Below are 72089 nucleotides of genomic sequence, written 5' to 3'. Positions count from 1 at the left end.
TATCATTTATACGCGGAGTTATTGCCAATCGCTAGCATTGACTGAATTAGTGATATTTTATCTATAATTCCCGACTACACACGGTCAGCAGGCCACAGACTCAGCAGTGCAGGTCAGCTGCCCCCTAGCATAGCCATAAGTTGTGTTGTTGGCGCCCATCTACTGAGCAGAAATAAACACATGACCGCCGTGCCACGCCACAACAATAACATTTCACGGCCTGCACTTATGTGCGCAATCCGTGAAGTAATGGTCTAGATAAGAACAGATTAAGAGCTCAAGAAATTTTTCGTTTCCATCAAATAAAGATTTTCAGGACAGCAGACCAATCGTTAAGTTAAAATACAATAGAACAATTCAGATGTTATGAAAATTAGTACAAGTTTGCGTTAGACGGAGTGAGCGCTAAACTAGCTATGAACTATAATACAATATTATACGACATTTATTTGATTAATGAAAGAAATCATAGATGAGATTTATATAGATAAGAAGATAATTCAACAATTAGAAATTAGATTATTGGAATTGATGATTGGAATAAGTGACGAGTTCAGCGAAATATAGGTAGTGAATGTTCAATATTCAGCAAAAGCGTAAGCACGCATAGGCATTGCGATACTCAACACGCACAAGCAGAGGAGTTTTCTTTGTAAGCGTCCAAGTGTGCAATGAACAAGACGCATAATTGATGAGATAGCAGCTTCGCAACGCATTCGAAAATAATACACGCATATTCGGTGACTAGAATAAATGCACTCTAAATTATAGTGCATAACTCAAGTTTGTGTAATAGAAGAAGTAGGAACGGAGCGAAGGGCTATATGCCCTTGGGAAGCAAAAAACAAATTTCCAATTATATAGCTGCGCAAAATAATTCAAGGCACTTTATTATTTTTTCTCTCACAAAACCAACTACATAAATGGTGTGGGTCGATGGCGATCATTAAACACGATGTTAGTTGAGAACACATAACAATGGTCCGCACCTTCAACCGCAGTCCCTCATTGCGATTTGCGAAGGAAGCCAAAGTTAGTGTCGCACATTGAACACGACGTTGGTGGACAGCAAAGTGAAGCAGCGTTAGTTCTTGCTTGGTTTAGTGGCTGCAGCTGCTGGATATTTACCCCTCTGTTGGGATCAAATACGCCATCCTCCTCCACGTTACGGACCAGGTCGTCGTAGGTGATGCTCTTGCCATAAGCCCTAATTTTTGAGGTTAGATCTTCCCAGTTGCACATCACAATAGAACATAAATTTCTATTTTAGGTTCTTTGGGACCAGAATGTCCTAATGTCAGTATAAGGAACCATTGACTGAAAGAGAAATGAGCTGCAGGAGTAATAAGACCGTATCAGGAATAATCATCGACACCTGGAATTGAAACTTTAGGTCATCTTACGCTAGGACAACAGAATGAAGAATTTTTCATGTATCAGTACAATCATTATCCGAGTTGATTAAAGAGGAGCAGTGAACGAATGACAGTAAAAGGTAAATAATATGTAATAAATTCGAACAGAGAATCAAGTGTAAATTGTAACTATAACCTCACTATAACAACCGTTCCCAGCTTACGCATTGTGCTTCTTTAAGGGAAGCCTGAACGTACTGTATATGGTATAACGGCACATGACTGGATAATAACAATGCAATGCATGAACCTCCTGTACAGACTTGAAGCCTGTTCTAGATAAGTGTTGAACTTTGAAGAGGTATGCCTGAAAATATACTCTGTATCCGTGAGTGTAGCATTTTAATGCTTTTTCGTGTGTTCCAAAGATCAGACAAATTCATGTGCGCCCAGTAATCAAATTTGATATGTATTTATTCATGAAACTGCAAAGAATGCAGGGCGCCAAGCCTGCATCAAACCATGGTATTAATAGAAGTATGTCGTGAGCACTACAGAACAATAAGTTCCTCATGGCGAGTATACTCATGGCGAGGATAAATGAACGGTTGGGTTGGCGTATAAAAGGCAAAAAAACGAATAATGTGCAGATTTTCTTGTAAAATGTAAACGGTATAGATTCTCCTCTAATTTGTGCATTTTTAGCAGCCGAGAGAAAAATTTACTTTTTACAATCAACTATTATTTTCCGCAGTGCCAGACGACCGACTGCAGACGACAAGCGTCGCCTGCAACGCAGCGACGCTTGCATTGCAGGCGACGGATGCCGTCCATTAATCTGGGACGGTAATCGACTGGGACGGTAATCGACTGGGACGGTTATCGACTGGGACGGTAATCGACTGGGACGGTTATCGACTGGGACGCTAATCGGCTGGAACGGTAATCGAATGGGACGGTAATCGACTGGGACGGTAATCGACTGGGACGGTAATCGACTGGGACAGTTATCGACTGGGACGGTAATCGGCTGGGACGGTAATAGACTGGAACGGTAATCGACTGGGACGGTAACCAACTCTGACGGTAACCAATGGGGCGGACGTAACAGACTGGGACGGTAACCGACTGGGATGGTAACCGGCTGGGACGATAACCGACTGGGACGATAAGTGACGCTCTGTTGTGGTGTCCGTACCTGCTTCCGGTTCGGTTGGGTGCTGAGGTCAGCCCTGCCAATACTAAAAAAATTACTTCAAGAGACTGCGCTATCGAAAATCATTGCGGTGACACCACGGCCAAGCATGATTTAAAGTTAGATTCACAAGGCTGCTGTTAGCTCGCTGGAATCAGTTTAGTTACAACTAGCGCTTAAAATATTTGATAGATAAAAATCCAGAGAATAATGCGTTAGGTAGATGCTGAAAAGCTGACATAATTTCATTGTTAAATTCACTTAAATTACAGATTTGAAGATATATTGATGCAAAATAAGAACTCATTACAGCCTCAAATTGGAGTGAACGCAGGGCTCATTATCGATAAAGAACGTGCAAATTCCAGCATAAGTAATTGTAAAATTCCTTGAATGGACCTCGTATTCATATATTTTTGTACAGAGTAAAGTGCGATATGTAAAATCTCGCTTCAGTGGCGAATAGATAATGAATCTTGACTGCAGTGAGGCGAATATTTTGCATGCAGTTTCAATCTTGCCCGTGGCACTGAGAGTGCCGCAAAAGTGTCACCCTGGCCGTGCACATTAATTGTATGAGGCTCACTGTGCCATGCATGGGCTTCAAGCCAACTATGCGCATGTGTGAGTCGTGCATCATGTATGTTAGTGCGCTATATGAGTACACTCATAACTCATGACCTTATAAATGAGCTAATTTTACAATAATGACGTGAGGAATTGCTGTGCTTGAGCATCGGACAGCTCATGGTTTATTTACAGGCATCTAATTCTATCATTACGACGCACACGACAAAGGTTAATGAACTCTTGGAATCTCGATCGTATAATTTGAAAGGTTAAATTTATATAAAAATTACCAGGAAATTGAGGTATTTGGGCAAGAATGGAGCAAATTTTTTTCTAGAAAAAGTCATTAATTTCAAAAACAGGATTTAGATTTTGAACATTAGACTCGTATAAAAAATATTATACACGAATTGAAGAAAATTTGATGTTATTACATCAATTCAAAAATCACAATGCTGGTAATAAGACCAAGTTAAAGCAATGTCATTTGAATCATAGTACATCTCACCTATTTCTAGTGCGCACAATATTATGAATTAGTACTAAACACGCCTTAATATTAGGGTGATGGAAAACTGTATATATTATGATTAAGGTGACCCATAACTTGCTGCGTAATTTTTCAGTTGGTTATAAACTTTGTATAATTGCTTTAATATTGCGATGAACTGCTTTATGAAATTCCCGCATAATAATACAAGAAGTAACATTATAAAAATCTCTGAAAACATGGATTTCATTTTGATAAAACAATTCTCCGTGAAAAGTTATATAAGTATACGGTTGTGAATTCCTGCCGATATGAAGGATTAGGTCAGAATTTATTTAATGAGCTTCTTATATACTTCTCAAAAATATTCATCTAAAAATGTCTCGTTCAAACTCTTCCACACTGGACAGGTAGGCATCGCCTCTCGCTATAAAAGCTGCATATACTCCTGTTGTAGTTATTCGTATCATTTTTCTTATTACTCTTAAATGAGTTGAAAATTCATCGTATTACTCTTATTATTACTCTTGAATGAGTTGAAAATTCTTCGTTTTACTCTTCTTATTACTCTTGAATGAGTTGAACATTCCTCGTTTTACTCTTCTTATTACTCTTGAATGAGTTGAACATTCCTCGTTTTACTCTTATTATTACTCTTGAATGAGTTGAACATTCCTCGTATTACTCTCATTATTACTCTTGAATGAGTTGAAACATATTACTAAATGCATCAGTAACTCCAAATTTTTTGTAGAATTTTTCTCAGATCAGACATTTTTTAGCTGTTCTTGTAAGTTCCTATCATAGTTTCAGTTTTTGTATATAGTTTTTTTTTGTTTACTTCGTGTTCATCTGTTACTGTCACGTGTTTGCAAAGAGTTTTTGTTGATAAATCATTGATATTTAGCTATCAGAAAATTTTTATTTGCATACCACTCCCAATTTACACATAATGAACCCTGTGCAGCAGCATTCAAGGTAGCGCAGTACTACCTCGTATATGGTAAGCTTAAAGTAACGTAAAATATAGATTTCTATATATTCATTTAAATATATTATTTATATAAGTCATTTGTATTTTTTTATGTTATTATGAATAAATTTTCATTTAATTCCTGAAAAAGTACCACTTGATAATCCAGTCATATTGAGTTAAGACAATGATCGAGGATGTAAGTCAACATTTTGACTTCAACCAAGCCAGCGATAACATAATTACTTATTTTGATATTCTTTCATTAGAAGCCTGCTTATAAAACTCGATCCTTGTTCACAATGGTTATCAATACCTGAGATCGACTTCTATATTTCTAACTTTACATTTCACGGACAAATATATTTAGAATATATACACATCTCGGAAGTAACATAAAAACTGGAATCAAGTGAAAAAAACGAGATTTTTTTCACGTGAATCACGTGAAAAAATTATTGTCTTGTTATAAAAATGCCATTAAAATCTTCGAGTGGAAAATTTCATTCATGATCGATTTCTAATATGGATCAATAATAGCTAACTTCATTCATGTAGGTTCAAGGTCCATTGATCATATATTTATTTATTTTAAACTAAATACATTGCTGCGGCTCCTTTAAAATAAAAAGAAATACTTATATAATTAGATAATTAAAATATTTATTATTTTTATTATTATTATTTGCTGTAATCTCATTATTGAGCTAAAAAAATGAGAAAGCTGTTGAAATAAAATAATTTCCTGGCCTTGCAAATTTTGTGAACTACAATTTAAAATAAATAAAAAAATACCATCAGTATTTTTGCCATAGAAATGCACTCAAATAAACTGTTCTCTGATAAGAATTCAATTTTTAATTCCTTCATGTCTTCAATATTAATTAGCATTATAAGCACATTTACTACAAATGTAATTAGATGGTATATGGTTCATATAGTATCAAAATTGGCATATAGTCTCGTTAAGGAAGGGGCATTTCCATCACCAATCGACGATAGAGTATTCATAATAATTCACTTGTATTCATATTTGATCAATCAATCAAAATATTATTAGTTCACTTATAACATTTAACTTATTAAAAAAATCCAGGCCACCCTTACAACCGTGAAAGTCCAGGGCAACCGTAAATCCATCGACATAAATCAAATAATTATTATTAACAGTCAACACGAGTCCTACAAGATTAAGTTTTGGGCAAATTCTATAGAATAAGAATTCATTGTTCAAAACTCATAGCGTAGTCCCGCACAAACGAACTCGTCCCGAAGTTCATCGGCAGACGTAAAGAAATCTTTTTCACTTGGCAAGTCCCGCACAACTGAGCTCTGAATGAACTTCTCTACAAATAATCTAATATTTCAGAAATTAACAAGAGCAAGCACCGCACAATTGACTTCATTGAGGAGTTGATGTAAAGAAATGGACAGATTGGACACGTCTTTACGAGCGTACTTGTTCCCTTTGCTTTAGTGGCTTGCGTGTATCGCAGGTCATTGTTGGCAGCAAGCGAGCAGAAGATACACTGTGTGCCAGCTTCGTCTCTGCCTCTTAACCCACACCTCCTAACCGCCCGTGGGTACTGGTAATAATGATATTCCTACCCTTAGAGTAACTCATCGCGGCCACAGTATCAAAAACACCTAATTAACTGTCAGTGGTTATTGGTTATAATAATTTCTCAACCCGCACTTCAATTACGTCTAACTACAGCATCAACAAACGCCTGTTTAACTGCACGTGGTTACTGGTTGTTATGTTATTGCTGCTTGAACAGTAATTAAACAACACCTACCTGACTGCCCATGTTTGTTGGCAATACTGCAATTCCTACCACTCATCGTAATTGAGTGAGAAATTATTGTTGGTAAGCACTTTTAAATTCCAGCGCACACCTGTCTCGATCAAAAACTGTCAGTGTTCACTAATTGTCACTCATCGTGTGGAAGTTGTGACAGGTGATTCAAAAGTGTGCTCGTCAATAATTAATTATTTTTCATTATTAACGGAATATCATGTACGTTCAAAATAACCGAAACACAAGTGATAAAAAAAAATTCTAAATACGGGCCAACGAACAAAAAATATAACTCATTACTCACCCCAGTGAGTGACAGAGAGCGCATTTTCTCGTCGACGAAAACATGAAGTCACGGACGGACAGACAGACGGACAGACGGACGGACAGACGGACGGACAGACGGACATGGCGAGCACAATAGTGCATTTTTTTCATAAATGAGAAAATGTGCTAAAAATTACTTCTCATTAACAGCCGAATCCTGCAGCTAGTGGCCGCTCGCATCAACTGCAGCAATGCCGAGGGTGAACAGAAGTGATGCCGATCATAAAAAAATAAACTGCTATTAATATCAATGATTTTGGTCAGCACCAGTGATGCAGCTCACAAGCAAAAATTGTGTAACTATTTGTATTGCTACACTACGGCTGTTCTCTACGATGCGTTTAGTAGCTACAGCTAGCATCCTGGGGCACGATGCCATTTAATATACGGTTATGAAATGGATACTTTAGATCCAAATAATTTCACCTGCAGTACGTCTTCATAATGTTGATTGAATACTGTAATACTTACGCGCGTTTACATTTATTAGGCACTTAAAAAAAAAAACTACTCCTACTATGCGTTCAATAACTGCGGCTCACAATTCTAGCGCTCTTCCTTTTAAGTAGAAACATTAAATCTTTCCCTGTAACTTTCGTTGTTCACAGTTGTCAAGGAGCTGCGCGCATTAACCGAAATAATTCATCTGGATCATTTGATTTGTGAGCTTTTTTACTGCATCCTAACAACATCAACATCACCTGTTTTCTTCAAAAATGACGGGCATTTTTCGTCTCGATGGACTCCCAAACGTGCACATTTTTGTAGATTCTTTTGTGGGATCATTATTATCGTCATTATTATTATCGTAGGCTTGTGAAATTCGACCAGTCATCGGCAGTTCCATTTTTTTTCGTTAGAGAATCGACTCGAACGCTTAAACCTGGTAATTGTTAGCCAATAGTACAGAACCGACCACCGTTGGTTGGTCAGATTGCAAGCTCATTGTGTCATTTTTAGTGTTTACACACAACTATAAATATGGCATAACAAAACGCTGCTAATAACTTGTGTGTGCGAATGGTATGGAATACTATTGAATACTAGTACGGTATTCAAATTCTTGAGACGTCTATAGTTTAGTATGCATTCTTATTTCTTTAGTGCTACTGAACATTTATCTTGGTACGGACGATTCTCATCCAAAAAAATCGATGGCCCGTCAACCCACAAGCTAATCCTCATTCTAACTGAAGACGAAACTATCGATCGACTGCCGCTGCACGCATTTTCGGATATCGTAGGCTTGTGAAATTCGACCAGTCATCTGCAGTTCCAATTTTTTTTTCGATAGAGAATCGACTCGAACGCTTAAACCTGGTAATTGTTAGCCAATAGTACAGAACCGACCACCGTTGGTTGGTCAGATTGCAAGCTCATTGTGTCATTTTTAGTGTTTACACACAACTATAAATATGGCATAACAAAACGCTGCTAATAACTTGTGTGTGCGAATGGTATGGAATACTATTGAATACTAGTACGGTATTCAAATTCTTGAGACGTCTATAGTTTAGTATGCATTCTTATTTCTTTAGTGCTACTGAACATTTATCTTGGTACGGACGATTCTCATCCAAAAAAATCGATGGCCCGTCAACCCACAAGCTAATCCTCATTCTAACTGAAGACGAAACTATCGATCGACTGCCGCTGCACGCATTTTCGGAACGCGTCATCTGGGTGGTTCCATCTTGTATTTCATGGAATTGGTGTAACTTCAATTCATACAAGAGGCTGTAACAATGATGTAAACTTTGCACATGAAAGAAGGTAACCGACATTTATGCTAGGTTTTAGTAAATAATCCCAAATGAATGAGCGGCATATAGTCTAGAATAATTAACTGTTGCCATTAGTTTGACTTAACGGAAGGTTTTTGTCAATTACAGTAAATTTTTCATCCGTAAAGACAAATTGAGCAGCACGCTCACTGACAAAAATAATTGCTTAGTTATTAGTACACTTAACGTACCAAAGCGTAATGGGCAAAAAATTTCTGAGGCCAACTATGCCGAACAAGTTTGGCGGAGGCTGGTGCTGCCTAAGCGGCCTTAACTATAGATCAACTTATTTTACGGGATTGTTGTACATTCTTCTTATTAGAGATATGTTTTTAAATTCGTTCGCTTCATTCCTTCATGTATATTTCCACCCTATACAAGGAAGTTCAATTCCACTAGCAACTTAGAGTTCGCTTTGTCATAGAATACTCGGTATTATTTTTAAATGGATTTTAAAATTATCCCGTTTTAACAAAATTTTTATTACAAATATTAATAAAACTTAATAATGATTTAATATGAACTGTATTATACATATAGTCAGTTGAGATACTGTTTCCCGAAAAAATACCGATTATGTTGTTTCTAAAAATTTAACGCCAGTTTTCGAACCTTATCAAGTGGAATAGGATGTTGTGTCTAGTTTAGTGGTGTTTTTGGTTTCAGTTATGATCATGGTTACTCAATAAAGCTGCTGTACCTGTTGACGATTATACTGATATTTTCTGTGCAAATCTCATTGTTTTATATTGGTGTTCAATGAAAGCTTTTGTCGTCATTTGTTTTCATGTTTTTAGATTTTCTGTATTTATGTTGAAAAAAACAAGGCTATAAAGCTACAGTGATATACTATTAAGCTATCCTATATGCTTAGAGAATCAATCAGCGGCGTCCCTAGGTTTTAAAGGACAGGGGGGATAAGCACCCAGAAGATGACCTTGCAGGATAAGACCGAACGTTCGATTTCACTAACGGCTAACAACATCACTAGTGCACTACAACAACAAACATTTAAAGCACTCACGAAAACAACAACGAAATGAGGCATTTTAAGAGGGTGAAGCTTCCCTAAAATGGCTCTATTGCAATCACTCAATTTAGAAGTAAAAAAATTCAGACCCCCGATGTACGATTGATAGGAAAGATCCCATAGTCTGGTAGCCGTCATAAGATTTCTAATTATTCAAGCAAACTTTTTGTAACTATTTTAATTTTGTAAGGGTTAAATAGTACAGAAAACATGTACCGCAAAGCGCAAACGAGTACAATTGCGTCCTTGATCATGTCTGGCGCTGCTGCTCTCAGTTGACCGAATGTGGGAGCAGTGAGACCAGACGGCCGTACGGCGACTCAGCGTTGGCAATCCTTCGTTCACAACAGTGCGAGACTTTGCGGTGAGCTGACGTGTGTTGGGGCGGTGGCTGAACAGTGTGTGAGCATGTTAACGTATAGCAACGATTTGATCAGATAAATGTGTCTTGTCGTATTGTGATTTGGTGAAGCTGAAATTTATCAAAGGAGTTACTACATTCTGCGTCAAGCCAAGGTTCGTGAGTTTTAACTGTTGGGATAGAATGGCACTCCACTCTGACTCAGGGAGTTTCTCTTCTGAAACTCAGAAGTTAGTTCTTCAATGTTGATTAAACTAACCAAAGTTTGTGACAGATTTCGATGAGTTTTCTGCAAATTATGTGTAGGATTTCACTGCAGGTTTTTAAGTTACTAAAAAGTTTTTTTGACGCGTCAATGAACTCAAAGTTTCTGTGTCAACGTGCTCGAATCTCGCCGCGTTTTGAGGTCGAGTAGAAGCGGTTCTGCTGTGTTGTCATACGAGCGGGATGCATGGCGGAGGTTCGAGGAGTAGGAGGACCTAAGCAAAACCAGCTGGTACCGTTTGCCGGTCGCTGTATCGAAGCAACTTGCGGATTATATTGATTATTTTGCCATTAACTTCGGATGTAACGAATCCGAGCTTAAAGAGCGATTGCTGACCGTGCAACAGATGCTCTCTAAGGCAAAATGAAGGTCCTACACCATATTATTTAGCTGTCAATCCGAGTTTGTTGCTAGGAATAATGATAGTGTCAGGTATATCACCCGTAAATCGTAATAGAGTGCCATGTTTTAACCTAAATGTGAAGTTCAATGGGCATCAGTTTAATCTATCAATCGTAGAGCCTATGAATCTAGTGCTTGGTCATTTTATCCGTTCCCATCCTTTCTTGTGTCTATTTATTTTTCGCTTACTATTAATCTTATGTGTGTCGTGCCCTCGACGTTCGTTTGAAAGAGGCCACGATGAATGCTTCGTAGAATAATAATATTAATAATAATATTTGAGAAAGAACATCCAAGATGAAATGTTCGAAAAATAATGATCACATTGATACACCATTCCACTTCACCAACCGCAACATTTTTATGACCATTCGTCATTTACATTACAATTAAGATTGATCGGAATAATTGATGGGACCTTAAGAAAATTCAAAAACGAAATTGTCTGTATCGAAGGTTTTAAATAAACAGTGCCGTTGTCAGGAGATGATTACTGACTGATTAAGTTCAGTATACATGGTTTTCGATTCGACTCGCTGAAGTCCGTTTTTCTAAACAGTTCATATCAATTGATGGACGTCTAAAAAATTCTATTAAGTATTCCCGATTAGAATTAAATAGTAAATTAATGAAACTATTTTGCGAACACCATTTAACATTGCATAGGTAATACAGAAGCTGCTTGACTAGCATCGGCAGTTGTATGAAAACTCTGGCGTTGCACGAGTGATGCTATCTACTAGAAACATGGAGAATCAAGATTTATCTGCCTACAACGACTGATATTTACAAATCGCGCTATGACAATAAATTTTGCACTGACAAATTTAACCTAAAAATGCTAAGAAATGACACAAAAAGGAAAATTCAATTTTTTAAATATCATATAAAATCTAGTATGCTTCTGACTTTCATCCTTATTACACGAATCTTTCACCGTTAAAAAAATATTCCGGTGCAAATTGTTGCATTGGCTTAGCGAAGGTGTCGTGCGAAACACGAGTTGCGCGAGCAGCCGATGCCGAGGGCGCTTTACAATCGACCAGTGAACCAGACCTTGCAATCGCATGTGGACATCGCCAGTGGGTTTTGTAACATTAGGTACTCTGATCATTTTATGGTTAAAATAAGGCATAAATATTGGTATAGGAGTCGCTCCCAATGATATTAAATGTTTGAAACAGTGTTCGGGGCGAAAGCCATATAAAATTATTGTCTCAGATCTATGTAAACAGATAAGATTTCAAGAGGGGTGCATTATATAATTGTGAATCAATGGAGGCAGATAGACATGAATGGGAGTGTTTGCATTTAATATGGCAATGTGTTTCCCGACGCAGTTACGTACCATATAAGGGCTGAATGTTGATGTTTGTTTTTTGATCCTAGCATACTGTATATACTGAAGCTATTGTGTGTACGAAGTGATATTAGCAAATACACTGATGTAGTGGCATTTAGGAAGTAATATTAGCAGATGCATTGATGTAGTAGTATTTACGATGTGATATTAGCAGATACACTGATGGCATGGCTTGCACGAAGTGATATTAGCAGATACACTGATGCAGTGGTATTTACGAAGTGATCTTAGCAGATACACTGATGACATGACTTGCACGAAGTGATACTTCAGATACATTTATTTCATTTTGTTTACGAATTTTTTTTAGTAAATTCTATGAAGCCATTACGTGTACGAATTGATCATAGCAGAAATACCGATGACATGAAGTGTAGAAAGCTAGCCTACCAGAAACATCAATATCATAGCAGGTACTGAACATGTTTGATGATCTAATCTGCTGTGTTGGATTCATCAATGACGAGCTTCAATAAAATGCTACCGAACATGATTTTAGTGACTCTCTTCCTGAATTTGCAGCTAAATACTTTCCGCTGGTCCTATAGGTAGGGTCCGATGAAAATTATCGATTATAGTGAAGTTCCATGTTAAACTGTGGAAGATGTGTAGTTAAGGAAGAAAATTTTAAACGAATTTACGAGAAAATAGTCTAGTGGTTAAAAATAAACTGTAACTAATCATCTTTTGTGATTTATGAACGGCTGGCTGTTGGCCGTTTCGCAGCACATGTGAAGCTTATCATGGTTTTCACTGAGGGTGGAGACTCGACGTTTGGTCATCTTAAAGGCCAGAAACCCGACCAAGATAAGAATGAGAGATCGAGTACTTCTGCAATCACGGCACTGATTGTGATAAGCAGGCTTTTCTATGCTGAAATCACTTTACCCTCAAGCGGCACCAGCTCAGCAAAATAAACAACGTACAACCTAAGACTTACTTTGTGTTTACTTTTGATGAAATGGCAAATTATCGCGACTGATGTACGAGCCCCAGAAAGCACAAGAAATTGCTGTATTTTAGACCTATTATTGTGGTGTGTTCGACTGCAGTTGTCGATCTATTCAGAGCTTGTCTTTCAATTCTCGCGATCAAGATAATCGTTAGCACCATATTTAATTTTTTCATAAATCACATACTCTGTCGCAAAATGATTGAGCACATGGAATTACTACTCAGAGGACTCTCTTTAGTTGCCGCGTGGTCGTGATGCTCGGAAATTTTCCGTACGATTCGTTGGCCTTTCTACGTTACGAATTGCCGTTGCAATGACAATAATTCAATCTGGGCTCATGGTTTATGTATAACGCACATCGCATAGTTTGCTATTGTATTCTTATGTAAACCAATTGTTAAAATTGGCTGAATGTTATCAAACGACCCGAGATCAATATTAATTTAACTATGGTGATTTTCCATCATGTTGATCTATGGTGCTATACTCGGAAAATTATAATTAAAGCACAAAGTAGATATCTTATGTATCTTACATCGTACTTTTGTAATGCTAACTGAAGTCAAGTGTAAAAGCTGCGATACGTACAATAATTGTGTATAGATCACATTATACTGTTGTAATGCTCTGATGGCAAGTATGATGGTGGCTATAGGTATCTATCATGTACTCGTATAACTTGATCGTACTGGTGAATTGAACTAATATGAAGTGTGACATCGGCGGCTATATGGCATATCTTGCAGAAATATTGTTTATAGCTTAAATCGTACTTAAGTAATGCTCTGATGGTGAGGATGATAACGACTAATAAAAGTATGTGTAAAGGATCATGCATTGCGTTTATTTGGTCACAAAAATTTTGTTACTAAAATTTCAAGAAGATTTACTTGCTTTCTAAGGAAGGTTAATTTGAACACAATCAATACAGTATCTCCCAAAACATGGAAGAAGTTTGTGTTCAAACATGCATAAACAAATATATGTACGTATCGAAATAAATTTAAGCTTCGTTTCCATAAAATTAAATTTTTTTATAACAATGAATCCCCATGTTTGCATAAATTTTTCCCGTACCGAAAACCCAATTGATACTTTTATTTTGAAGCACTGATATAATGGTTATTTGGCTATTATGTAAACTACTGGCTTTCATCGCGTAAGAGAACAAATATACATTACTTGATTCCTTAATTATTTTACTACTTATTGGTGTAAATTATTTGATTGATAAGCGGCTGTAATCACTTTAATAGATAACCTAGACGTAATGTTTAGCGGTCACTATGCAGGCTGATCCATACACTGAGTCGACAATCATTGATACCCCGTATCGCGGCTCTTCATATTGTTATCTTATGAGCATCTTTATATCAGTCATCTGGCCGTCAATGTGCAGAAAAATACCTTGCATGAAACCCTTGATCGTTGTTCTATTCTCTATCATTATTAATGGACTTTTTTGAGAATAAAATATGGTATAATAAAGTAATTCTCTTACTCAACAGATATACAGAAATGAACACAAAGTTTGCCTGTTGACTTCTTTAATTGGTGGAAATTTTCACCGCGACCTTCCGATCATTTCATGCACATGATTTTGATCTTCAATATCACAGGCCAGGTTCCAACTGTTTATCTCCATACGTTTAAGTAGTTATTATATTTATTGTTTTAATTAAATGATTAAAATAATGATGAGTCCAGAAATCTGAACTGTATTAATACCATATAGGACACGTCACTAGTTAGTGTTAATGTCACTAGTTAATGTATAGGACGCGTCGTACGTCACATGTCAGGGGAATAAGAGCAGTGATTAGTTATTGTTGACGAATACGTCAGTATAGTTAGTATTGAGGAACACCTCACTAGTTACTGTTGAGGAATACATCACTAGTTGCTGTTGAGGAATATGTCGATAGTCAGTATATAGAAATAGCTACTATAGTTATTGTTGAGGAAAAAATCACTAATTAATGTCGAGGAATACGTCGCTAGCTAGTGTTGAAGAATACGTCATTAGTGTTGTGGAATAAGTTATTAGTTAGTGTTGAGGAATACGTCACAAGTTACTGTTGAGGAATACGTCACTAGTTGGTGTATAGATAAGCGGATATATATGTCGACTCCAAATATTTTTACGAGCGCCAATCAAGGTATGTAGTTTGATTGATCTTTGATGGGCCAATTATTTTGCAAGTAACATTCAAGTAACTAACTTAAATAATGATGATCGTAACTTCTGTGATGAAAATAAGTCATAATCATCGTAAGTTCCGTGATCACCGTAACTCCAGTTGATCGTAAATTGGTGGATGAACGTATCTCAACTCTATTGTAAAGACCCATACACTCCCTGGAGTCTGTAAAGTGCACCAAATTTGGTTCACTTTTCGAGAATAAATCCAAGTGATTTTATTTTTCAAACAGAAAATCTGATTTTCTATAACACCGCTTATCGATTATCGTTTTTATGTCGAGGTATCCGATCCTTTGTTGCTGAGTTGAATTATTTTATTATATTTTCGGTATAAGATATTCAGTGACACTGATCTACGTTGCAGGTCGACAGTTCCCAGCCACGGCCGCGATAATTGATAAGCAAGAGACGCGCGATGTGGGAAGATGCGCGAGAGATCGTCTTGCATTTGCCGTACGAATGGAAGATCCACATCACCCAGCCCTGGGTGTGCTCAGTCACTGCATCTATAATCATCGGTATTGCTGGCATCATCCCTATTTTCATCATTCCTAGCGACGAAAAGTCGCCGTTCCATCCTAACAAAGGTGAGATATTTCAGTTTTTAACCGGTCGTAATCCGGTTAATGTTATATTTAGGGATGACATCGCATTCATTCCATTCTAAGTAACAATTATATCTTAAAGTAATTGCTACGTACCGCTGATTGCTACCACTTGAAGTTTTTGAAAAGGTTTGTTGACGCTTGCAAATATTTACACAATGTCTTCATTGAATGACACGATGGAACATATAATTAATTATACTCCGCTAACAACTCACCACCCAACTCCCGGGCTGAATGATTTTCAGGCGAGCCCCCATTAACTAACGCTATATAGGCACTGACGTCTGACATATTTTCTGTGATCATTCAAGTCTGCATTTCCGCAAAGCGAAAAAACAATTGAATAAGGTCAGTGATATTGATACTAGTGAGCTCCTCTTTTCATGAAGGTTTCTTTGTATACAAAAATATAATTTCAGGTTAATCTTTCCGGTTTTAATGTTGACCACAATGCAATTTAGTTGAATCGGTATCAGAAAAGAATACTCTTATTGTTAAAATCGAAGTATAGAAATTATCGTGCATGTAATAATCATTCATAAACATCGCATGTCCACCAATTTAATTACCAGAACAACTTACCGATATTGCTAATCATAATAGTTTATCCTTATATTCCTCTTCAGCAAATGTGTCAAGCAAGAGCCATCGCTCAATGCTCAGAAGAATAGCTTGAAAATATTGATAGGACCATATTTATTGATCACATTTGAGATATTGTACAGCAACCCCATTGTTGTGCAATACCATATTGCTAAATCTACGTTGTAAAAACTGAAAAGTAATCCATACTCACCGTTAGAAACTTTTTTTCGATGCCAAGAAGTCTTTCCCGGTCGCAAAAAGATCCACGTTTTTGGAGTTTCTGTTCAAGCGTTTCAGGAACGGCCAGCGTCGCCTGAGGCTGTGATGATCTACAGATCATTTTGCTTCGTGATTATACAGCCACGAATGATTTTATCTCGAAATTATCACTCCTCAAATGATGTTCAACTGATCTCTACTTGAATTACACTTCGATGCACATTACAATGGGACACAGATAAGATTCTAATTTGAATGATCTGCGTCCCAGCTGATCTTCAAACCACTTCGTCTCGAATTGTCGAAAACCTCGACCAAAAATTGTTTTCTGATCTTGAATTGAAATCACTGACCGTGAATCTCGAATAATCAACGTTCACCTCAAAGCTGTGTTCCGTCCATCTGTTTCTACGCATAGATTTTTGTGACAAAGCAGGGGTCGGTATTTAGTAAATAGGATATTTTTTAAAATTTGAATGTTATTTGAATTATTTAATCGCTTTAGGAAGCTAAGATTTCCAAACCTTGCTTGCAAGCACCGGTGAAGGTCCATCTGGTCCATAACGCTCATGTTAGCATTCAAACACAAACATCTGCCCCCAAAAGATATCCTTATTCAATCGCAACATCACCACAGAACTTCAATTTCACTAAAATCTAATTGGAGTGCACAATTACGGCTTGTCAACCAGCTGGGGGGTAACTATTGACCTGAGAACACTGGGCATGAACATATCCTATATGTTCTACACCCAACCTAAATAATTTACGATGCTTGAAAGGTAAAAAAAATTCAACTCAGTACTCACTGCAGTGAGTGACAGAGAGCGCATTTTCTCATCGACGAAAACTTGAGGTCACGGACAGACGGACAGACAGACAGACGGACGGACGGACATGGCGAGCACAATAGTGCATTTTTTCCATAAATGAGAAAATGCGCTAAAAATAGTGTCCGTGCTGTTACGAACACCTTCGAGAATAGGTAATCGACAGTCACAGTAAACTATTCCTGGTTGTTCTGCTGAAACTGTATAAGTTACCAATTTTCCGGAGATATGAAACTTCTAAAGTCAAGATAATCAAAATCAATTTGTAACATACATATTTCAATTTATATACGGCTCACTTCCCTTCAGCCCATCTAGGGGTTAACTTGAATCAAGCATCAAGCAGAAAGTTGTCGGAAGTAAATGGTTTAAGTTGTAGTTTGTTAGAAGTAAATAGTTTGAGATATTTGGGGTAATGTAACTTTTGCAGCCTAAAGGCCATTAATTCTGGATTCAAACTAAGCCCGCCAAACGATGAAATATGCATCCAAACTATAGGTACAGTAAATGTTTTGATAACCAATTGTGAATTTTGGAGCGCTCAGCTACAGTTATAATAATAATACTCTTTTTTGATGATACTCTTTATCATACGTAATATTCATGATGATAAATTTGTTGTTAGTATAAGGTATTAATCGGTAATCGGTATATTATATTTTTTTATTCAGATATTCGTTGCAATGAAAAACCTATGAAAGCTACCTAGTGCGCAAAAGAAGTCGTTTTCCTATCCAATGTGAGTTCGAGCGTCTCCTTACCAATGTTGATCGCGATTTGGTTGATATGGGTAAAGATTTATAGGGTAAGAGGATATGATTTTAAACCTAATCTCATAAGTACCTCTTATCTTACAAGTACCACAATATGTCAACGAACTGCTTCTTATGCCACTCATGCGAAACTCTTACGGCGATAGCAAGTTCTATGATGATCGTGTCTACTGGCTGCACTATCGCAATTTTGAAGTTAATTCGAATGGTGATCGGCTGACGTGTTTACATCGGCGTAGTTATCGGTCGGAAATCTAAAGCTTTGGTGTGTTTTTTTTTTTGCTTTTGGCGGTCCTTCGGACTTCGTAAGATTATGTAAGATTATCAGCTTTCGCTGAAATGTATACTTTCTTATCGCATTCACTTGTCCGTTTCATGACTCTCTCCTCCTTATTGATACAGTATTTCTACTTGATGATGCATGCGATGGTGTAGTCTCCTTGCGGTAACGATTTACTATAATGTGATTCATGCTGGTAGCCCGCATTGTACAACGTCATGGAGAACCGACATCGAGGATGCGGGTGCTATAAAGGCTGCATAATGTATTGCTGAAGGATGATCGCACTACATCTTAGTTTGTAAAATCGATGTATAATTATGCAAAATAAGCGTACGAAATGAGTCTGTAACGCCTTCAATCTGTGTAAATATGCAAAACAACACCCGACATAACGATCTAACATAATAATGCAACGTAGGCGCTGAACCCTACTGTGCAGCTTTGTCACATAACATATTCGTTCAACATGATCACTCAATATAATAATCATAAACCTAATTTCTACACATGATCACCCAACATTATCATAAAATTTAATCGCGCCGTAAAGCATCCAACACAGCCACACAACTTAATCTCACCACGTGAAAAATTGAACACCCGACACCACGCTACTGAAACGTATAATACTGCAAAGCTTTAAGTAGATATGAATAGTTTACACTTACTACGGTAACTTTTACCGTCTTGAGTGACCGCTCTTTGCCCGAGGGCGGAGGACGGGTTTACGACGATGGGGTTTACAGTTTACACGTACGGTATATAAGCTATGGCGTGAAGTGTGTGTTATTTCTTTATTGAAGGATCGGGCTTAGTGTCAGTGATTAGTCGAGCATTTCTTTGTTGGACTAAGAGCTGAATGTAAAATTCAATAAATGTATAAATCAATCTCACATACTTTAATGTTCGTTCTAATAACTAACTTCAAAAATCAGTTCCATGGGGCGAATTTACATTTTTCAGTTTTCATCAAAGATTTACATTTTTTATCAGAGTTTGTTATACGTAATTTTTATGCAATTTCATCAGTGATGGGTAAGCGGCTTCGTTCCTATTTAAGAGCGACATTCGATTATTTTTCGGAGCTTGATTGTATGTATAACGCATAATTGAAACGGGCAATTGTAATCACCAATGAATCAAACACTCAATTATAGTACCCGAATTCAGCTAACAACGATACCGAACATCGAATAAAACATGTTGCGAGTGCGCTTCTTATAATCTCCGTGCGGTAGCTATATTTATTATAATGTGATGATTCCATATTAGGTTCCATCATTCATATCTCATTCATACCATCGAAGAATTTGCTTCAACTCTTGGTTTTATCCGCCCCCGCGCCTCTAAAAGTCGCATCCATCAACTATTTTGATTTTTCGTCATTTTTTGCCTAAAGGTGATCGAAACTAATTCTATTGTGATCGGAGGAGTTTCTTTGATCTTTCTGAGGACTTAACTGAGTTAATCAACACGAAGTACGTTTGTTGTCTTCTCTTCTCGCGCGTACCAAGATCACTTCTCTACTTTCGGTTTATCTAACACACGCCAAGTCTGTTTTAGCTGTCATGATAATTCAATTGGTCAACTGATGAGCTCGTCTGACGTGCTGGTCGCTAATGCCAGTCTAAAATAACAGACATTTTATAGGCGTGAAACGATGGCCAACGGTCGGCCGTTGCTGATTTTCAGTTGAGAAATTCTACCCGCTCAGCTGTCATACGAGGAAGGAACGTCAAATGTGCTTTGGTACGGTTTAAATCTTGACGCTCGCTCTCGAATTCTGTGTCATTTTATATTTCATATGCGAAACTTGAAAGTATTTAGATGATTCTCTTTAGATCCTAATCTTTAGATGATTGCTTTCCACTGGAATGAAATGGGAAGTATTTCTCTATTTCTTAATTTGTTTTATGTTATAGCGTACCTATTCCGACGAATCGCCTGACTTTGCTATGAATATTTAAGAAAATATTGAAATGATGTGAACTTACCTCATTATCATCCTTTCACGAAAGCATTCCTGACAGAAGTTTACAATTGAGTTTAGAATTTGATTTTGACAACTTTTATTTGACTTTTTTTGACGACTGATAGAATGTGCGCATAAAGAGTTCCGCACATAATTTAAAACATTGCTGCTTCTACCGTGCTCATTTCGGTGCAAATTCAAATTCTTTCTCCACACGTTGGTATTACTTAAAAAATTCAATGTACCTATGCACCTTGGCTGGGAAAATCATAGTTTGGCGTCTGTTATCATGTGTATTATGGTAACAGTTTCAAGGCATTAATTGTATCAGTTAAAGGTGTTTTCCATAAGAAACAAGAATTAGCTGTACTCACGGCATTTCCTTTGTATGGTCTTCGGCCCATTCCTGTAGTTTTGTGTCCTCACTGAGGAGTTAAAGAACGCTTGCTGTAGTGCCCGCTCTGCGATGTTCGTGGTGTGCTCGACACGTAAATTCCGCCCTGAATAATGATAATTATTCATCATAGACAAAGAAATCATTTTTAATGCTACGTAAAAGCTATCTGTCCACAATAATATTTTTATTTTTGCACTATATATTTTCGTAGAATGGATTAGCTTTGATAAGTGTCGTATATAATTCTCTGTTACAACCCTAGATTTTCAGTTGAATATTGTTCTTAGAACTTATTGCATATGTATAGTTAGGTCTCAGCATGAATCTTAGGCCGTAAACAATATCATTCCATCAATCGTGACATGTGCCACTCACCTCAACCAACGATGCCCTGCGACCTTTGTGTCATGTTGCTATTCCCAATAAAATCTCTTGGAACTTTAATTGAGCGTTTATTGTTCGCGATGGAGACTTAAATTGTTTCTTAAATTGACGTTACGAAAACAATCTTCGTTATTCGTATCATTATTCATTCGATCTAATCTAAATCTAACGAATAATTCTCCTGCGAGCGAGTTTAGTTTGAAAATAAATAATGATCCTGTGTGAGAAGACGGAAACAGATTAGTCGCCCCTTCAGAGGGGAGTTTAATTCGTCTAGCTTCTCGTTTTCTATTGCAGCCCAGAGAGAACGAAACGCTTGGCATACTACGCCAAATTGGATATTGAGCCACTACCTGGTATGTAAGTCAGCAGCAGGTGGTCAGCTGAATGCTGGTGAAAGCCAGCAATAAAATTTTGATTTAGGGAATTAATTTCGCCGTAATGGAGGAAAACAATTAAGTTTTGATTATTTGTGCGTACATGCAAGTAATTCAAGGACAACCCGTGCCGATTCCGTGAAGTTTTCAGTGCACGAATTTGTTAAACTTGAAATGAATGAAATTTTTCATACTGAAGTAGCTAAAAAGTTTATATTGAATGTTTGAAGTATGTAGTTTACATTAACTATCTTTAAGAATGCAGACACACTAGACTGGTGCTCAGCCACTCGCTGAGATAGTTCATTATACTATCACAAATTGACTTCAAGCATGATGGCGCTGCTGTTTATCCTAAGTTTTTTCGCACCTCTGTGACGCTATGGTGTCAACTTGTGGCAAGTTTGATCCCACATGTTGGAGAACAAGTAAATTTCACTAATAATGTCTCGAGTCAAAGTAGAAGTTGTTGTCTTAAGTTTGCAGGTTGAGACCTGCACATTTCTTGGCATGAGCATCAGTCTTGTAAAGTAAGGGCGTGAGCGATGCTTTACTTGTGTAAAGTACGTGTGTTCTGTTTGCTTGAGTACAATCTTCGTGTGTGTATTTTGCTTGCTTGCGTAAAATATACATTTCTGTTTGTGTGCTTTGCTTGCCTGCGTTAAATATACATTTCTGTTTGTGTGCTATGCTTGTATGCGTTCCATATACATTTCTGTTTGTGTGCTATGCTTGTCTGCGTTAAATATACATTTCTGTTTGTGTGCTATGGTTGCCTGCGTTGAATATACATTTCTGTTTGTGTGCTATGCTTGCCTGCGTTAAATATACATTTCTGTTTGTGTGCTATGCTTGCCTGCGTTAAATATACATTTCTGATGGTGTGTTCCGGTTGCTTGCGTAAAATGGAGGTTTCTGTTTGTGTGTTCTGCTTGCCTGCGTAAAATAGAGGTTTTATTTGTGTGTTCTACTTGCCTGCGTAAAATAGAGGTTTCTGTTTGTGTGTTCTACTTGCCTGCGTAAAATAGAGGTTTCTGTTTGTGTGTTCTACTTCACACGCAGAGTGAGCGTGTAGTGTGTGTTGGTGTGTGTCAAGAAGCCATTACTTCATTCGAGTTCCTTTATCTGTCTTATTGTTATTCTTCTACGTTATATTAACTTTATCATTTTTATTACGAACAATAGATGTTCTCATGCGAGGTGTCTTTTAATCTTTCCATTTAAAAAGGCTCTGTCTTACTCATCACTTACATTTAATTTAACTTCATATTACAAATTCATCATTATGATGAACAGCAAGAAAGATAATAGTATAGTGAAGGTAATTTTCAAACAGACGTTTCTGCTAAACATGACCCATGTCGCTAAGTCTAAATTTGTTCTCTCTAAAGGAGCCAAAAACACTTCATATGACTTTTGTTCCATACAGAAATTTACGAACACATAAAACTTCATTTAAGTTGATCGAAACGATCGATGTCGGTGATGATAGCGTTCGCTCCGCTTCAAATAATAGTTTGACATCACTGCCTGCATAACTCTGTTCTATATGTCTGTGTGCTATTCAGCCTGAAGGCATTGTATGTCACTGCTTCACTGCCAACCCATTTTACCATTAAATTATAACTGATGAATATTGTCCTGTGAAAGACAATGCACATCGCTGCATGAACCTGTATGAAGGCATACTGCTTGTCACTCTGCCTAAAGCTATTCTGCATATTACTGCAATGAAATACATAAAGACACTACACGAGTAACTGTATCAAACTCACTGATGATACCGCGTGTCACTGTATCATTTTTCTGAAGACACTGCATCACCCTATATCCCAATTAAAGACACTACATTTCACTGCATCACTCTTCATGGGGATAGTGCATGTCACTGCATCTTTCTGCATGGGAATAATGCATGTCACTGCATCACTCTGCATGGGGATAGTGCATGTCACTGCATAACATTGCAGTAAGATAGTGCATTTAACTGCGACGCCCTGCCTGAAGACAGTGCATGTCACTTCCTTACTCGTCTTATAATCACTGCATATCACTGCATCAGGCTGCTGAAAATACGTTGTAAATCACTGCATCACTCACCATACTTGGCATTATGTCTCTGCATGTCACCGTATCGCTTTGCCTTACTTGATCAATCTGCATTAAGATAATGCATGTCACTGCATCACTCTGCATGGAGATAGTGCATGTCACTGCATCACTCTGCATTATGTCTCTGTATGTCACTGTATCGCTCCGCTTAATGCCGTTGCATCACTTTGCTCTAAGAAAGTGCATATCACTGTATCGGTCTTTGTATACCAAGAATGTTTCATACTCAAAGAGTCTTAGCTTAAAATGTGAAAGAAATTCAGCAGTTGTCGAGGGGATAATTTTTTACGCTTCAAATTTTGGAAATATCTTTATGTCGTTAATCTATTTGCACTCCTAAAGCTCTGTGTTGAAACGCACTTTATGTCCTTCATTCCACAGTTTCATGTGTACTACCCATTCACTTCTTACGGCATTATTCACTTCTTGGTCATCTATACGCCATCTCCTCCTGTTACAACGTTCGTCAGGTCGCTGTTATACGTCTTTCTTATCTCTGACACGTAGATCTGTTCGCATCATGCCTTCTGCTCCATTTTTCATGTCTCTTACATGTGAGTCTATTCGCATCAATACTTTTTGATTTTTAAAGTCTCTGACACGTGGATCTGTTCGCATCATGTCTCTTGTTCCATATTTCATGTCTCTGACACGTGGATCTGTTCGCATCCCTCCTGTTTCGTCTTTCATGTCTCTGACACGTGGATCTGTTTGCATCACTCCTGTTTCGTCTTTCATGTCTCTGACAAGTGGATCTGCTTGCATCATGCCTCCTTTTTAGTGTTTCATGCCTCTAACACGTGAATCTGTACGCATCACTCCTGTTTCGTCTTTCAAGTCTCTGGCACGTTGATCTGTTCGCATCACTCCTTTTTAGTTTTTCATGTCTCTGACACGTGGATCTGTTTGCATCACTCCTGTTCCGTCTTTCATGTCTCTGACATGTGGATCTGTTTACATTACTCCTGTTTCGTCTTTCAAGTCTCTGACACGTGGATCTGTTCGCATCACTCCAGTTTCGTCTTTCAAGTCTCTGACACGTGGATCTGTTCGCATCACTTCTGTTTCGTCTTTCATGTCTCTGACACGTGGATCTGTTCGCATCACTCCTGTTTCGTCTTTCATGTCTCTGACATGTGGATCTGTTTGCATCATGCCTGTTTCGTCTTTCATGTTCTGACATGTGGATCTGTATTAACACATTCCACATAATCTTTCACGTGTGTATGCACAGTGTACACTGCTCACGTTGCAACCTTCATTACGTCGCTTCACGCTGATCTGTATATAGCTAGCACTCGCGCACTGCTCGCAAATTTCATATCTCTAACGATTCTTTTTGCTACCTATAACCTCACATTTTATCCACTGTGTACCAAACTTCATCTGTTCGAAGCAAGAAATTTGTTAGCAATTCCTCAAATGATTAGCGGGATTGTTTATGTTTTTTTAAACTTAATTTAAATTGAGATTATTTGAACACTCTTTAATTTCGATGACCTTAATTGTAATTTTTGTTATTTCCTCACTAAAGCCGCGATGAAACTTCTAAAGTTTCATCATTATTGTAACATTTGAAAAGTTGAAAACTCAACTTATTCAAATCAGATATAGTACAACTTTTTTAGAACGAACTTGAAATGAGTTTCTCTCAAATCAACTACGAATTTATGCTATTTCACACGAATTTGGCTGCAGTTTACACTGTTTTCACTGTTTAAAAACAAGTATACAGTGGTGCTGATCTCTTGCTGTTCACGTAAGTTTAGCTCGCGCGATACTGCAGCATCAAAGGTCGGCTGCAGCAGCAGCAGCAGCATCGCGACAGCAGCAGCAGCGTTAGCAGCAGCAGCAGCAGCAGCTGTTCTCGCGCGCCGCTNTTTCGGCATTAATTTTGACGATATTTTCCACACTTGCTGCTCTTAGAACTAATAAGTATTGCAAGGCCAAGCTGGATAAGGACTGTCTCTTATACACATCTAGATGTGTATAAGAGACAGCTCTTATTGATAGCTTTTATTGAGGGCTCTTATTGATAGCTTTTATTGAGGGCTCTTATTGATAGCTTTTATTGAGGGCTCTTATTGATAGCTCTTATTGAGGACTTTTATTGGTAGCTGTTATGGAGGGCTCATATTGTGTTCTGTTAATATGGAAGGTGTTTTGATTGCTTTTATTGATGGCGTCTCTTACTGCAGTTCATTGTAGCCTTATATTACTATTTGTTGTTGAGAAATCATATTGTCTGAAGTTGTTGAGGGCTTGTAGTGTAGTTCTTGCTGTAATTGAAAATTCTCATTTATGTTGTTATCGACGAGCTTATATTGCTTACTGCAATTGTATTCTGATGTTGCATGCTGGTTGATATCTTCTATCAGTTGAAATGTTATGTTGCTCGCCCCCGAATAAGTTTCTTCGTCTTGCTTCATCTGTAGCTTCTTCGTCTCGCTTCAGCTTCATTGCTCTGCTGATGCAGTAGCGTCGTCTGGCTATCCGCCGTGCGACGTTCGCTAATCTAAGTAATTAGCAAACTGCACATTCGCGTGCTTCCGCCATTTCGGCTAAACCTGTTCATTGCCTACGTGACGACTGACCTGAGAACATTTTGCGGTTAACGACGATTGTTTCAACGCGTGAAAAAAATTACAAAAGCATGCGCATTTCTAGGACCTACCAGCCATGAATTAATTTGGTCTGATGTCAAATAATTGTGATGAGCATAGCTTTACTAAGATTTTTCTATCAACGGAGCTCAACTCCGTTGAGACAAGATTCTTGTCTCAAAAGATGATTAAATACATTACATTTGATTAGTGCAACTGCTACTATCTATGAGAATCGTGCTCCAGGTTTTTCTTGCATTTTTAATTGTAATTTGGAATTTACGTCTTGGAGCATATAATTTTTAAAATCCTTGAACAGAAGGATCCTGGAGACATAACATTTTTAAGTTCATTAAACATGAGTATATTAGAAAAATATCATTTTTAAGATCCTCAAACATGACGATCCAAGAGACATACAATTTTTAAGTTCATTAAACGTAAGTATCCTAGGGAAATATAAGATCCTTAAACATAAGGATTCTAGAGACATATAATTTTTAAGATCCTCAAAGACTAATACTTAGGTTCGCCCCCAAACAAAATAGGAGTGGTTGAATGTACGTCAACTTGCTGTATGTATCTCCTAGCTCGTATATCTGTCTAGCCTCCCTTGCTGCTACCGTGTCGCCATGCTGGTTTATAGTACATGTTGGTTTCTTTGCATTACGAGTTGGCTCTGAACATATCAACATGTACAACCTCAAAACCAATTCATATACTGTACCTCTTTCTGTGATCTTTTAAATATTCAATACCGGAACTAATTTTATAGTTTATGTATTACCACATCTCCTGCTTACAATTTTATCGTAGGATCGTAAGTATCATTATTAAATATCAATATTTACTCTATTAAATACAATACAATATTACAATACTTTCATTACTGAGTGTCAAGATTATTGGTATCCTCCTGACTTTTTCGTGGCTTATCAGCTTTTTCATTCTTCAATTATTCATAATTGTAGCTCAACCATTTCATGACCAGCCAAAGTGTGACCCATTTCGTTGAATTTATTCAGTTTTAATTTCAAGACAAGAAACACAACGGCGACAGTTCCCTCTGTCTCTGCTCTGTGTGCCTCGGATGCCCAATTCGCACTGAAAAACTAATGGCTTATATAGCCCATATATTGGGACATATTTCGGCATTAATTTTGACGATATTTTCCACACTTGCTGCTCTTAGAACTAATAAGTATTGCAAGGCCAAGCTGGATAAGGATGACTCACACAGGAACAAAAAAAAAATGTATCTCTACCTGGACAAAGTGTCGTTCATTATCCTGAGTGTAGATTGGCATGCCCTTGACTAACATCAGCGCTGCTCAGAGGCGCTTCAATATATGTACAAAGTTGCAATTAACTTACAATTTGTTTCCTGCATGGAACTTACGCTTCTAATGAATATCAATCATCATAATTCCTAATCCCTATTGGAAAACAATGTTTGTTATCGGACGAATTCGAGTGTATTCTTCCGTAGTTGTCGTTTTTATGGAAATGATCAGATGGACGTGAAGGTTTTTAACGGGCTTTTGTTTGCAGGCTTAATATTCGCTACGTTCTTTGCATTATGAGTTAGCTCTGAACATATCAACATGTACAACCTCAAAACCAATTCATGTACCTCTTTTGTGATCTTTTAAATATTCAATACCAGAACTAATTTTATAGTCTATGTATTACCACACCTTCGGCTTACAATTTGCTCGTATGTTCGTAAGTATCAATATTAAATATCAATATTTACACTATTAAATACAATACAATATTTAAATACTTTCAATACTATATACGAGTATAAAGATTATTTTATCCTTCTGACTTTTTTCGTGGCTTATCAGATTTTTTATTCTTCAATTATTCATAATTGCAGCTCAATCGTTTCATGACCAGCCAAAGTGTGAACCCATTTCGTTGAATTATACAATTGTAACGTCAAGACAAGCAACACATATAAGACAAGCCGCGGATGTCGAATTCGCACTGAAAAACTGATGAGTCGAATAGTCCAAAAATTGCCACACTTGCTGCTCTTAGAACTGATACGCCCTTTTGAAAGGCCAAGCTGATTAAGGATGACTCGCAAAGGAACAAAAAAATGCATCGGTACTTAGACAAAGTGTCGTTCATATCTTTTAGTGTAAGACGGCATGCCCTTGGCTAATATCAGCGCTGCTCTGCATGAGGCACTTCAATACCTTTAAAAAGTGGCAATTAATTTACAATTTGATTCCTGTAACTTACGCTTCTATAATGAAAATCAATCAACATATTTCCAAATCCCTATTGGAAAACAATTGTTTGTTTGTTATTGGACAAATTCGAGTGTAATCTTCCGTAATTGTCGTTGTTATGGAAATGACCAGATGGACGTGGAGGTTTTTAACGGCCTTTTGTTTGCAGGCTTAATATGCGCTAAGTGTATACTAGAGCCAAAAATTATCTTGGCAATTAGCTTACGTCAATGTTTCATATTATTACAGAATATTTTTCGTTTTCGCTGCCTTAAAGCGATCGAAATACATTATCGCATGAATGTTTTTGTTTTGATTACACTTTATTCAAATATGTTTTTTTCTACCTTCATGGACGCGTGTTACCCATTATGAACTTGCAGTCTCAAATTGATAAAGGATGTTAAAATTACTATTCATCAACGGAATATTTATTTTATATTATTTCTTAGAAAATATTCTTAAACCCTCACAACTGTGAGAATGATCAGAGCCTGCGTACTTGAATAATTGCATTTCTCCTAAATTTTGTATTTTGTTGCCATAGGCTCGAAGGTGCTTCAGCTGCTGCTCAGTTTTGCTGTGGGTGGCTTGCTGGCTGACGTCTTCCTACACTTGCTTCCTGAGGCGTGGTCTTCTGCTCTGCAAGGTCCGTCTTAATTACTACTCATGCTGACTAACATAAGCCTAATGTCTAATTAACATCCAAAGTTTAAATCCACGAAACGCTATTCGAAGCAAAAAAATAACAACATATACATTACCTTCAACATTATTCAAATAAGTTTTATTATAAAAAAATATAACCCTGTCATAAGTCGAGGACGTTTCAACGGTGTGTCAAGGGCTGTCAGTGCGTCTTATTGACGATCGTAACGCGTGTGAATCTTCGGAGCGTCTGAGGCCAGAGTGGCACTTAGTCGGAGAATTTTAGAGAGCCATCGACCGACCGCGGTGTCCCCGGACACATGGTCGACGTCTTCGTGACGTGTTCGGGTTATCTTGCACGAACATACACTGAGGTCTTCAGGTATTTATTAGGAAGAACGACCTCTGTACAATGTGCTTTCCTGAAATAGTTGCTAATGCACTTACGAACCAAATTTTAAAACGTTTAGAATAGTGTGTGCAGATTCAACTTAGCAATAGATAAATAATTCATAGTATGGTGCAGCTGAGAACAGCGTAAGGTTAAGTCTTAGGATGTGAAAGATTTGCACTCGTAATGAAGCTCCATGCAATCTCTTGTGTGTTATTTCGCGGATTTAAATGCACTTGTGTGGGACTTTGTTTGTCAGCGTTCACTAGTGATCTGGATGTAGTTTTTCTGAAACGGGGAAGAAAATTAGCATCTTCAGCACAAAGCCTAAAGAGTCACACTCTGTGATCTCTCAAACAAATATTATGTATTATGTCTGCATAAATCATGCTATGGTGTAAACCAGTAAAATATCTTCGTAAAATTACTGCATGCGACGACAATAGCTGCCATCGCCAACGCAAAATATGAGCATGTTTGTCTCATCCGGCTGGAGACAAACGGCGGGATTCAAGTAGCCAATGAATCTCCAGTGCTTGACTAGCGGCAACAAACTACATGGTCAGCAGGTGATGTAAAAGAGACGAAGAGCTTCTACGCAATTGAATAAACAGTGAAAGATTTCGGATTGTTGAGAGTGTCGTACTCGTCCTGTAATATTGTGTCGCCTAATCAGAATTTGGGCAAGTTAAGTGCAATGGTTTGTCTTTTTCGATGAAGCATCAGTGCGAGGCTGATTTGGAAATACTTATCGGTAATTAAGTTGAACACAAATAGATAACAGGATGACGGCGGTGAAATTTGTAACAAATTTTTTCAGCGCCAATTTTATCGCGCCAGAACGGCAAATTATAAGAGTTTTCATCCTTTTTAGCGCATTTCCTCATTTATGGAAAAAATGCACTATTGTGCTCGCCATGTCCGTCTGTTTGTCTGTCCGTCCGTCCGTTACCTCAAGTTTTCGTCGACGAGAAAATGCGCTCTCTGTCACTCACTGCAATGAGTACTGAGTTATATTTTTTCAACCGTTCAAAGATTACAAATAAATATATTGATTTAAATTGCGAAATTCAGATGTTTTCCTATCGTCTCCGTGTAGAATTATATTAGGGAAAATCGATGGAGCAATCTCATTGGATGTGAGTTTCATCAAAAACAGGGTAGGATCATGAAAGCTTCATCATTTATTATATCTCTTTATTTATTTCTAAAACTTTTTTAACTGATCATTTGATTATACATGAATCTGCCTTGGCAATTTTGTAGAGCCGTCGCCATTGTAAATCCATTAAACGCATTGCCTGTACTTCGATCCTAATCATATTTTTTTCTGGACGCAATAACGACTTGTAACGTTCCATTCTTATACGCGAATGTTGAGCTCAAAAACTTGAAATTCGCGCGAGTATTACTAATAACTTTAAGAATAAACAATCATATTTCCGGCATCACAGCATGTCGCTCTAAATACGCTCACGACATTCATGGTAAAAATTACAAATCCCACCTTACCTAATTTTTTTATGCCAAACTTAGAATTAGCGTGAATGCTTCTGCAATAATATGTATAAATGTTGAGAAACCCGGTCTTCATGGGTGCCTGGTGAAATAAAGTGCCCAATCATGAAAAATAAAAATTTATTAATTGCACATCTAAATTTATTCATAATGCATGCACTCTGTTGAGTGGCAGGAGTTATTGATGACAATAGGTTATTCTATGAGAGATATCAGCACAATTACCTTGAGTTGTAATGAAGTGTGCATGTATAGTGTAATGTCCTCAAGCTCTGATGCACTTTGTAACGGAGTGATCTACAGATGCCTTGTGCACCTTCTGCTGGAAGTCGCCACAAGACGGGAGACTACTTAATATAAGACTTGATAAAAATATTCAAACTTTAAAAATGTTCAAAGCCTGATGAGGCATTGGACATACTCTAATTAAAAATGACTAAACTCATAAAAAATTTCACACATTTTTGGTCAAAATTTTTGTGTTTTCGACGCCGACGTATTTTTGGGTGATGGTGAACGCCCAGTCGGGAAAATTGCAGCTCATGCCTTCACACTCGGTGCACCCAACGCCCACCAGTTCATATGTTGTTACAATGAAGATGAGAGAAATACCTGTAGAAGAATATTGTTCGACTTGTTTGCCATGTTATCGCTAGCGCCATTCCCTCACGCTCTCGAGGCCCTTGCCAATTTGGTGTCTTGCCAAAATTTCGTTCCTCTTCGAGGTTCTAATTTAATTTAGAGAGTTCACTCGCAATTTTCTCGCTAGTGAGTGGTTGTTATGACTCGTAATATTGGCCGAGTGCTTTTCTTAGCGCTTCATGACTTGTTTATTACCACAGGAAGTGCTGCTGCTCGTGCCCAACATATATGTTGCCTTAGATGTTGTTCTGCCGCACATGTGCAATATTCATTTCGGTAGGAGGCGTTTCATCGCTCAGCGAAGGTGAAATGCATTACCATCAGTTGTTTGGTTTATCATTAACCGCAATTATCATTTAATCGGCGGCGCTTTATTATTTCACTGCTCAAACGATAAAGCCTTATTTCTCTCAGAGTTATTGATATCCATCCGAAATAATTATTAGTTATTTAGTTTAGTTATTTGAACGAACTCAAGTTTGCTACGTTGACCACCATGCAGTTGGTTGTTAAAAATCAATCGAATAGCGAATTCTTGATGCCACAACGCTGAATATTGAATTGAACCGTCGCCATGATACATCGGAGCAGAAATATATTTACTGATCGTCTTCAGTCTTATTGGGTTTTTAAAAAATTGCTTAGGGGTATTATTTCAGTAAAAATTTAGGATTGTCCATAAAATTTGCTGTAATCCTAATTTTTGCATGAGGCTGGGAAATTATCTGCTGTTGCCCTTCTTCAATATAAATAGAAGACTGTCAAGGACTAGAGTAATTTGTTCATATCTGTTAAATTATTCTGATTTTTTGTTAGAAGTATGTTAATTAATGTAATTAAATATGATGTTAATTATCCGTCATATGTTAATGACGGTTGTTTGTGCTCGTCAATTCATAGTTCTATATAGTCTATGCATTATTTTTTAGCTCATGAACATGCAAACATTCCCAAAATGCACGTTGAAATTTTTTGCTTTGCCTTATTTTATACGCTTATTCGTAATTGTCTAATTTCTTATTTTTATTTACGGAAAAAATGTAATGCATAACCTTTGTTGGACTGCAAGTAGGTATCAGCAATACTGCTGTTGTATATAGGTATAATACTAGGATTTGTTTCTTCTTTACTCGCTTATTGTATTTATTCAAACTTAGTTTCATTGGGTCCCGAAAATTCATCAGACTTTTCATTTTACATCCTTATAAAAAATTCGACGAATTCTATATAAGGGAGCTGTGCTTCTCAGCATTAATTTTAACAATTAAATCATAATTGTTTGTCCCAGCGGTCGGGCTTCACCCTCGGGAGACATTCTTGCGGGCCAATGTTTTTTTAACCTTGTCTTCTATGGATCTGTGATCTCTCATTATATTGATTGTTTTTATGAATAATCTGAAATTCTTCAGCATTAACTGCTGGTTGTATACTTCATTTTATTGATAATTTAACTCATTGTTAAATTGTCATTATGGCTACAGTTGGACTGGACCCACGTGAGGCGTTCTCGAGAGTCGGGCTGTGCGTTCTCCTCGGGATTTTCGTGTTCATCGTCGTCGAGGTTCTAGCCGCGGTTGACTACAGCCCTCAACCGCCCTCCGATATCCCCTCTAATGCCCTCACGCCGCCCTCCGACCTCCCCTCTAACGCCCTCACTTCGTCCTCCGACCTCCCCTCTAACGCCCTCAATGGCACCGCTTGCTGTGTCCACGCTGTAGGAAACGGAAAAAGTACTTGCGCCCACTCGCTCAAAGGCGGAAAAGTTCACTACGGCGAAAATGAAGCCAGTTTGTGCCTGAACGTTGGTAAAAATGGTCTAAGTTCCAACGATGCTGTTCACTATGCTAAAAATATAGTAAAATTAGAAGTGAATTGTTCGTCTTCAGTTTATTGTAATGACGACATGTCAAAGCTGCTCTGTTCGTGCGCGCACTCTAACAACAACAGCGTCAACGGCCACGTCCACGACGCCGAGAGCTACAAGGAGAGGCGCTGTCCCTGCAGCCTTCTCGTCGCCGAAGAGGAACAAGAAGGAAATGGGAGAAAGTCGATCAATTATGAGGTAAGCTTTCTTTAGTTGCTATATATATATATAACTTCTACAGGCGTATGGAGTCTTGTTATGAGATAAGCTTTCTTTAGTTGCTATATATATAACTTCTACAGGCGTATGGAGTCTTTTTACAGGCGTATGATGTCTTGTTATTATGAGGTAAGCTTTCTTTAGTTGCTATATATATAACTTCTACAGGCGTATGATGTCTTGTTATTATGAGATAAGCTTTCTTTAGTTGCTATATTGATAACTTCGACAGGCGTATGGAGTCTTGTTATTATGAGGTAAGCTTTCTTTAGTTGCTATATATATAACTTCTACAGGCGTATGGAGTCTTGTTATGAGATAAGCTTTCTTTAGTTGCTCTATTGATAACTTCGACAGGCGTATGGAGTCTTGTTATTATGAGGTAAGCTTTCTTTAGTTGCTATATATATATATAACTTCGACAGGCATATTAAGTCTTATTATGAGGCAACCTCTCAGAGGCTATGTATATTTATCTTTTCTAAGCGAATGAAGTCTTGTAATTATGAGGTGAGTTCTCTGTGATTGTATAGATATAAATTCTTCAGGTGTATGATGTCTTGTAATTATGAGGTGAGCCTTCTTACAATTATGAAGTAGGGTATAGTTCCTATACACTTATGATTTTAAACTTCAAACAAACAAACACATAAAAACAAGCCCAAACAAATTTAGTACAGATTATCAGCTTAACCCTTCAGTCCTCGGCTGGATAATGTAGTCTTTGAGTTTTTGAATTCCGATAACCCAATTCCAGTTAATAATTTTCAATCTGAGGTAATGTAAATCTTAACATGACCGAAATAAAAGAACACTACGTATAATTATAAACTGACTTTTTCCCAATTTTCATTTTGGAATATTTTTATTTGTCAATACAATTCTTATTTAACTTAATATTTATACAGCCTGAATAATTCCTTCCTGCCAATTTTGCATTGGATTATGACCCAGTTATCAAATATAAAAATATCCAACCAGATAATATGCCTAACGAAAATGATTGTAAATATTCGCTCAAATAACCTTTACACGCAGCGTCGGCCTGCAGGATACAAACGTAACAACAAATACAAAAGTTCCTACAATCCGCACATTGGATCAGATAATGCTTTAGGTTGTTGGCTGACAGTTGGTGGCACAGTTTATAAGATAATTTTTATGCTATTTGCTGACAGTTGGTTTGACAGTTTATAAGATAATTTTTATGTTATTTGCTGACAGTTGGTTTAACAGTTTATAAGATGATTTTTATGCTATTTGCTGACAGTTTGTGGGACAGTTTATAATTTTTATGCTATTTGCTGACAGTTGGTTATAGGACAGTTCATAAGATAATTTGTATGCTATTTGTCGACAGTCGGTTTGACAGTTTATAAGATAACTTTTTATGTCATTTGCTGACAGTTGGTAGGATAACTATAAGATAATTTTTTATGCTATTTGCTTACAGTTGGTAGGATACCTGAACCTGCTGGCTAACAGCATCGACAACTTTGCGCATGGGTTGGCTGTGGCGGGATCCTTCATGGTATCCTACAGGACCGGGGTGCTCACTACCTCTGCCATCCTCATGCACGAAGTGCCACACGAGATCGGGGACTTCGCTATTCTCCTCAGTTCAGGTCTCAAACATTATACTCATACTAACAATTTATTGATTTATTGATTGTTATCATTAAAAATAGTTTAAATCAGGTCTCAAACATTATACTCTTACTTACAAATTATTGATTTATTGATTGATATCATTAAAAATTGTTTAAATGTAGAGAATAATCGAGTAATTTAGATACAATATTTTAACGAATCACTAAGGATGCGTTTTGCGATACTGATTGTTATACTGAATTTAGAACAAATTATTGATTTATTGATTGATTTATTGTTATTTAAAAATAGTTTAAATGTAGAAAATAATCGAGTAATTTAGACACCAATTGTTGACGAATCATTAAGTATGCGTTTTACGATGATGATTGCACTAGTGATTTTAGAACTTCGTTTGTTTGGGCGATATCCTAGTTCGCAGCAAGATGTTTTAAAAGTGTTGCAGTTTGTGGCAGAGTGGCTTTTTTATAAGTTTACTGTCATTACTAAAATAATTGCACATTTGACGCGAAAATTGAGAAATTGGAGTCTTGCTTAAAACTTTGATATAAAATGACGCGGATAACTGATTGGTTGGATAATTGATTAGGTTGATTATACTGGCGAATTAATGATTGCCGGTGCCCATCATTTGGTTGTATTGGGGCAAAGCTCTTCAATTCTGAAACGTCTTGCACGGAAATTGTTGACATTAATGCTTTCCGAAATTTTTTTTGTTGTTCCGAAGTTTATAAAGAAGGTTTAAAAATTCTTCGTTTTGATGAGATAAACATTGCCGTTGCTTCAATATTGAAATTTCCTATTTCAAGTTGATAGAGTTATGCTTTACGTTCAATTTATGTGGTGTTGTATTTTGACTTTATTGCATCAATGTGACAGTGTTTCGTGTATATATGATTTTGGCAGTGTTCAACATATTGAATGAATCATGGCAGTGTTTCAAGTTTAGATTGTTCCATGTGTAGATTGTTCCTTGTGTAGATTGTTCCATGTGTACGTTGTTTCAGGTGTAGATTGTTCCTTGTGTACATTGTTTCAGGTGTATGTTGTTCCATGTGTACTTGTGTAGATTGTACGATGTATAGACTGCTCCAGGTGTAGATTGTTCAATATTAGTGTAGGCTGGCAGAATTTTTTTCTTAAGCAAGTTTTGTTAAAGACCAGGGAATTAGTTTTATTTATTAGCTTCTTGTTAGTTTTGTCAATAAGTCGTAGTAAATTCTTCGTAGGTGTTGGAAGATTGAAAATTAAATTACCGATACAATTTGGCTATAGCTGTGGCCCTCATCATTAAGGAGAGGACTCCAGCTATCAACCTTCAAACCACCGGCTTCGTCAGAGCTTTGAGATTGTTTCCCGAGTAGTTTTTTGCGCCTGTAAAATCTTCCTGTAGTATCACATTAACGAAATTTTAGCATTATTTGAATGGTATCCAAGTTACTTGATTTCGTACATATGTCAACCCAAATTTCGTTACTCATTGCGTCTTTAACTTAAAAATGAATGTTGTACATTTGAAACGTCGTTCAATATTAAAAATGTCTATCGGTAATTTAATTTCCAATCTTCCAACACCTACGAAGAATTTAGTACGACTTATTGAAAAAACCAACAAGAAGCTAATAAATAAAACTAATTCTCTCGTCTTTAACAAAAATTGTTCAATGTATAGATTGGTCCATGTATAGATTGTACAATGTTAGTATATGCTGGCAAAAAATTTGTTCCTTTAAGCAGGTTTCATTGAAGACCAGCGAATTTGTTTTATTGACAATTTTCTTATTAGTTTTTTCAATAGATCGAACAAGATTTATTGAACAAGATTCTTATTGAACAAGATTCTTATTGAACAAGATTCTTATTGAAAAAACTAATAAGAAAATTGTCAATAAAACAAATTCTCTGGTCTTCAATGAAACCTGCTTATTGTACAATGTGTAGATTGTTTCATGTATTTATTGCCCCATGCATACATTACTCCATGCATATATTGTTCCACGTATCAAGCCCCGAGCTCTGGACAAATTAAAGGACGCAATTCGCGTGGAAGTTGCGAAATTGAGAAAGCGGTGTTGGAGGAAGTCTACGCGAACTTTCATGAACGCCTACAGCACTGCATCAACGATTTCAGCCACCACATGCCAGATGTTATTTCCCACACTTAACTGTCTGAAATGCTATTTCTTTGTGAACCTGATTGCATCAATAAATTTGTTTTTCAATAAAAAATATATTTTTTTATGACGTTTTTAAAACCGTCCGCCCTCACTGCCGCACCCTGTAGAAAACGTTTCGGTTGTTATTGTTGGAACCCAGTCGGGGGATTGGGACAAGTAAAAATACTCACATAAGCAAAGTCTTAACAATGTATATCCATAATGTTCTGAATGAAAGCGATTAAATAAAAATTGATTCATGTTTTAAGAGGTTCGTGTGGTGCCACATCTGACCACGCATTCATGCAGTGCTGTACTACTGCATATACTACTGTACAGTAGTATATACTGTATATATACAGTATACAGTAGTAGTATACTACTGTATACTGTAATGTACCATAATAAAAGTGCCGTACTGCTAATAATTACCTTACCCAAATCCAAATCCAGTAAACGGGAGGTTTTTTTCTTGCTCATATCGCTTTATGAAACTCACTTCTCACTCCAGTTCCGCAACTAACATTATACAAAAACCTCAAAACGAACACACTTCACATCATTCGTTCTCTCCAAATAGCAATTTGTCCAAATAGCGATGCACTTCTTGCCCTTGTGTTATTCTGACCTAGTTTGGCCTGGCAAAAACTTGTATCAGTTATACTTGAAGAGAGCGTGTTTTTATTTGGAAAATATGATCCATTCATTTTCTTGAGTTTACATTTGAAATTACATGCATCTTTATTCCTGTAATGTGAACGATAAAAAATATTTATCAGCATACTTTCTCCGTTGTCAAAATCCGCATTATTCATGCTCGTTATATCCAGAATTAAAGTTTACGAACTCGCTGTCACTCAATCATCAATTTGCTATTAAGTGAGAGGAATTAACATTTTTCGATATGCTATGTGTAATTTCCACCACTTCAAACTGATACCATTCGTAGGAGTAGACAATTTACTAATAACATTTCCTTAATCAATATAATTGCGGCAACCGATAAAACTTTCACCGGAACTTCAGTCTAGTAAATATCTTTTAGCGACTGCAATACATATATCATGTCATGAATTATCGCAAATAACTTTAATCTTTCTGTAAAATTTCTAAGCTCATTCAATACGAATCCCGGTAAACAATTTCACCATAACCATAATGATTTCTTACTTTTCTTTGTCCATGACCACGGCCTAATTAATTAATTAATATAATAACGATCTAATTAATTGCAAACACGAAATTATTTAAATATTCGTTGAATAAATCCACCGAAATATTGAAAAAAGATAAAAAACTGCCTGTATATACATTATTTCACAAAAGGATTAACGTCGTTTACCGGAATCTGTGCGATGAGATACCACTTTTCACTAAAGTACACGAACGAAATCACTATTCTTGAACACAAAGTTTTAGATGAATCCTCCACTGTATCTCGCCGCCAAACACAATTCAGTCTTATACGAACAAAACTTTGAGCTTAAGCTATGATTTTTTTGTTTAAACTGTCAACAAAACGTATATTTCTAAATGAGGTTGCGAGAATTACGCTTTTTCCTTGTTGCGACAGGATTTTCGCTTGAAGCAACGTACTGGAAACTCTCATCAGAACATAACGCACATACAACGATAATAGTTCTATTTAAATTTAATGTGAACAAGCCCAATAATATTCACACTTAGCCATGACTCATACACAACTCGGTACCTACGGCAAAAGTCAAATTTTGCCTTAAGCTGTAAATCGTGTATCCTAACCAACTTATCATGTATCCTTACCACCTCACCGTGTATCCTTACCAACTTACCGTGTATCCTTAGTCCTTACCAAGTTATCGTGTATCCTAACCAAGTTATCGTGTATCCTAACGAACTGTTGTGCACTACAGGATGCGTGCAGCTGTACATCCTAGGGTTCTCAGCGGGCACGTTCCTGAACATCAGCCTCGTGTCGCTGCTGCCGCAGATGATGAAGGAGGAGCGTCCTGCGCACGCCGCTGCGCAGGTCCTAGCCATCTTGCTCGGTGCCATCACAATGGCCGCCGCCACCCACTGACATGATGGTACCAATGACCACCACCATTGATGATGGTCAGATGATAGTCAATAGGTGCTGTCAGGAGGCTGATACCGACCATCAGGATCAGGATCATTGCTGCCTGTGCCACCTACTTACCATCAAGGATAAGATCGTCTGCCGCTCACTCAAAATTCGAGGCCATGTTCCCTAAGACTTGCACTAAGACTATGAACTTGCCATCTTGTCAAAGATACGAGATTGTCAAAGACAATCTCGTATCTTTTTCTTTCTTTGACAAAGAAAGAAAACCACAGTCATTCATGCATGTGGTTTTCTTTCTTTGACAAGTTGGTAAAGATACACGATAAGGTGGTAAGAGACCAATTATTAGACCTAGAAGGATGTACCTAGACCGCCAACAGCCCTGTTCTTTATTGCGGCGTCCGTTGAGTGATTGACCCTCGGGCAATTGATCATTAGGTCTATGGTTATCATTGAGGTCTGTGACCATTCTTACCATTCGATGACCGCGCGAGGATTATTGTAAAGTTAATTTTATCATTGGATTATCCACTACCGAACTTAGCTCGGTCCTTTTAAAGGCTTTCACTTGTCAGTACTTGCATGGCAACTTGTTGTGGAATTGTTTCGACTTTTGATTAAAAATACATAGTTAATTTATTTAAAAACGGCATTATTTTCTCTAAAATTTTAAGCTAAAATAATGTGGAATTTTTTATTTTAAATGGCATGGTACCATTTAATAACTTTTTCGAGTTCCTCCTGGTAGAGAATCCTTCCGTCACAGAGCAGCGAAGACTCGAATAAACTTATATACGCTGCTCTACCTTGATTGAATAAACTCAGCATGTGTAGTGTTAATTTAGAGGAACGTGACTAACTGTGAGCAGTAAACTCTATGAACAGAAATTCGAAATGGACGAAATGAAGAGCTCAACTTTGATATCATAGCAAAATTCTTGAACTTATTTCCATTTTGTTTGTTGAGTAGAAGTCTTTTGTTGGAGTGCAGCCATTCTTTGTTTTCTTTTACCCGCGCGTATCGTGATGAATGATCAGGCAAAAATTCTTTGTTTTCTACGAGATGAATTTTGTAGCAAATACGTCATCGACACTTTATTTATTTTGTTTGTGCGAAGCGCTCTTAGTTGTTGGTTCGTGACACACAAACTTTATTTAATTTTGAACTAAACTTTGTTATTATTGTATCAATTGTGTTTTATTTTACTTGTAGTTTGGCTTTTCACAATCTCGTATAATTTATTATGTTGTACATTTCGTGTTTTTTCAGCACAAGTTCCATTGCTTTACCTCATTAAGATTTGTTCGCATGAAAAACGCGATAATGCGGCCATTAACTAATACGGTATATCTGATTTATTCTACCTAAATGATAAATGGCTTTCGCCCTCTGTATTTGTGAGTCATTCCTGTATGTGTTTTTCTTTCTATTCTTGATTAGATGATCTCTATGTTATTGTAACAAAATTGCTATTTTCCTCGTTTTTTTTTGTTAATTGATAGATTAGTTTTTCGTTTATATACTTAAATTATTCCCAAAAACATTAGTGACCGCGCACCGATTGCCAAAGAATATTGCTCCTGACGACTTAGAATTAGTCGTCAGACTTGCGCTTGTCGTGAAAGCGCCGATTTTTTTATCGTGTTATGGCAAACAAGGCTAAAAATTTGTCATTTTCACACAATGTGTCTTGGATACCGCAATAATATTTTTGTTCACAGAGTATTTATTATATTGTGTACACTTTTAGTTTCCTTCATGACTATTGCTCTAACTAAGAATTTGCCGCCTTTGTTCTTGTTTCAGGGATTTGTTTTTGGCAGCTCACGGTCACGGAAGGACAAACAATGTGATACTTGTGGCTAAAGTTTAATATAATTAATTAGATCAGACTTATCTTGGTTGATTAGACTTTTTCTGGAGTGAGAAATTCTAAAGAAAATTAAACATTTTTTCGTACTTGGACACAGTTTATTATGGTGTATCAATTATTTTTTCACGAATCGGGATGTCGTTTTTTTATTGTTGCCGAGAAGTCGCCATGAAGAGATATGTTTCATTGCTTCAATATTTCGGTGTTGGTGCTTAGGATCATACTTTCAAAACTCGCTAAGTGAACGTGGAATTTACGCTCTATTTTCTTATCTATTATTACGGGCAGGGTGGCCCAGTGGACGGGCAGGGTGGCCCAGTGGTTACAGTTCAGAGCACCCGGATTGGAGCAGAGAGGCGCGGGTTCGATCCCAGCTCTGTGCGCCAGTTTCTGGTCAGAATCGGCGAGGTGGCCGGACGGTTAAGCAAAAGCAAAATTTGAAGCAGCGAGTTGCGAGTTCAAGACTCGCAACAAGCTGTGGATGTTCTGCGATGTTAAAAATCGGCGACAGGCCTTCGGCCTAATAAACGCTGAAACCGCTATTATTATTATTATATGATTGGTGGATTTTGCTTGAAAGGCCGTCAATGATTGGCTGATGAACTTACGATCTCTTAACTTTTTTTGAAAGTATAGGCTCAGGATCATACAGTGACAAGCCTGCGAGGAGCCCATGCCAAAGCTCCAGAAGTCATATTTATATTTACATGGAAGTTGAGGACGATTTCTCCTCCACAAATTTTTTTCTGTAACATCCTCATGTGTTTTTGTCTTTATTTGTTGCATGAAATAAAATCTATCGCTGCACTATAATTTAAGCGAATCAATTATGTTGTATTTTCTTGTTATTTGATCGGTTTTTCATTCGTACTTCCATGACTTAATTTAATTGTTCAATATGTCTAGGGATATAACGAGGCACACTTCGGCTAGGATTTAGGGAAATAAGATATCGTTTTGGTAATTGGAGATTCGATATCTGCTCATGTATTCAGTACTCTTTGACTGTGATAGAAGTTGGAAGATGTAAAAAATTTCGGTTCCCTTGGCCACACCTGTCGATTTCTTCGTCGATTTACACGTAGCGGCCGATTTCTCGACTGTGATTGGTGGGTTTTGCTTGAACTGCAGTCAGTGATTGGCTATTGGAGTTACAAACGCATAGGTATTTTTTTAAACGTACGGCTTCTGTCCTTCAGCAAGTCTTCCTCTTCTTGTCAATGTTACGTCAGGAAACGTGTTGCTCAAAGTTACGTTTCAATGATTTGGAAGCCAAATCATGGAATGTCAAGAAATATAATTAAAAATATAATTATTATTCTAATTTGTCAATCGCTATGCATATTACCTTAGACTTGCAATCCATCATTAATTCTAAGACCTAAAATTAGATGTGTGTTTCTGCGGGTAGGGCGCTATTTATACAATGTGTGGACTTGAAAACCATCTTGAAATAATTCTAAATTCTCAGAATTGAAATGAAAACTCGGGAGATTCTTTTCGTTGAATATTTAATCATGTTCTCTTTTTTAAATAGACTTGCGTGGAATAAGGCTTGATCGTATTCTTTTAAATAAGCTTATGATTTAAAAGCTCCTATTTATTATTTTTGTTAATATTTTAAAATTGTAAGTGCCACTATAAGCTCGAATAACACCATAATGCGTGGCCTACGATCTGCTGAATAAGTCATCGATACAATTTGGGGTTCATTGTTCGCGTATTTGTTATGGAGAAATTATATTGAAATATATACGCCCAATTTGTTCGGGCAAATTAGGCGCATTTGTTATGGATGGCGGGCCCAGTGGGTGTTGAGGGAGTGGAGTGTCGCGCAATCTTACCATGAACTCTCATGATCATTTCGTGAAATTTATAGCAAACAAAACGGCATGTTGGTGCAGTTACAAAGTTTTGTCTCAGTTTACTTCTTTCTAGATCAGATGCAAGGGTTTCTTTTCTGCATGAAGCCGATTTTAGAATAGATTTAAAAATAAAGGCATTTGCTGGAGTAGTTCTTCATAGTCACTGTGTTTCATCTAGTTTTCATGGTTCATTTACGTGTTTCGTCTTTTTGTCGTTTTTAATGTTATAATACTTGATTATTTTCCTACATATCCTACATATATGTACAGTATATATTTCTATATTTTTCACTATCCTTATAAAACTTAGGACTTAATTCTGAAATCAATGCCGACTGCCTAAGCTGAACTTGCGGTCAGTTTAGCCAAGAATTTTTAATGTACTGGAAGAATTCTTGAAGCAAGTTCAATATTAAAAAGAAAAATAATGTTAAGAATTTTGCACGCTGAAGATATCATTTCAATTTTAGAAGAAATAGGACAAATATTATCCCTCATACGCAGGAGCAATCTATCCGCCTATAATTTATTTCAATCACAAATTGATCATGAATTTTAAAGCACTTAAAAGATTAAAAAAACCGCCAAGCTTTAAATGTAAAAATTTCGGTGTCCCGGCTTACTTATAAACGGAAACCTTGTCTGATCATCGTTTTTGTTCTTATTCACTTGAAATTTGTAAGAGCGAATTTCATTAGTTGCTTCGACTTTCAAATCAGGTACAAATCTCAAACGAGTAAATTTGGGCGTTCAAGTGGTTATGCTGTATCTTTCAATCCTTTAGCTGATGACGGAGGTGGTTTTCGGAACTTTTTTAATGAATTAATCGTTTGTCATGGCATTTTATTTGATATTAAATTCTAGATATTGAAAAACCGTTCCACAGATTTGGAATATTTCTTTGATCTAGCTTGAACAACAAGTGACGACTTCATTGATGACAAAATTTAATGAAATGAAAATTCAATCTGAAGCCCGCACTTTGTTGGCTGGTCAGATACAAGATTTATCCTGGTAAGTGGCGTGGCTAAAGGATGGAATCTAATATAAGAACTATTTTAATAAGGAGATTCTTAATCGGTGTAGCTTTAGTTCGGAGGCAAGTGCTCTATAACTAGTTCAGAAAGATCCGATGTAAACCCTGAGTGATTTTAATTTTTGGGGAAGGCACGGGCACTGAGCACTTACATGCATGTGTTCCTGATAGAGCAAGCGTTTGGGTCAAACGGGACTCCTAAAATATGTGAATAAAGTTCCAGGTTAATTAAAAATATCACCATTTCCTTCAGGCCACCTCCTCAACATTGACAACATATATACACAAAACAGCATTAACACAAAGTTTATGAAAAAGTAAAAGTTACAACTTAACACAAAATTTTTTCATTCAAATTTTTATGAAGACGTGAATGATAATTCATGACCATAAGAGGTTTCAAAACTCATGTACCTGCGAATCAATGCCAATTTTGATACAAATTTCTAAATTCCCAGGTCGTACGAAAAAATAGTTCAGAAAATTTGTAAGGCATTTATCAATCAACTAGAGAACATTCTGAGCGCTTGCGAGCAAGGCTTGAATAAAACCAGGCTCAGATTTATACTGGAAAATGAATGTAAGTACTAATGAAACAAAGGTCATATAATTACCATAAAAATATTCCATGTAGATAATTTCTATGACTCAACCTCCATATTTTTCACAATAACAGCAATCATTCCTTACTTCTTTTTAACCAAAAGAATGTAGACCACCACAATACCCAAAGCAAAATAACTACTTAATCCTCAGCAAATTTTCTTCGTCCCTTCAATCCACTGGCATAACGTATGAGTTTCCGTCGTTGCTTCATGTGTTCCCAGTTCTTTTGTCTCAGTTTCTGGAATTTGTCAGGTACGTTGTTACCGCTGTTGCTGCTGTCTTTTTAACCAAAAGAATGTAGACCATCACAATACCTAATGCAAAATAACTACTTAAACCTCAGCAAATTTTCTCCGTCCCTTCAATCCACTGGCATAACGTATGAGTTTCCGTCGTTGCTTCATGTGTTCCGAGTTCTTTTGTCTCAGTTTCTGGAATTTGTCAGGGACGTTGTTACTGCTGTTGCTGCTGTCTTCAACTGTATAACTCATCTCCTTCATGCCAAATTGGTTGCGTCGTTCCTCATGAGCCTCTTCGTGTTTGTTTTGTTGTTCCAACTTCAATCGTTCAGCAAACGTCATTCTGAAAAATGCAGGATGGATTTTAGCATTTAAATTGAATGAGAGGCAAAGCTAAACAACACTAACTCAAGATATTTCAGTTAAATTGAAGGAAGGAAATTAATTATGTAATTGTACCTATTTAATTAACAATGGTATTTGTTTCCATAGGTACTAAGAAGAAACCACAAAAACATTAAAAGCAATGGTAGAAACAAAATTTATGAATAATATAAATAGATGGCTTCATAATCAAGCAGGCCTGTACTTATGTTATCCTAAGCCAGATCAACTTTGGTACAGAGATCGATTTATTGAGGATCCAAATATCTCTTCAGCTGCTCATGCAAAATCAATAACTAATCTATACATATACCTGAATCCAATTGGGGCAAATGATATTGTGGGGAAACTGTGTCAGATATGGAAAGAAATTTCTTGCCCTGAGTTGTTAAAAGATACTTTTGATAAGTAGGTACTTTGCATTATTCAATTATGTAGGTATAAATTTTTCTTTTATAAAAATATGAGGGAGTCCTGGAATAAAGGGAGGTACAACAATAATCAGTGGACACATTAAATATTCAAGTATTTGAGTCAGTTCAATGAAAACTTAAACTCACTTTCTTATGTGTTTTGGTTCCCTCTTTATGTCGTCCAAGGAGCCAGCTGAAGTGAAGGAAAGTGTGACAGACTTCTTCAACTTTTTAGGGCTGATAGAATCATCTTTTTTCTGTGCCTCATGCTTCATTTTCTTGGCTTTGGGTGAGGGAGGGCCAGTTTTAACCTTCACACTTTTCTGAAAGAGAAGAAAAAAATTAATGTTGAATAGTAATGAAATCACAATCCAGGATGCAAAGATGTAGCAAGATTATACATTTCTGTGTATAGAATTGGTCTTTCTTCAGAGGGCATTTCTTTTTTGTAAAAATATGTTTTTACTTTTTTCAAGTTAATTTAGGGAAAGAAAATTATTTTATTGAATGGCATATATAACGATTATGTACTAGTAAAACTGCAAGATCATACTAACTTTAAAGCTGGTATTATTGCAAGATTTGAGCCAAAACTGGAATAGAGTTGGAAAATAGAGGCTTACATTGATGTCTTGTGTGTTTTGAGGTATAATGAACTTGAAAGCAACAGATGTACAATACATACCTACTCAACCTTAATGTTTATCAGTGTACCAACTGATCAGTTATATTTCTCCTTCTCTCAGTCTGCATTTGTCAGATGATAATTATCAACATCAAAGCTTCTCATTCAGCCCCCTGATAAATATTCAAAATTTCTAATGAAGCAGAGTTTGGTCATTGCACCTTTAAAAAATATTTTAGTCCAAAATGTCACAGTGCTATTGGTGAAGATTTTTTCAGCTCCAAAACCACCTACTTTTAGTCAATTGTAGGATTTCTGTGTCATTGAGTGACTATGTGGCCTGATATTACTATTGTTTGAACAGAAATATTCTATTCATGAAAAAATGAAAACTTTTTCTCTCCACTACATTCACACACGAATTTATATTATTGTGCTAAATCTCCTATTTCACCCTAGAAATGGCAACAAGAACATTTTTATTTACTTCAGAGGCAATTGAGCCATGATAATGTATGTTTTACATTTGTTATTTCACCCTAGAAATGGCAACAAGAACATTTTTATTCATTTCAGAGGCAATCGAGCCATGATAATGTATGTTTTACATTTTTTTTTGAAGAAACAATGCAGTTATAAATGACTGTGGGTAAAAGTCATACAGGCATTCAAGTGACGGTTCAAGTTGAACCATCGACAATGGCATCGAACAATGTTCAATAATGGCATTAAAATAATTGAACACAGCTGTCATTTTAGCTCTTCAGCAAGAAGATCTGCATGCCAGGGAATTGTCAGACTAAGATTTTTATGCATGGACCCATATTAGAAAATGGAAAGTTTTAGTAATTAGTTATACATGAAATATACCAGCAGTGGCTCCAAAGTGACATTTTCATTAACTTTGGAATCTCAAAGTTGTGTTTTTTTTTTGTAAAATTTTGTTAATAATTAGATAGGGAAAACTTCATCTAGCAAGAATCTTGCAGCTCCCAAAATGATGGCAAGCTCTAGTCTTGGCCAGACATGGAATACATTTACTTATCTTTGAAGAAGCAAAGCCCCTTTCCAAAGCTCTAAAGTATAAAAAATTTGTCACTTTGAAGCCATGAGATATCAATTATAAGGTAGGAAAATTCCAATCCTGCTCTTGGACAGGCTTTCCATTCAAGCCAAGATGAGTTTTCATACTTTTATTTGCAATTTGCAGCTATGACTACAAGTATGAGCTTGTTGGAATCTAAGTTTGGAGGTACCGTCAACCGGGGCTACTCGGGACAATTTTGAACATTTTTCATTCATAACTTCTTACCATGAAACATTTCAAAAAAAAGTTTGGGCTCATTTCAAAGCTCTTTGCAAGGGCTATCACATGGCTTCTTAAAAAAAATTCCATATGCTATTCGTAAGGTGCCAGAAGCAAAAAAAGTGTCCTGAGTAGCCTTGTCGAACGGGGCTACTCGAGACACTTGGAATAAAACTTCATTTTAAAGCATTTGAAGCATGCAGAGTGTATTCATCCATTACTAACAGTACTCTGAAGTTTTCCTCTTTCATTGTAGATGATGTAGAGGTAGAATAATTAATAAATGACATTTTCTGTGATTTTTACTTGTTTTTCCTTTATTTATGATATTACCATTTACCATATACGTTAATTACCGTATTATTGATAAGATATTACCGTATTATTGATGCTGCGATATTACCGTATCCATGAACATGCCATTGAGCATTTACAACAACCTTGTCCACTGCAAGCTTCATATCAGCAGCCTTATAGCATTTTTTCTGTATCTGTAAGCTTGCAGGATGGCCAGTAATTTCACACCATTTTAATTGGGTTAAGTCAATTTACTATAAAAAAGATTGTGAAAAACATACCTGATACAGAAAGGAATGATTTAGTGACAACCATCATATGTTTTGGGGAAATAAATCATACTTTAGGACAATTACTTTTCATTCTATGATGCCTGGTGCACANGTTTTAAATATCCATCAAAAGATGTGTATAAGAGACAGACATTTTTTCGATTGCGTAGTTTCGGTCGCATTAGAGCGGTCAGACTGCTTTATTACTTGTTCAGTTGACACTTGCTGTACAACCGGACTGTTTTTAGGGTAAAATTAGTTATTTGGGGTAACACGTGCATGCAACCTTGTAATAAGTCCGTGGCTTGTAAATAGTTCGTCATTACACAGCGTAAATGGCTTTTCATTAAAAATTACCCGGCGACGCATCTTTAAAATGGCCGGCGACGCTTTGGGCTGTAAAATCCATATATTGCCGACGCTGCATCCACCCTCTGCACAGTGGTTTTACGCCATGTCGGAGGACTGTCCCAACTCCCGAGTTACCCTGCCCGTCCCGAGTAGCCCCGGTTGATGGTAGCCTGGTAGGTAGGTACTCTTAGGTAGTCTTAGTCTTATAGGACAGTTAGCCTAACTGTCCTAACTCAGGGCCTGAGTTACCTAGGACTCATTACTCAAGAGTCAGAAATGAACTTGCAGGAGAGTCTAAAAAAAAATCTTCAAGCAATTAGGCACTTACCATTAGGTATGTTGACTGTTGACATATAATGAGAATTTATTACGATAATGCCTATCGGCTATCCTATAGCTATAGCCTAGTTATATAGTCGGTTCACTCGGTTGAAGACTGGTTATGAACTTATGATACTATGATTAAATCACCCTAGAGCTTGATCTTAGGTATCTTGTAGAGTATAGTAGTACGGTTACTACGGTAGCTACTGGCTTGTTACTTCAAATCATTTTCTGAGTTCACAGCTTCACGACGACGCGGATGCTTTTAACTAGCGTGACTACAAGTCTACAAGCCGTTGCTGCGTGGTACACATGGGCACGAAGAACAGATGCGAGAGCGAGTCAGAGTGAAGAATCTTTTGCTTACCGTGGTTCAGACACGGTTGCTTTTGTCATGCCTCGGCAGCGGAAAATTTAGTATTGTTAATAATACATATATTCAAGCACAAATAAAACGTTTAAAAATTAATTTTTTAAAGACAACACTTCTAAAGAATCCAGTGTCTCCAATGTTAAAGATGTACAATTAATTTTTCATTTTATTTTCGAATATAAAAAAAATTATTTTTCCAATTTTTCATATATAATTTTTTTTTGCAAAATTATTCATTCTGTCAATAGATTCAAGCATTACCTCCGACTTCACACAAGTGTGCAAAATTTCAGATCAATTGGACAGGTAAAAGCATGGTTGAATTAATACTATTAATATTCAACCATGGGTAAAAGTGTGTTAAACATCAGTTATAAGATTTGTAGCTGACAAAATTATTTTTCAATTTTTTAGCTAATAATAAAAAAAAATTATTTTAAAATAATTTATTTTGTCATTTGATTAATGCATTGTCTCCAACTTTACGCAAGTGTGCAAAATTTCAGATCAATAGGATAAGTACAAGTGTGTTAAATTTCAATTATAAGATTTGTAGCAGACAGACAAACAAGAAGTGAAGTTAAAGAGAAGTGTTGTAAAAAACGAAAGCTACTAGGAGCGAAGGATTCTGTGGGCAAAAAATATGGTCAGATTATTAATATTTCACATTTTACCTGCTATACAAACACGGTGAGAAGCCTCTACTTTCAATATCAGTTCCAACTATTCAAACAGTTAATAGCAGAACTTATTTCTTGATTACTCAGTTGAAGTGCCATTATTTTAGCACTCAGAAACTTCGAACAAGAAATGGGAAGGAAAAACGAAGTAAAATGCTTTTTTTTTGTTAATGTATAACCGACGAATCCAGATCAGACGGTTTTTTACGGACTTATTGCCGTATTTGACAACCGGTAGAAAACAGGGTGCTGAGTTTGAATTTCTAAGAAATGTACGTGCGGTGATCTGAATTAAAGGTGATCTGAAAACAAAAGAAGTGCTCGACCTTACCGTATTACGTTTTGCAGACTCAGAGAGCACTCCCATTAACAGAAGGACAATAAGTATACCATTCGCATCCAGCATCCTCAAAGTTTGACCCTTAATTCAGCGAATTAGCGTGTGATCTCATCTATAAGAAGGACAAATCTAAGTAGACCCGCCTACATTATAACATAGTGATCTCGGCGCTGAATTGTAGGCCTGATGTGGCCTGTCGCCGATTCTTTTCCTTGTCGTGCCTTGTTCACAGAAGATCTAAAATCGTGTCATTTGACCGGATCTTTTCATGACTGACGATAGTTTGAAGTAGCTACTATAGTTTTCCCGGGTTTTCGATATGGTGCTAGGCATTTCAAATCTGAACATATATTTTTCCATAGCTTTATCTAGTCTGTTCTTGAGCGCGTTCATACTTGGAGCGCCAACGATGTCATCGGGGAGGCTGTTCCACATGTCGGTGATTCGAAGCTAGAAGAAACGTTGTCGCGTGGAAAAGTTGCAGCGCAGATTTTTTAGTTTATAGCCATGGCCCCTGGTGTTGGTTCTTGTTTCAAATTCTAGTAATCCTTCGGGAACCTTGTATAAACCATGAGTATACTTGTATACTTCAATGAGGTCCCCACGCAGACGTCGATAACTGAGGCTTGGCAGCTTCATAATCATCAATCTTTCTTCATAGGACTTGCCCTTCAAGCCTGGAATTATCCTTGTTGCACGTCTTTGAACAGTCTCTATTAAATTTCTGTCCTTTTAAAATCTCGGTGACCACACTACGTTTCCAAACTACAGATTCGGGCGCACGATGACAACAAACAACTGCTTCATCGCTTCTGCATCTAGGAACTCGTATGAGCGTCTGATTAGTCCAAGAAGTTTGTTGGACGTGTTAGCTTGCGTTTCAACATGCTTTGAAAAATTTCAGCTCCTTGTCGACATCTTTTTCCACACTAGACTTTTCAATCATTACTCTTTCGTTGCAACCATGTCTTCTCATACTGTAATCTTGCTGTTCATTGTTCTTCCCGAGGTGAAGTACTTTACACTTGCCAGCATTAAACCGCAGCTGCCACGTATCAGCCCAGTTAACTAAACTGTCAAGATCATCTTGCAATTGCGCTTTATTTGACGCATCCTTCACTGTATTATAAACTTTTGTGTCGTCGGCATACATAGAGCACACGCTGGACACTGCTTCTGGCAGATCGTTTATAAAAGCAGCGAATAAAATAGGCCCAAGAACGATTCCTTGTGGCACGCCACTGAGCACTGATGGCCAGTCTGACACGGTTTCGTTAATACTGACACGTTGTCGTCTACCTACCAGAAAATCTCTGATCCATTGGAGTACGTTTCCCTCAATTCCCAAAGACCTCTCTTTACGCAACAGCCGCTCATGCGGAACTGTCAAATGCTTTAGTAAAATTGAAGGCTCCCACTGGCTCTGGCCCCATCCACTGGCTCCCTTTCGTCCGGCAGGCCAGTCCAATTGTTCAACGTAGATAGTAAGTTAGTGGTGCAGGATCTACCGGCAATAAAACCATGTTGACAATCTGATATGAGATGGTGAGCAGTCGAGTGATCGATAATCCTATCCCTCACAACAGATTCCATAATTTTACAAACAACACTTGTTTCACAAACAACACTTACAATTCACTTGTGAATTTTTGCCGGGGCTGCTTTTGTCACCTTTTTTGAAAAAAATGTGTTACTTAAGCTTCTTTCCAGTCGGACGGCAAAGTTCATTCGTTCAAGTTTTTTTGAAAGAATACTGTCAATGGGCCGGCCAGAACGGTTGCTAATTCTTTGAGCAATCTGGGATGGAAGCCGTCTGGTCCGCATGACTTGTTGGGATTTAGAGCTACGCAGGCGCTTGAGAACCTCTTCTTCGTGAATTTCAAAACATGTTAACTTCGAGCTGACTGGGTGCTCCTCAATATCTGGAATACTGTTCAAGTCCTCATCTGTGAACACACTGCTGATGAATGGATTAAGAACGTTAGCCTTGCCTTCATCAGAGGAAATCTTTCATTGGTCTACTTTCAAATCAGATATACCGTCCTTTGACTTACACTTCGAACTAGCGTACAAAAAGAAGGCGTTCGGAGTATTTTAGACACTTTTGGCAATATTTCTTTCGAAGTTTTTCACTGCGGTGCGATACACTTTTTTAGCTTGATTTCGAGCTCTTGCATACAGATTATAATCAGCATCGCTGCGAGTTCGTAAATAACGCTTGTAGGCTTCTTTCTTGGTCTTTAGCTGAGTCTTAACTGCACTGTTTATCCACTGGGACCTGTCTCTTATACACATCTAGATGTGTATAAGAGACAGATCCCAGATTGCTCAAAGAATTAGCAACCNCGGATAACTTGCGATCAGCAGATAACTTGCTTTCAACAGATAACTTGCGATCAGCGGATAACTTGCGATCAGCAGATAACTTGCTTTCAACAGATAACTTGCGATCAGCGGATAACTTGCGATCAGCAGATAACTTGCTTTCAACAGATAACTTGCGATCAGCGGATAACTTGCGATCAGCAGATAACTTGCTTTCAACAGATAACTTGCGATCAGCGGATAACTTGCGATCAGCAGATAACTTGCTTTCAACAGATAACTTGCGATCAGCGGATAACTTGCGATCAGCAGATAACTTGCTTTCAACAGATAACTTGCGATCAGCGGATAACTTGCGATCAGCAGATAACTTGCTTTCAACAGATAACTTGCGATCAGCGGATAACTTGCGATCAGCAGATAACTTGCTTTCAACAGATAACTTGCGATCAGCGGATAACTTGCGATCAGCGTACAGTTCTGAGCATCCGTGAGATGTATCAACTATAATAGATAGATCATCAATATATGAATCAATTATCATGAAAGGTAAGATCAAAACAAAACTTTGTATAATTCGAGAAATTCAATCGTTGTGTAACATGTCTCTACCATCTCATAACTCCTGGTCGTCGTAAGCCACCACGTCCGCAACGTCGATTGGTCGGCGCAGTGCAAGGGACCTCTACGACGCTGGCATCTGTGAAGCTAGCACCCCTGTAGGATAATGGCCTCTTAACAAGACTCGGAACAAATTGTTCGATAGCATTACGGCCACCTTTCTTATTAAGTGCAATTGGAGACCCCGCGGTCAATCAGAAAATACAATTACAAGTTGTCTCTGAGGAAGGTTAATAGCCATTGTCTAAATACACAGAGATTTTTTGTTGGCATTGCCGCCTTCGTTGGAGCGCCATGACCATGTTTGTAGTATTGAGGGTTGTAGACGATTTTAGAGTGGTGATTCATGCGCGAGATGTACCATTGTTACTGAACTTCCATTTGCACTTTTAAAGTGTAACAAGATCCACAATACCAATTAGCCAAGAATGGCCGAGGCTCGGGCTTGTGTGTTTATAAAATATATTCTTTGTGTGTAAAACATTACACGCACCATGAAAATCGTACTAATTCTTTGTGCTGATGATCCATTACCTGTTTGTTAGCATGAAGACAGATAAAAAAAAACTCACATAAATTCAATTGTTGATAATTTTAGAGCTAGAGTTAATTAGAACTTGGTAATTAGTTAATTAGAACTTTATAATTAGTTAATCAGAACTTTGTAATTAGTTAATTAGAACTTTGTAATTAGTTAATTAGAACTTTGTAATTAGTTAATTAGAACTTTGTAATTAGTTAATTAGAACTTTGTAATTAGTTAATTAGAACTTTGTAATTAGNGCTTGTGAGCATGTGAGGTGCTTGTGAGCATGTGAGGTGCTTGTGAGCATGTGAGGTGCTTGTGAGCATGTGAGGTGCTTGTGAGCATGTGAGGTGCTTGTGAGCATGTGAGGTGCTTGTGAGCATGTGAGGTGCTTGTGAGCATGTGAGGTGCCTTTGAGCATGTGAGGTGCTTGTGAGCATGTGAGGTGCTTGTAAGCATGTGAGGTGCTTGTGAGCATGTGATGTGCTTGTGAGAATGTGAGGTGCCTTTGAGCATGTGAGGTTCTTTATGAGTAATTGCTGCACCATGTACATAACAACATAGAAAATTTTACATTTAGTTGGTGACATATTTTGTTCTGAACATATTAATTAGATTGTCCACTGCAATAATAAATTTAGATGCAATGCATGCTGTTATTGGACGCCTTGTTAAGTTCCAGGTTATTATTTAATGTTATGTACAGTTACAGTCAGGACATCAGTCAGGCATCCCACGAACCAAGGCACATAAAAGCAAAATAAATCCTGTGAAAAATAAACACTCAGCATGATGTATACCATTTGTTACGAACAGCACTGTACAGATTTAATGGAAAGTGTATACACTAAGTAATTTCGAGCCTAACTTCTTTAATGAATATGATAATAGAAGAATTTTAAAATAAAGAAGTTTCATTTTCAAAATTTCATTAGTAGAAAGGGAAGATTAATTTGTCTTGACAATATCTGAGCTGAAATGCATATAGCACAACTCAAGCGAATACAAAGGTTAACTGTGCAATATATTGTCATTTTAAGATGCAGATTATTCATGGAGACATGGGTTTAATTTTAGTACACGACGTTACCATTGCAAATGCATGAGACTGCTGAGTTCAGCCGCGAGTTCTCGCGTTCAGAACTCATTATAGCTTACAATTTCGCCTCTATATATATGAACTGTACTTGAATTTAAAAACATTATTGTTATTGATTTGAACTTGTGAACTTTCTCACCTTATGCACATTGAGGCAAATTTTCATAAATCTTGACTCATATTAAAATGATTAGAAATACCCGAACGTATGAGAATGTTCTTAAATAATTGTGAAATTCTCAAAACGCGTTGGTTGTTATCTTGAACTTTGTAAATGAAATTTGACGATTAGCATTTATATGAGACAAATTGAAAGTTTCTTCATTGATCTTCTGCTGAAACCAAGAACAATTAATCACTACTTGGTTACTACAAGTTAGTGTTATTTATTAATTAGCAAATTAAAATTCAGTAATTTAATTGATGCTTCAATTGATTTTACTTAAATGAAGAAATGATTAGGGAAACAAGAATTTCCAGATTTTGCATTTTTTTAAAGTTACCTTGCATAAAATCGTCTGCAAGTTATTGCTTAGCTGTAAATACTTGTGGGCAATTCAGCTGCATTAATGGTTTGTTTACAGGGTTGAACGAAGCTTTGTTTTGCATCATCTTAAGCTCAATATTTTTTAGAATTTTTATTCAGAGGTAATTGTTTTATATCTGCTAAATTATTTTGAAAAAAAGCCACTCGCGTTGTGCACAGAAGTTTTTTTAGGTATAAATCGAAAGTCATTTTATAACAGGGAATAATCGAAGCCCATTGGTCGGATCCAGCCCTGCTGCTGCCCTGAAATGACCAATCACGTCTCGCTGTACGGAGATTGATCCATGATTGTTGTTAAAAAAATTTGTTTAAGAAAATATTCACATAAAAGTCACACTATCTGCACGTTTATAGTAAACTAAACGATTAGTACTGTTCAATTCACGACGATGATAACACAGGTAAAAAATAGTTAGGAGATAATTTTGTACGAGTTACAACATTAGGCCAATTACAAATAATATATATTAATGTAGGGGGTCTCTTCGATTATATACATGCGGAATTACAATAGATATTTTACGTAAAAATGCCAATATTTCAAAAACTAAACGTACTACAGAAGAAAGAAAATAGTTTGGAAATAAACAGCGAAAATACTTTCCAACCCACACCAAATGATTTCAGAAAAATTTCCTCGATTGGCCAGTGTAATTATATTGATTGATCAGATATTTATCACAAAATAATGTGCATATTAAAAAAAAAACTAGACGTTCTGGAAATCAGCAGCGAAAATGTTTATCTTCCAACACAGAATGACCTCAGAACCATTTTCAATGTTGACTAGTGTAATCGGAACGACAGGCAGGATCACTTTCTAGCATGCGTTGCAGTTACTGGGATCTTGTAATATTATTATTCTTAATAATATTAATTTTTATTCTTTGACGAAATTGTGGGAAAATCTGGTACAATCAGAACTTCGAGGTCATGTTACATATTTAGGGAAATATGAAGTGAGAACATCAACAGAGACAGAAAAGATAATAGAAAGGACCACGTACAACTATCGAAGGTTCTACAAAATAGTTCCATCTATAGGCCACGTAAAAACAACGGAACTAATGGACCAGTGCCTTCGCTAGTCTAACTTCCAAGCACGCTGCACTTCAGGGCCCTATACTTTCAAAAAAGTTAAGAGATCGTAAGTTCATCAGCCAATAATTGATGGCCTTTCAAGCAAAATTCACCAATCATAGATAATAAAATAGAGGTTAAGTACTTACGTTCACTTAGCGAGTTTTGAAAGTATGGCCCCAGAACAACTCCTGGCATCAACCGAAGCTAAAATGATGTTACATGCAACCCAGGAATCACAGCAAACATATTATTTTTGTGGATGCTGGCTGACTCGGAGACTCAATATGATTGCAATATCGCAAGTAAAGAGGCCAAGACTCATGAATTTCTTCAAATAAACCTGCAAGTCTCGAAGGTAGAATTCAAAATTCCTATGATCGTTGTACTGAAATTTTTGGAAATATGGTTAATGTTCTGCATCAAGAGCTCAAATGTCCTATTGTATCAAGAGTGAACATAATTATTGGATAAAATTTTAAAGATGGAAACTGAAAGTCTAGCGTGGGGTCTGATAGATATTAGTTTCTGTCAGGAATCAAATTGACGTGAAAATGTGTTGTGTTCAATCTCTTCAACACATCCTTACGCTGGGATTTGCTTCGTATTTGTTCGTAGCATAACCAAGTATTTTGCGTACGACTACCGTGCGTCACACATTATTTTGTAAGTAATAAATATATCTACCACGAGGACAATATTTATTTATTGTAGGCAATTCTCTGAATATTAATAGCAATTATCTAGACAGACTCGGCCATGATGTTATCTATATTTTACATGTATAAGTGTTGGAATTATTTACATTTATATTTTTCAAATTTTTTTACCACGCGAACCTAAAATTTGAAGCATCGTATAAATTAATAAAACACAAAGTTTTTAGTTCTTTTTTAATTCTAAGCTGCCGTCAGAAAACAGGAACCATTGCATCTTCTGCCTCATATTAGAGGATAATTTTGATAGTAAACTATATAGGAATTTCCAATTTAGACCCAAAATTTTCCTGACTGAATCAATTAAATCTCAAATACATTTTGTGATGTAAATGAAATCTTTAGTTTTGTGTCGTATAAATTATTGCAATTATTAGGTGTAAAACAAAATGCAGAAATTTATCATGCAGTTTTGAACAAAGAATGCTGATTTTTGATTCAACTTCGACAGTCCGTAACCTACATCAAAGCTTTAACCTGCAGCGCTGTCATCTTGGTTGTTGTCAACCGCTGATTGCGCTGTGATAACAAGAAGTGATTAAAATAATTAAGAGAAATCGAAAGTTAATTTACTTTGATTTCTATAGCGAGAATCCCGACAAGTAAAAAACATCTATAGTTTATAGAACGTTGCTGAAACATCAGATTGGTTCCTTTTTTCGGAAGATAATTTGACAGCTTTTACAATTCGTATTGAGATGTAAATTTGAACATGTTACGATAAGACATGAATTATTTTAGTCAAAGATGATACCAGCTTTAGAAATAAAAGACTATAGTAATATTACTATAGTTTGACGATAGTAATATTACATGTTATTTGAGTGATACCAAATAAGCTGCCTTATGAATGCAGTTAGAATGCAGGCAGTCCCTGATAAGTCAATTGTTGCTTCGCTACCGACATTCAGGGTCTGTAAGATTGCCACCACGCTGTAAATCCAGTAGCAAATAAACAGTAAGATACGCTTGAACTTACATAATAATTTAAACTAACTATGCACTCAAGCCAATGCGCAGAAATGTACAATATGTGTTCTACTTTGTCTGCCATACAAGTAAGTGATTTAGTTCTGTTGGCTGAAGGTTTTAATGAAAACTAAAAAAAAAATGATTGCCACCCAAGCCTTATGCGAAATGCGATTCTGATTCGAACGCCAGCTCGTGATGGCATGATAAGAATGGATGAAGGCCACAGGGAGCGAAAGCGGTGCAAGAAGTTTTAATGTTAGGTGGATTTTGGTAAAATCAACGTAGATTAACCTACAAATAGTTGAAAAAGTTCGATTTAATGGATTGAATTTATGAAACTTGGGTTGTTACTGAAACGAGTCATTGAAGCGTAATAATAGACCTTGTATCAACAGAGAATTAATCATCTCTGAATACGATTAATAATAAGGTATCTGTAACATAGCAGGAGTTCTAGGGAACCTGTATGTGGAAGCTCCAGGATCAATAATGCGGTGCCCGACAAGTTCTTATAATTGAACTTCCATTAAAAACACCCGCTGGAATCCCCGTTCTTATGCCTCATTAGATTCGCTGTCACAATGAGCGTGATTTCTATAAGTCAAGTTTGATTTAATGGCTCTGCCACCCAGCGTTGAGTTAGCTGCTGGTATTGGTATGATTTTGTGCCGTAAACTTGTTCTGTACAGCAACTTCGCTTCGACGAGGTAAGCTTCCGAAATATGGGGTAAACCAAAGAGTCGCTCTTAAGAGACGTTATAGCAAACTGATGCGGCTGTGGAAAGTAGCCATGAGTTTTGCGGTTCATCGCTGATTGTATTAAATAAGAAGTGATTAGACCGTCTGTTCTTTTGTTGTAAAGTAAAAGCGTTTCAAGGTTTAGCAGTATTTTTCTGAACTTGAACGTACATGCAGTATATATAACGGTAAACTAGAACTGTTCAATTATTTATCTGTCCATTTTGCGGTAAACTATAATCGTCCAACAATCTCTCCAAAAATTTTTAAACAAATACTAGCGATAGGTGAATATAGTGACAACATAGAACTATTTTTGGAAATGGAACTTTTAGCTCTAAAATGTCAACATTGTGGCCGGTTTCATGAGTTGTTCATATTCTGAAATGTAAAACCGTTTGACAATCTATAATATTGAGTTAAACAAGAAATTTGCTGCAATCTGCCCCTCTAGAGGTAAATAAGAACTGTTCTAAGTTAAGTAAAGTAAGTAAGTAAGTTTAGTAATGTAAAGTAGACATCATTACTTTGATTTTATGCATTTAATTCAACAAAAAGTTTGCTGCAATCTGCCCCTCTAGAGGTAAAAAAGAACTGATCTCAGTTAGGTAAGTAAGTAAGTAAGTAAAGTAAAGTAAAGTAGACATCATTACTTTAATTTTATGCATTTAATTCAACAAGAAGTATGCTGTAATCTGCCCCTATATCGAGGTAAAATAGAACTGTTCTAAACTCATTCTTCATCGACGTAAACAATGACTTTGCAGCAAAAAGAAGCCGAAATTGAAGATAATCGTATCTATGTGCAGTTGCTTCAAAATGAACTTATATATCATGGTTGCACAAGCATTGAGGTCACTCGAGCTGTCACTATTGTGCTCGCCATGTCCGTCTGTCTGTCCGTCCGTCTGTCCGTGACCTCAAGTTTTCGTCGACGAGAAAATGCGCTCTCTGTCACTCACTGCAATGAGTACTGAGTTATATTTTTTTATAACTTCAATTACATGAAATGTCTCTAATTGTTTCCGTTTTGAATTGGCTATCAGATGTTTTCGTTTATATAATTTTTTTCGTTCATAGCACGAAAATTCAATAATCCTTATATTTTCTAAATTAAATCTTAAATTTAAACTCATTTAATTTAACCAAAATTGTAAACGAACGATTGGCTCAATATAATTGTAGTGTTATTTAGTATTATAGCAGGTTAAACCGGCCTTGCGCTTGATAATCCTTGAGATTTGAGAAACATGTAATCCTGAATCCCCTCATCCAGAATTCAATTAGAAATTAAAGCACTTTAATAAACGCAACGCTAATTCAAACTCACATTTAGCAGAGCACCTTGCATCATTCAACTCATGTATGAAAAATGTAAATTAAGGTTGTATTATGTAACAAAAATTTTCGCTTACCAAAGAACAAGGCGCGTTTACATTCAAATTGCATTTGCGATGATGTGTTGCTTCGTTAAAAAGGAAATACTGTTCGCGTTTTTTGGTGTGAATGCAAACTTCAAATACAGAGTTTTATTTTCAAAATTACCGATTGAGGCATTAAAAACAAATGGTCGTATTCCGCAAAAATTTAATTTGATTCGTGAAGATTTAGTTTAAGCATTATTGGTCGATGAATAGATGTTTTGTTTCTCATGAACCTTCTTTGGCTTCACTGAACTGCACAGGTCTGCACTATAAAAAATAGATTCCAGAGGTACGGGTAATAGGTTCTGATAAGTGATACTGCATTATATTCACTAACTGCTTTTAAATGTTAGGTTATAAACCTGGGAGTTGTACTAGGTTCAACGCTTGAATTTTAATAACACCAAAGATGTGGGCAGCAGCACTGTGGATCCATTGTATGGTAATCACTTTAACTCTGGTCTTAAAATTCATACGACAGCATCGCAACGCTCACCACAACTCATAATTTCCTGATTCCTGAACCATTTGTCCTCAATTGAAGTCGAGTCATTTATAGCGCTATTTGTGACCCTCAGCGTATGACTGGGCGGTATAGCAGCAGGTGCTCAGGCATTTTTAATATCGCGTTGTGCAAACGTCGCGCCACATGTGCACTTTGTATAGCTATGCGATTACAGCCTCAGTGGCTAATCATTTGCTTCGTTGGCTTGTACAAGCATTGTATCTTGCCGTATAGCTATGCGGTTACAGTCTCAGTGGCTAATCATTTGCTTCGTTGGCTTGTACAAGCATTGTATCTTGCCGTATGGCTATGCGGTTACAGTCTCAGTGGCTAATCATTTGGTTCGTTGTGTTATACAAGCATTGTATCTTGCCGTATAGCTATGCGGTTACAGCCTCAGTGGCTAATCATTTGGTTCGTTGTGTTGTACAAGCATTGTATCTTGCCGTATGGCTAGGCGGTTACAGCCTCAGTGGCTAATCATTTGGTTCGTTGTGTTGTACAAGCATTGTATCTTGCCGTATGGCTAGGCGGTTACAGCCTCAGTGGCTAATCATTTGGTTCGTTGTGTTGTACAAGCATTGTATCTTGCCGTATGGCTAGGCGGTTACAGCCTCAGTGGCTTAATTCGTCGCCAATTTTCCTCTTTAGTTCACGTAATGAAGATAAAGAAATTTTCCACTCATTCTGAGCATAAGGATAAATCTTCACTTCGAATTTGGATCTCAACTATCATGATTTTTTTAGTTATGATATCCATGCAAGCTGCTTTTATAAATGTTATCTTCAAATTTTTTGTATGTTCATAAATTTTAAAGTTGACCCATGAAGCAGTATGACACCAGAATTTCTGGGGTCATCTGAATGCTAGCACCGTCTTTAACACAGTATTTATACATCGTTGCACAATCTGGAGTACAATTATTTATAAATTAAAGCAGCATCTGCCAACATTTATTTGAAAGCGTTTCTGTGGTCAGAGGTTTCTTACATTGATGAAAATTTGTTCCTGTTGCTTCGGTTGGGGTAATTTACGAGTACTCATCTAATCCAATTCTAGAAGAATTAGGTAATAGGTCTAAGGTTAAAGAAATAGGTTAAAACTGAGAAGCACATTCACGCAACGTATATTTATTTGGGAGGCAAAGGGGACTCTCATGATTCATTCTGCTTTCACGAGCTCATAAAAATGAGAACTCTTGAGAATTTTTAAGCTACAGATAATTTTTTCACAGGTTCTATCGGCAAGTTCTAACACATGGGAATGATAAAAACTTACTTTAATTTAGAAGAGATTCACACAAACTAAAACGTGACAACATCTCTCGGAAAACAGCGCAAACTCGGGGCTAAAATGTAGCTAAATTTTGATCACTCATACAGTGCTATAACAATCTTAGAATATAAAATATAATATGGGCATAATTAATGTTTTAAATTAATTAAGAAGCTGGAATTGTATGGTAAATTATGAGTGTATTCACTCATAAAAAGAATGCTTGTTTTCAATACAGTGAACAATAAAGAACAATATATTGGGACAATGGTGGAATGTTCTCAGAGGCATTATAACATTTAAACTTATTTGGTTCGCTGATAACAACGTCGTCTTACGAAGGTAAATGCCGAGCCCGGAGAAAAAAGGCCAAGGTGATATTTTCAGCATTGATAGGACTGAATAATGGAGGCCACTGACTAATACTGATGCATTTTTTACATTATTGATGTCCTGAAATGACCAATTAATAAAAAAATGTGAGAAAAGAAATGAGCAACCATTAAAAAAATATAAATATTTCATTGATCAGGATAATGTAACAAAAGGCAGCACGAAGGCCGCACAAATTTTAAAATGAATCAATTCCGCACAATTAAGTCCTCCCTAGCAGGATTGTTGAATTTCAAAGAATAAATTAATTTACGCATTTAGATTATAAAGTTATTTGAAGGCGTGAAAATACAATATTACGCAATACACGCACCATGCAACCATGGACAAAAATTAACGGATTTTAATATTAAATCCTGTCACAAACCGGTTGGAGTTTCCAGGTAGGAACCAAATCTTGTGACATGGTAATAATTTATCCCAAATATTATCGCAACGCTTCATAGTCGAGTAGAAACTTTTAGAACGATTAAAAGTTCATTTCATTCTTTTTTGCTATCTTCATTGCTCAATAAAACATTGAAATGGGTGGAAGTTTCTGTTATACGGTGTAGTTATATCTCAACAATTTGATCGGTGGAACTACTTCAAATTCTTTAAGATGAATATCCACGGGCATTTGGTGATTGATCAAATGATCGTCCTTTGGAACAAATCATAATAAATCGGGCGGCATCACCAAATTTCATCCAATCTTCCCATAGCTTGATTAACAAAGCCAGAAGTCTCTGCTTTTGTAATAAAAATTTACGGTCACAGTAGAACGTAAAATTAGTGTGACAAATACCACTCACAACAGACAGTGCACCCTCTAAACTCTTCTTGATTTTCTTACATTAAGTCAACAACTTTTATTCACCTTTACAGTACACAATATCAATCAAGTTCAACATAAATTTCGTAAAATGTGACAGCAAACGGAGTCAAGTGACAACTTCTCGTTTAGGGGAGGCGCGAGGTGACCGGCGCGAGGGCGACTGCTCGCTGGCGTCTGTTCCGTGGCGGCGGCCGTACGACGCCAGCCTCTTCTCGTGCTCCCGCGCGCGTTGCCGTAGCTCGGCGATAGAAGACGCACGACGCTCCTGTTCCTTGCATCCTGGCATAGCCGATCCCGCGTCCTGAGGAGCTGGCAGTGCGGAAGGCAGCCCCGGGGCCAGGATGTTCGAGTAGTCGCTTAGCTCAGGAATGTTTGGAGACTGCAGTCCTGCTAACAATTGCTGGAAGACTGGCGAGTAAGTAGACTGAGGGAGGGATTGGGGGAAAAATGGCAGTCGGGAACTTAAGTCTCCACGAAGAGGGCTTGTCAAGTCTCCACGAAGTGGGTTTGTTAAGTCCCTCTGTATGCGGTTACTAAAATCATTCCTCAGAGTTGATCCCAAGCCACTGAGGGCACCGAGGCTGCCCAGACAGCCTGGCACAAGTCCCCCCAGGTAGGCGGGGAGTCGGGGCATGTTGGGGAGCAGAGGGAAATCTAAGGACTTGTTGGAGGAGTGTGCAGGGGTGAGGAACTGGGAAGAGAATGTGCTGCCTATGAAGGATGATGGAAGTGGAGGAGGATGAAGAGGGACGGAGGAGGACGAAGGGAAGGCACCCGAAATGTGGTGCATAGAAGGCCCAACCTTCTCTTGCTTCCGCCATTTGGCCCTGCGGTTTTGGAACCACACCTGTGGTACCACAAACACCAAAGTTAGTCTATCGTACATGTTTGATTCTAAATAAAATTATGATTGATAAAGTATTAAATTCTTAGAATTAAATTAGTTTATTTATTTATGCCAAACATTCACAATCATAGCATGTATATCATTCACAAGCATTCACAATTATAGTATGTATATCATGTAAAGCACGCCAATGTCACTGAAAATATTAGCAGACCAGCAGATGTTATCAATATACCATCTGCATGGAATTATGTGCCTAAATGTTGCAGAGGTGAAAGCGCACACTTTTTGCTCATTTGAACTTGCGAATTTCCTAATTAACTACTAGTATATAAATACACATGCATTCATAAACACATATATAAAGGGTAGTCATACTTTTCCCCTTTTATTTTTATTTTAATGTAATATTTTTTATCATTTTTCACATTGAATTATGAGATAAAATACTATAACTGAATAAAAAATATTGCAACCGAATTTAACACTGAAGCTCAAATGAATCCCAGTGTTTTTATAGTCACCTGAATCCGTGCCTCTGTGAGCCCGATTTTCATAGCCAGCTCTTCCCTGAAGTAAAAAAGCATGATATAAATAAATATTCACTGTGAATCGCATAACAAAATCAGCGTCTCGAACTTCAACGTCCTTTCTAAATTGTCGTCCCTGGCTCTTGATGTTGTACAATGAAATGTTCAAAGTTTCCTGTTCAACACAACCCCTTTATCTTGATGTAATGTACGATTCTAAATAAATAGAAAATCTGTACAAATATTGAACAATGACATAATCCAAGATTATTTAGACTTCGAATATTCTTATTGTAATGTTAGCAGTGAACACCGTAGAGTTTACCACTTTCTCATTTCAGTAGATCCCACCGAGGTCATTAGTGCGTGCCTATTTCTAGGGAAATATAACAAGTAGTCAGATTTCCCTGTCCTGTGGAAACGGAATTGAATGCAAAATTTATATCACCAACTGTTATTTGCCTAAAAACATACGAATAGCGAGTGAGAGCAAACATGATACAAAAGTTTAGGAATAACACAGAGATTTATTATTAGATTGCAGGTCTCTGATTCCAATTAAGTGAAAAGCACTGAAATACAGGGAGAGCACAAACATAATACAGAAGCAAAGTAAGTAACGCATTTTATGTTTTTAGGGAGATTTTTGAAATCTAATTATTTATTACTGCGGAGATGTATTGTTCGTAACAGGTCATGTGTGGAATGGAAACACTAATTATATGACTAAATAATTTGTTTAATAACGGTTACAAATAATTGAAAATACAAGCTGCCAGGAAAAATTTTTTTTCAATCGTAACAAAAAATTTTGGAAGACTTGCTTTTTCTAAGGTTAATTTTATCTTTTCAGAAAAATTTCGTATATTTTTCTAACTATATTTGTTAGATGTCTATTACTATTATTCATTACTGCGGAGAAGTATTGTTCGTAACAGGTCATGTGTGGAATGCAATGCTTGCTTGCAAAGCAATGCTTGCCCGCCAGATGTACGCACGCACTAATTATATGACTAAATAATTTTTTTTTCAAGTAATTGAAATTACGAGCTGTCAGGAAAACATTTTTTTAATCGTAACAAAATTTTTTGGGACCTTGCTTTTTCTAAGGTTAATTTGATCTCTTCAGAATAATTTCCTATATTTTTCTAACTATATTTGTTAGATGTCTATTACATTGCATTTAAACACTGGGTTGTCTGAATTAATACCTAACGCGATTATCCGATTTAAATGCACAACATGAATACAAATCTACCGATATTCATTTAGAAGAACTTGATTGAAGATTCTCACATCCGAAATATTCAGTAGAAACATGCAAACAATTTTTGTTAACGTTTTATTTCAATTATTTCTCAAAAATGGTGGACTCTAAATCTTGTTAAAAAATACCCATAGAACTCTAAAGTATGAGCGAGTCACATCATCTGTAAATAATTCAATCTGTTCCTTCATTGAAAACAAGACAAAACAAACCGTGTCAAAAAATACTATAGAATTGAGTTTTAAAAAACATACAGAAGGCACTCGCACTACATTGAAAAACACACTTGCTTCAAAAGAACTCGCTACTATTGTTTAGAGAACAAAAACCAGACCACCTTGTGGAGAGGCGAATATTGGTAGAGTGTTTAAGCCAGGCATGGCTGACGACGGGCGCGTCTGAAAAGNGAGAGGCGAATATTGGTAGAGTGTTTAAGCCAGGCATGGCTGACGACGAGCGTGCCTGAAAAGGACTTTTCAGTGCGAAATTTACGATTAAGGTGATTAGTCCGAGCGTTTAACTTTAACGATGACGATAAAGTTAGTTTTAACGACGACGATAAAGACAACTAAACTATGAATTCATATGATTGATTGACATTTGAAAGTCCACAGCTATTTGACTGGAACGACAGTTGTTTTGGTTTAACCACTATCGATTGTCATGTTAAACAGGATTTCGGTTGCCCACTTAACAGAAAACACCCAAGCCGCTATGTCACCAAAACCCAAAGCCTGAACCCCAGGTTCACTACCACAGTGGGGGTGGTGGTCACCACAACCCACAACTCTTCAGCAGCAGTGGCATGGAGGGCCACATAACCCACACGTGGGGTCCCCACTGTGCACCCACCACATCAACCAAGTCTCAGTAGTGTGGCGAGTGTGGTGTGGTTGTGTCCAAATTTCATTGGGTGCGAACAAGATTTTTTTTATAATTCGTAAGTTCCTGGTTTTTCAGTCTTCTTGACAAATTTTAAGAACTTTTTCACAAATTTAGTCATTTTATGTGAAGTAATTTTATTTCATAAATTACAATACGACACAATTATTTTAAAGAAATGAAAAAAAGGTTGCTGGATTTCAGAAAATAAAGTTAATACTTAACCATAGGCATGAACGAGGCAAACTTAAATGAAATATACAGTTTGGGAAAGTTACGTCACTTTTCAAAGAACTTTAATAAAGGGGTTTTCTTTTTTATCAACGTTAATTGATTTCACACACGTTGGAATATTGTAGCAAAATGGCAAACGCTAATAACTTTATCGCATCTCCTGTAAAATATGCTGATGCTCCAAAACACTGATACAGTTCCTTAGTGCAGAGATATGATGATGTCTTGGTAATGAGAATATATAAAAATACTCTGGTACTTCAAATCAAGATATTACTAAAAATAATGAATATTTCTATGCCTAGTATTTGGTAATAATAATGTTATAATATTAGTGGCATCAAATATAATAGTAATGGAATATTGTTTATTGATGCTATGCTTCCATATAAGTTCTTTACGTTCTATAAATATAGCCTTGCACTGGTCTTAGCAAACCTGAATAAAGTTTTGCTGCTGGAAATACAGTCTGAGAAGTCCAAACTACAACGATTGGTGAGAAAGAAAATGAATGAATTTTTAGATTATTCTTAATGGAGACTCTTTTCAATAAATAAGTGGGCACTATAAGATCATTTCATGGATTGAAATCCATTTATAAGATGCATTGCTATATGTGTATCACAACTACAAACCTCCTTCATAAAGAACTGATCTCAGCAGTCGCATGTTCAGTGCTAAAAGGTTTATTAATGTAAAGTCGCAGTTCATTACTCGCTCGAATAATGCCTCACAAACCTGTTGCGGCTGCGACCACACAAAATAGCTGGTCACAAATACTCCTCTAACAAATAGTGAACTAACAAGGCGTGTCTTAATTGCTTCACTCTCACAACACTGATCGCTAATGGCCTCGGGAACAGAAAAAACCAACGCGACCGACCGACTCCTTCCAGGGGCAGCCTCTACCGCCGAGCGTCTCGCATGTCGTCCAGATAATTGGGTTTTGTCCCAAACTGCGGGACGTGTGGACGTGTGGACGTGTGGACGTGTGGACGTGTGGACGTGTGGATGTGTGGACGTGAGGATTCGTTGACGTTAAATCAAGCTATTCTACAATAATTTGTAATATATAGAAAATAATTTTTACAATCATTCAGTTTCCCCTGTGACACAAAAGCACAAATTGTTTAAAATTTTGAACACCATTCAACTACTTCTACGTGATTAAGCTGCAGAGAAATTAATTACCTACCACGTTACACCCTCCGCCACTGACCTGGTGAATACATCAGGGTAATGTGTCCTGGAGAAGGCCTTCTCCAGCTCCTCCAGCTGAAAGGAGGTGAATGTGGTCCTGTAGCGCCGCTGCTTCTTCTTGTTAGGAGATGTTTCGTCTCCGCCGTCTTCCACATCGTCACCTGCTGGCTCCGCAGGATCTCCTTCAGTTTCAACATCTTCACCAGGATCTTCACCTTCCTTCTGCGTCTCATTCAAAGACCTGTCGTCGTTTACCTCAGACTTTGTTTGAAGAGACTCGTGACTATCGGAACCGTTTCTGGATTCGTTGCAACCCATGCGATCTTTTTTGACATCATCACTTGCATCGTTTGGATCGTCATCGTCAACCACGTTGATATGCGGGGTAGGTGGAGGTTGGTCCAGTATGTGGTGTAAATGAAAACTCTGAAAATTTCTTTTATTGTTTGTTTTGTGCTGAAGTGGAGACAAGACGTCAATCTGCGTCGTTGGATTATTGCTGTCATTGGATAGTGACTGCAACAAATTTGAAGTGCGGGCGGTTGACAGCTTGTCACCGGTTGTTGGTGAAGATAGGCTGCTGATAGTGTTGGTGTTGGTTGAGGTGATGGTACTAAACACCAACATACTGCTGACTGAGTGGTTGCTGTTCTTGTGGTTGTTGTTGAAGGGGATGCTTGTGTGGTTAGAGTTGTTGTACACGGTCCGATCATGAGGTTCTTCGGTCCCCACGCCTGGCAGAAATAATGATTTTATTGTCAATTCTAAAAACAATTTAAAAGGTTTTGTCAATTGCTCACTTACTTAAACTGTAGCGTGGGCACTTTATTACTTAACGGTGAATATTATTACGTTGTTCTATCGAATTCAATGCCAAGTAATTCTAGATCGTTGAATTTAATTGCACCCTGACATTTCGATTATGTGATATTTGGTCTTTGCCCATTCGGTTGTGCCTATTCGGTTCTGATTCGGTACCTATTGGCTGTATAACTTTATCATGTTACTTCAGCATAGACGATACATTTGCGCAATGCGAATGTCCAAAGAAATTAAATGTATAAATTAATCTTATGGTAACTTTAAAACGGATTGCAAGCGTTGTTATATGACTCGATAAAAAGTTCATTCCTGCAGATCGGAAACTCGTACGTGTTTGACTCATTCTACTCATTATTCCTGAGGAGTAATATTTGTAGGATGATCATTAGGTAATCATCTTTGTTGGTAATGCCTATTTATATTATAAGCTCCATTCAACTCTCACATTAATTAATCAATAAAAATTTGAAATTTCAATAAAAAGTTGTCAGATTTCACCGAAGAACTGTACTTATTTAGAATACTACCACTCTTCACCAATAATACCTGTAAAGATAATACATCACATCACTGGAAACAATTAAAAATTATTTTTTTTTGCGTAAAGATATCGTAGAAATTATAACAGTCAATGCAATATTTTTTTTTGAAGCGTTTCCTTGATATGTACATAATAATCTATTAGTTAAGCATTGTGAAGTGAGGCGCAGTGGCCCCGCAGACTAACAGCGCTGTTGCAGTCTAGTTGCAACGGCGCTAAAACATTTCGAATTTATACCAAGAATAAAATGAAAATAAATAATGAAAAAATGTTTCTATGACAGCTAATAAGATGTTTATTAACAAATAGAATACCAAAGGCAATGTAGTATTTTTCAAGCAATTATTCATGACATTTGAATTCCAACACATTTATGACTGGAGTGAATTTTTTACTTTTGAAAGATTTTATTTTTCAACTTTAAGGCATTAGAGGGAATTTAAAAACGAATATTTGAAAAAATGTTAAGATCGTAACTTGATCGGTAAATTTAAATTGAAAGTGGCCACTTACCTAGTTCACTGAAGTTCACCATCTGGATGTTCACTATAGAAAAAGTTGCAACTAATTTTATTTCAATAGCTGTATTCTGTAACTAAAGTTTATTCAGAAGTCCATGCTGCCTATAACAACTGAGGACTGTTGTGTTCCTTTAATTTAAGACCGTCAGTATTAGGAATATTTGTTTATTACTCATGCAATTTCAACCATAATTAAAAGATGAACTCTTCGTTTTGTGAATAAAGTAGAGTTTTTATTCCTGTGTTAGTTTTTTTTTATTCCTGTGAATAAAGTAGAGTTCCTGAAGAACAAGGCTGGACATGTTATCCCGTCTGCCTTGAGTCTTGGAGTGGAAAACATGATCATCAGATAGGCTAATAATAGATAAATGATCATCAGATAGGCTAATAATAGATAAATGATCATCAGATAGGCTAATAATAGATAAATGATCATCAGATAGGCTAATAAATAGATAAATGATCATCAGTTAGGCTAATAATAGATAAATGATCATCAGTTAATCTAATAAATAGATAAATGATCATCAATTAGGCTAATAAATAGATAAATGATCATCAGTTAGGCTAATAATAGATAAATGATCATCAGTTAATCTAATAAATAGATAAATGATCATCAATTAGGCTAATAAATAGATAAATGATCATCAGTTAGGCTAATAATAGATAAATGATCATCAGTTAATCTAATAAATAGATAAATGATCATCAATTAGGCTAATAAATAGATAAATGATCATCAGTTAGGCTAATAATAGATAAATGATCATCAGTTAATCTAATAAATAGATAAATGATCATCAATTAGGCTAATAAATAGATAAATGATCATCAGTTAGGCTAATAATAGATAAATGATCATCAGTTAATCTAATAAATAGATAAATGATCATCAATTAGGCTAATAAATAGATAAATGATCATCAGTTAGGCTAATAATAGATAAATGATCATCAGTTAATCTAATAAATAGATAAATGATCATCAATTAGGCTAATAAATAGATAAATGATCATCAGTTAGGCTAATAATAGATAAATGATCATCAGTTAATCTAATAAATAGATAAATGATCATCAATTAGGCTAATAAATAGATAAATGATCATCAGTTAGGCTAATAATAGATAAATGATCATCAGTTAATCTAATAAATAGATAAATGATCATCAATTAGGCTAATAAATAGATAAATGATCATCAGTTAGGCTAATAATAGATAAATGATCATCAGTTAATCTAATAAATAGATAAATGATCATCAATTAGGCTAATAAATAGATAAATGATCATCAGTTAGGCTAATAATAGATAAATGATCATCAGTTAATCTAATAAATAGATAAATGATCATCAATTAGGCTAATAAATAGATAAATGATCATCAGTTAGGCTAATAATAGATAAATGATCATCAGTTAATCTAATAAATAGATAAATGATCATCAATTAGGCTAATAAATAGNCCCTGACGTAGATACTGCACCTAATACGGCCCTGACGTAGATACTGCACCTAATACGGCACTGACGTAGATACTGCACCTAATACGGCACTGACGTAGATACTGCACCTAATACGGCACAGAAATAAAATCAATAATGTAGTATTGCAGTACGTACAAGAATAGAATAGAAATTCATC

The 72089-nt window shown here is 36.7% G+C and overlaps 3 protein-coding genes across 5 annotated transcripts; 1 reads left to right on the top strand and 2 right to left on the bottom strand.

The window, feature by feature from the left end:
* Window positions 1-15446: 15446 nt before the first annotated feature.
* LOC108666547 (zinc transporter ZIP13 homolog) lies at window positions 15447-40220 on the top strand. The gene is made up of 5 exons (XM_018153446.1): window positions 15447-15662; window positions 29009-29110; window positions 33142-33722; window positions 35197-35368; window positions 39403-40220. Exons 1-5 carry the CDS (start codon window positions 15491-15493, stop codon window positions 39567-39569), a joined length of 1194 nt encoding a protein of 397 aa, XP_018008935.1. The 5' UTR covers window positions 15447-15490; the 3' UTR covers window positions 39570-40220.
* A 4354-nt stretch (window positions 40221-44574) lies between these two features.
* Window positions 44575-49579, bottom strand: LOC108666545. 3 transcript variants are annotated; one of them, XM_018153442.2, is made up of 3 exons: window positions 49535-49579; window positions 46140-46315; window positions 44575-45538 (listed from the first exon to the last, which is right to left on the bottom strand). In XM_018153442.2, the coding sequence occupies exons 2-3, from the start codon at window positions 46265-46267 to the stop codon at window positions 45289-45291; spliced, it is 378 nt and encodes a 125-aa protein (XP_018008931.1). In that variant the 5' UTR covers window positions 46268-46315; window positions 49535-49579; the 3' UTR covers window positions 44575-45288. The 3 variants fall into 3 exon arrangements, with proteins under 3 accessions (XP_018008931.1, XP_018008930.1, XP_018008932.1); XM_018153441.2 differs by lacking the exon at window positions 49535-49579 and adding an exon at window positions 49172-49524; XM_018153443.2 differs by lacking the exon at window positions 49535-49579 and adding an exon at window positions 46678-47046.
* A 13294-nt stretch (window positions 49580-62873) lies between these two features.
* Window positions 62874-70755, bottom strand: LOC108666546 (homeobox protein aristaless). The gene is made up of 4 exons (XM_018153444.2): window positions 70436-70755; window positions 68579-69293; window positions 64971-65016; window positions 62874-64446 (listed from the first exon to the last, which is right to left on the bottom strand). The coding sequence occupies exons 1-4, from the start codon at window positions 70455-70457 to the stop codon at window positions 63706-63708; spliced, it is 1524 nt and encodes a 507-aa protein (XP_018008933.2). The 5' UTR covers window positions 70458-70755; the 3' UTR covers window positions 62874-63705.
* Between the last annotated feature and the right edge of the window lie 1334 nt (window positions 70756-72089).

The sequence above is a fragment of the Hyalella azteca genome, unplaced genomic scaffold, assembly GCF_000764305.2.
Source record: "Hyalella azteca isolate HAZT.00-mixed unplaced genomic scaffold, Hazt_2.0.2 contig11563, whole genome shotgun sequence".
NCBI lineage: Eukaryota > Metazoa > Arthropoda > Malacostraca > Amphipoda > Hyalellidae > Hyalella > Hyalella azteca.
The sequence above is the reverse complement of the archived record's forward strand: the minus strand, read 5'-3'. Positions and strand labels throughout refer to the sequence as shown.

What these genes read in the sequence shown, in the direction of transcription:
- LOC108666546 (XM_018153444.2), bottom strand. Translation starts at nt 70,457, where the DNA reads ATGGTGAACTTCAGTGAACTAG. An exon ending in TACCCTGATGTATTCACCAG is followed by an intron (nt 65,017 to 68,578) that starts GTCAGTGGCGGA and finishes TTTTTACTTCAG; the next exon opens with GGAAGAGCTGGCTATGAAAA. An exon ending in TCACAGAGGCACGGATTCAG is followed by an intron (nt 64,447 to 64,970) that starts GTGACTATAAAA and finishes GTGGTACCACAG; the next exon opens with GTGTGGTTCCAAAACCGCAG.
- LOC108666547 (XM_018153446.1), top strand. Translation starts at nt 15,491, where the DNA reads ATGTGGGAAGATGCGCGAGAGATCGTCTTGCATTTGCCGTACGAATGG. An exon ending in GTGGTCTTCTGCTCTGCAAG is followed by an intron (nt 29,111 to 33,141) that starts GTCCGTCTTAAT and finishes TTATGGCTACAG; the next exon opens with TTGGACTGGACCCACGTGAG. An exon ending in GAAAGTCGATCAATTATGAG is followed by an intron (nt 33,723 to 35,196) that starts GTAAGCTTTCTT and finishes ATTTGCTTACAG; the next exon opens with TTGGTAGGATACCTGAACCT.
- LOC108666545 (XM_018153441.2), bottom strand. An exon ending in GAACCAAAACACATAAGAAA is followed by an intron (nt 45,539 to 46,139) that starts GTGAGTTTAAGT and finishes TGCATTTTTCAG; the next exon opens with AATGACGTTTGCTGAACGAT.